The sequence below is a fragment of the Chanodichthys erythropterus genome, chromosome 10 (assembly GCF_024489055.1).
Source record: "Chanodichthys erythropterus isolate Z2021 chromosome 10, ASM2448905v1, whole genome shotgun sequence".
In the NCBI taxonomy this organism is placed as follows: Eukaryota; Metazoa; Chordata; class Actinopteri; order Cypriniformes; family Xenocyprididae; genus Chanodichthys; species Chanodichthys erythropterus.
This window is the reverse complement of record NC_090230.1, coordinates 38,204,262-38,276,350: the sequence shown is the minus strand read 5'-3', so window position 1 is coordinate 38,276,350 and position 72,089 is coordinate 38,204,262. Positions and strand designations below refer to the sequence as shown.

Sequence of the window (72,089 nt, the reverse complement as noted above, 5' to 3'; positions counted from 1 at the left end):
ACTGAAAGGGCAGTGAGAAACCTGTGGACATGCACAGACACGCAAACACACTAAAGAACTGCAAGCTCAACCACTTGCACTTATTAATGCACCATAAAACCTATAAAGCACAACAAAAACAAACTACAACTCTAAATGAAATGGAGTGTGAAATGCTGATCATAAACTGGCCGTCATTTTGTCTTTGTCTTGATTGAAGGGGTGAAAACAGGCCCGAGGCCAGACACTGTTGACTGACATTTGAGTGTAGAATGACGTTTGTGTCCCACCCTCTGGCAGAGTCACCATGGCGACCGCAACTGTCTGATGCACGTCACACTCTGATGCCATCCTGAGACACAGGGCACTCTCTGAGAATCACACGTGAGGCCTATAGGTACTCGAGTCAATGATTTGACCCTAAAGAGGCAGATGAGTCAGGAGTACACAGTGGATCAGCTCTCCATGGGCTTTTAGCACTACTGTGAAAAAATGATTCACACAAAGGTGTTGATATGTGTTGGCGTAACACACCTACCCCACAAAACACACCTCATCATCAACAGTTTAAAATAATCTCTGATTTGATAGTAAAAACAACTGGAATAGGCTGAGTAATGTGAAATTTCTCATTACACCAGACATTTCTCTTTCCTGTGCTGATGTACTATTGAATCAGGAAAAATATTAACCAATAGGCTTTAGTTACATAATGGCCATGAACATTAATATTTGCTAATGCTAGTCAAAACTCAAAAGTAGGGGGAGGTACATTCTCATTCTAGGGAGCATCTGATTGGACAAAATGAGTGAGTGCAGGATGAGTCATCAATATTTTTGATCCTTTTCAAGAAGAGAAATTAAAAATGTGTATATATCTGCAAAAAAAATAAAAAATAGATGTGTGTACACTAGCATAGGCAGCCTCAAAGCCTAAAAAACATGAACTAAAAGCCATAATTTCAGTGGAACTTTAAAAAAAGTGTTTTACAGCCAGATGCCAAAGAACAACACTTAAAGGCATAAGTCCCAAAAATGAAAATTATCCTATAATTTAGAGGATTTAAAAGACATTCTAGTTGTATATGACTTTTTTCTTTCAGCCAAACACAAGTTATATTAAAAAAATATTCTGGCTCTTCCAAGCTTTATAATGGGAGTGAATGGTACCATTTTTTTTTTTTTTGGAAGCCCAAAGAAGCTCATCCATCATAAAAGAAAAGTAATCCATACGGCTCCAGGGGGTTAATAAAGGCCTTCTGAAGCGAAGCGATGCAGTTTTGTAAGAAAAATATCCATAATTATAACTTTATAAACTGTAATCACTAGCTTCCGGGGCGGTCGACTTGGGTGTAGGAGCAGCGTAAGCTTAGGTGAGAGTAGACGTCTCTCAGGTTCAGACAAAGAGGGCTGGGCAACAAACTCAAGCTCCTCTGACATTTCTCTTTAAAAATTCTCGTTTTCGACTTCTGTTTTTCGACTTCGTGACTGGTGTTTTGTTTTGCACAATCCTCTGTGCTTCCGTGTTTATCAATACGTCATGCGTTGGGTTACAGGTCACTATTTGACCAGAACTAGACTCGCGTATGGGCGTTACCGGAAGCCAGTTATTATAGTTTATAAAGTTATAAATATGGATATTTTTCTTACAAAAATTCATCACTTTGCTTCAGAAAGACTTTAATAACCAACTTGAGCTGTATTGATTACTTTTATGATGGATGGAAAACTTTTTTTTGGGCTTCCAAAAAAAAAAAAAAAAAATGGTACCATTCACTCCCATTATAAAGCTTGGAAGAGGATATTTTTTTATCTAATTCTGATTGTGTTTGGCTGAAAGAAGAAAGATATTTACACCTTGGATGGCTTGAGTAAATTATGGGACAATTTTCATTTTTGGGTGAACTATCTATCCCTTTAGGTTCTTTAAAGACGGTTTTATTCTCTAACATATACCATATACTGCAAATAGTTCTTGATAAAAATAGCACTGTTTTTTTGTAGCACCTAAGGTTCTGCAAAAAAAAAAACATGCAGCAGCATGAATTTTTTAGGTTTTGAGTCAAAACAAAAAACAAAAAAACTAAGATTTTTTTAGAAAGAGTGATACATTTATTCAGCAAAGATGCAATAAATTGATCAAAAGTGACAGTAAAGACATTTGCAATGTTATAAAAGATTTCAGTTTCACATAAATGCTGTTCTTTTGAACTTTCTATTTCTATTCTATTCCTGAAGGAAAAAACTATCACGTTTTCCACAAAAATATTAAGCAGCACCAATGTTTTCAGCATTGATAATAATAATAAATGTTTCTTGAGCAGCAAATCTGTATATTAGAATGATTTCTGAAGGATCACGTGACACCGAAGACTGGAGTAATGATGCTGAAAATTCAGCTTTGCCATCACAGGAGTAAGTAAATTTTTTAATATACGTTAAAATAGAAAGCAATTATTTTAAACTGTAATAATATTTGACAATATTACTGCTTTTATTGTATTTATGCAGTCTTAGTGAGCATAAGATACTTCTTTAAAAACCATTAAAAGATCTTACAAACCCTCAAATATATTATTCCATAAATTTATACAAATTACAACCTAAAACATAGGTTTATGCCCATGCAACCCATATGCAGAAAGGTTCAAAGTTATTATTCAGTGTACCTCCTATAGCTTTAGAATAATAGAGTCTGGTGACCCTCAGTCAGTGGTCAGCTTAACTGCAAGGAGAATCTTCACAGGATTCATTTATCTGTGCAGATAAAAGCGAACCTTGACTTTGACTGCAACATTTTAAGTCAGTCTGTGTTTGAAGAACTTAACATTCAAGATAGCGATGAAGGTAACAATATTCTGCCTGATGTGCTGCGAGACTAATAACAGGCCGAGCTAATAAAGGCCACAGAGGTCAACATGCTCTCATACCTTAGTGGGATGAGAGGGGGCGAGAGGTCGCCCGGCGCAGGGGCAAACTGTTTCACTTTTTGACTAAAGGGCGTCAAACATTCAGCAGGTCAGAAAGGAGGGCGAGAGGTTGCGACCTCTGGGTTCAGATTCCGTGCACACCGGGGTTCAAAGGTCAGCACAGGCATGTGAGGTGCCCGGGGGAGTGATGTCCCCTCCTCATCCCGCTCACCTCACTCACCTCCCAAAGGGTTATCAGAACAGAAGCCTCAATACACTCTAAATCTTCCCCTCCACCAGAAAATAACTCTGCGTGATGCCCTTGAGGTGATAGATGATGTTGTTCCTCAAAAATATTGGTGATGGATTGATGTTTTTTCTTTCTCTCCTGCAGTCCGGCTCACGAACGACAGCTCGAATCATTCCTGCCCATGAATCTTTTTGACACCAGTGCAGATCAAACTGCGGTCTGTGTCTCCTCCTGAAACCATTTCTGCTCCATCAGGATCCAGCTAGACTGCGTAATCCTTCATCAGAGAGACTAAACACTGCCAAGGCACCTCGGAGACATATATTACGTGTGACGGGGTAAAAGAACAGCGCTGTAAACTTTGGTAAAAAATACAGACTGGGTTAAATCATGTTATGTATTGAATCGTGCATGTTTTACATTACCCTTTAAGATGAAAGAACATTTGTCATTTTTTTTTCAAATACAAATCGTCAAAATCGGTGTAGCTACCTGACAGCTGACAGGAAACACATCATAGCAGGACATTGATCTGACAGCTGGGAAAAACAACACTAAAGGCTCATGCACACCATGGATGATAACTTTAAAGATATAGTTTAAAAAAAAAAAAAAACATTCTAAATTTAAAAGAATAGCAGAGTCGACACTACAACTATAAAAATAATGGCGCAGAGGACCTATATTTTTGGAATTACTTTCAGAACGTTTTTTCCAGCTGATGAAAGATAAAAACATTGACAGCCAATCAGAATCCATCCTGCTTTTAAGTGTGTGAGCATTTAAATTCGGCATAATACCGAAGTTGCGATAGTCTTTTCTTCCCTATTGTGATGTACTGTATATCCGAGTGATATCTTTGTTATCTCAAATGAGAAAACAACAAATTTAGGCAGGGCGGGGCTTGATTTTGTCTATCGGGAATTGACTAGATGGTTGTGGTTTTGCTATTGGTCGATCTCATGTGAGTGACAGGTTGTCACGCCCTCATGCCAGTAAATATCATCAGAGAAGAGATGTCGCTGCAAGAGGGAGGGAAAGTTTTTTGATTAAAGATTACATGAATTATAAAAAATATTAATGATGCACGGATAAACCATGTATAATAAATACTGAAATGTTCCAAAAAAAACAAGAATTGTCCATTTTGATTTCATGGTAACTTTGAAGTGGCAGCACACGCTTATAATAAACAGAACATTATCATCCATTGGTGTGCTATAGTTGTTTTTCTTGGTGTGAATGGGCCTTAAAGGCACAATATGTAAGTTTTGCCACTAGAGGTCGCTTATTCAAAACAATATCAAAGACGCAGTTTAATGACGCTGTGAATGAGCATGGAATCATGGGAGTTGTCGTCTTCACCTCCAAAGCCAATGGAAATTTCAAGCGGAAATCATGTTCATGGATGAGCTAATGTATTAAAGTTTTATTAACGTTACTGTGGTATGAAGCATGCAGGGCCAGTGGAGTGAATGCTAATAAGTAGGGGTGCGATCTTTTGAGATTAAAATGTGTCTTGCGAAATTGCCACGACGGAGTGTGAGGGTGAAATTAGTATAAAATATGCCACCGCTACATTTACATTATGCCTCCACTGTCGTTTTGCTTTTTATAGAAATAAAAACCATTTAATCCATTTGGATTACTTCAATCTCTTCCAGAGCTGCAGCACTGTACGTAGTGGAGCAGGAGGAATCAGAGTTCACTGATCAAGTGACGAAAATAAGTGACAAGATGACTGACAAGACCACGGCAGAGGATTCGCTGCACAACAGAGCCTAAGTGTCTCACAAATGTCTTATCTGGTAGAATGCGCGCTCAGCACCGCCGCTATGCATTCATGGAGTACGATCGATCGCGAAATATTAAAACACAATTTCAATACCCCTCTCTTTTCTTCAAGCTCTGTATCATGCTTGAAGAAAAATTTGGTCTCTATTTGCACTATGAATATAGAGAGATTACTTTGATTATGGTTGCACTTACTGTTTGCACTTGAGACTAAGAGAAAACTGTGTTATTAGTTTTTATTTATACAGTTTTTATTATGGTCAATTTGTGGAAAGGAGTTCAGTTAGGAGGTCAAAAGTTCTCCTATGAAATCTTACAGGAGAGAAGCCAGTCAGTTGAGTTTGTGGCAAAACCTTTTACAGTGCTTGAGTATTGTTGTCTTTTACTGCATATGATAATTCATACTCAGAAAGTAGAACTGGAATGATATTCATTACAAGATGATTAGTTATTTCAAATGCACCTGCAGACTATTTTTCATTGAGGATTTCTTAAAAATACTGTGCAAAAATCTCGTCTCGTCTAATTCTCGTGAACTCAATCTCGTGTCTTGTCTTGTGAGGTACCAGTCTCATCACACCCCTACTAATAAGACAAAAACCTGAGCGACACACCATTTGTGTGTCCCATGGATTAGCTCCGGAGCTTTTATTATGCTTATTCGTTTTGTTAGTTATGTTTAGTTTTATGATTAATGTTACGTTTCATGGGTCTCATTAATGAAACATTGGTAAATATACGAGTAAATATGTGAGTGATTTGCGTGTAAAGAGACCTTCCCGAAAACTCTTCTCCTGATTCACAAATACTTCACAAACGTCAGAAGTGATAGTGAAATGTGTGTGTGTGTGTGTGTTAATGAATTTCAATCAGTCGTAAATGGGACGCGCGTGCGCGCTCATTCTCAATTACCATAAATCCCGCCCATTAAATCCGACTGACAACTATATATGGGCATCATATTATTACACCAAACGAAGGATTTTGGCCATTTTATAGGAAACAATTTCCATAACAATTAAGGGGCCATTAGTTTGCCCAACCGTATTGAAATCAATTCATTATTTGATTAAAGTGCTCCGTTTGCAGATGCTATTACTGGCTCTCACAATAAAAGTAAAAAGAAAAAACGTATGTAATTACTATATATAATATTTTTTTTCAAAATGCTGTGTAAATATGTATCTTACTAAGGTGAATTAAAATGCAGCCTTATTAATGAGCAAAACGTTCAGATGTTAAACGCACTATTTACGTGTGGCTGGGAGCAGGTGTAGATTTCTTTCATACCTAACATTTGGAAAATACTAATATTTTAATGAATCCGAAAATTTACGCCAGAACCACTTTACCCACGATTTACACAAAAATTCGTTCTGCTCGTGTCTCATGAATGAGACCCCATGTTTGCTGGTTCCCACCTCCTTTGTTACAGACAGTTAAGTTTGATCACTTAAAATCACATTATTTTGTTTTTTTTATTCTAATGAAATAGTCACAAGTGCTGAATTACAACTTATACAGGTCACTTTATTTGACAAATTAAAATTGTGGGGTAACGCAGCACTGTTTTACTTGGTCAAAACAATTATACTAAAAATACATTTCAGTGTGATCAAATTTATTTTATTACTCTACTTGTTCCACACTGCAGTAAGCTAGATCGATATTAGAATAGGCCTATCCCAGGTCTATTAATAAAACCTGGATGACTTGTGTTACTAAATGGCATTCAATTAATTTTATAATATATTGTATGGTGGAGAAAATGCTGTATTACTGTTACTACAAATAAATCTCTTTCTAGTTATGCTAGCCACTTGATAAAATAGTGTTTTCTGATTTACTTTTTTGGTAAAAACATTTTGCTCGCAGTAAATCAAGAAAACAATAGATTCAAACAATAAGACTAACCGTGTTGAGCTATATAACAATGATTAGTTTTCTGTCGATAAAGGTATCCAAACAGTTGCTCATCTGTCTAATAAACACATAACATTTGTAAAGCATCTTTGGTGTGTCCATGATTTTTAAAGAAGTAGAACCGAAAATCGAGGGTAACGTGGACATGACAGGCGACGCAATGACACGGTCAATGTCCTGGTTAAATTTGTGGATTTTAAGTACAAAAGTCAACAATTTTTGGGATATTTTAATCCAAAAATCTTACATATTGTGCTTTTAAATGCGAAGTAAAATCAGGGTCCTGAGAGATCAATAGTAATCATATTTGTTATTAGATCACCTTTAATATAAAAAATATAGTGAACATCTCTTCATCATCTGAGAGAGACAATCCGACACAAACAAGCTTCTTCTCGGTTCAGAGCTGAGTCAAGGCTAGAGCTAATGTGAAAAGCAAAGGCCAGACTGAACAATTTACGAATTCTGAACAAGGACAGACAAAATCAATGCTGTGGCAGCCCTGCACATCATCTGTGGCTCTGCGGTCTGTTCGCATATATCAAACTCCAGAGGTCCACTTCCCTCGTTCACCTGTCTCACTCCCTCACCACCTCTCAGATCATCTCGGAGAGAGAGATTTGACCAGGGGATCTTACTTTATACATCACTCATATTTTTAGCCTACGGGTTCATTTCCATGTTGCCTAAATAATTGCCAAAACAATTTAATAGGCCAGCACCACTATATTATCCTATGTAATTTCATCAAGAGCAATTATTACAAAGGACATAACATGCTACACATGCAAAACTTTGAAAGCAGTGGCTGTGGTGTGTTAAAATTATAGTTGGAGCAACAACGACCTCAAGTGGGGAAGAGTATAAAAAACAAGCTAGAATTGACTTCCTTTTGCTACTTCCTCAAAAAAGTAAATTAAATTATAGATAAATGAACATGTTCCTCAACTTTCGATGTTGTCAGTTTTGCATGTGTTGGTGCACAATTTGTGGCTTTGTTGCAATCTTTTGTTTGGAAAGAATTTGAGAAGCTAAACCCTGAAAATTAATGTTATTAAAACCACCTGAATTGCAAGTCCAAAATCACAACATTCTGTGGTGGAAATAACTTTGATATCTATGGTAAATAACGGTGGCGAAATTACATTGTAAGCTTTTTGGATAAAACAGCAGATTCATGTCTTTCTATGGCTAATTTTATAGCTAGCATTTGATTTATCCTAATGTTTCCACACTTTTTGTGTAACTTGACAAAATGTACATCTTAACTGTAAAATAAAAGATTCGATACAAAGATAACATTTACCTTCTTCACTCCTCACTTGTTTCACATTTCATTTTGGGATCTTCATCGTTGTATCCTTGATAACCAAGTATACTAACTTTTGAAAACCCTCGAGGCAAATTGTTGGTCGCCTGAGGTAAACGACATCACATCTGAGACAGTCGCAATTTTTTTAACTGATTTCCTCACAATAAATACTGAAATGGTTTTGTTTATTTATGGGTTTAAACAGTTTAAACGCAGTAAGCTTCATATTTTTATGAAAAATATTTAATAAAAGTCTGACCTCTGAGATAAAAGTGTCTGTAGAACAGGAGTATTTTTATTTTACTGACTGGTATTAATTAGTTTTTTAAATTAATTTATAATATATTATACTTTCTCTTGTCACCTCTAAAATAGCTTTCATAAATACATAAATTAAATGTAAGTTAATTAAATTAAATATTTTATATTTTACCCTAAATCCAGAAGGGGGCGCTAACAGATGAAAAATGCACTGAACTGTCAACAACACTACCAAACTGTGAGACTCAACAACCTATAAAGAAAAGGCACAATTACCACAAACACCTCTCTGTCCTCTTTCACACTTAAACAGGAAACTGACTTTCAGCATCAGCTGTTTTTGTCGGTGACCTGTCAAGTTAGTGTCAAGACCAGAGATTACACACATTTCAAGTAGAAGGTCAAAACCTGCACGTTCAGGAAACTGAGAAAGTCTTTAGCCACTGAGCATAAGAAAAGCACTTTAAGTCCACGGTCAAAAATAGAGCTGCTGGATGCAACTACTGACTTGCAAAAAACAAAAACAAAAAAAAAGAGTCAAAGGCAATCAAGTACCATGTTACTGCATTAAGGACATGCTATGGTACCAGTATTCCAATTTTTTTGGACATTTACCATGATAATATCTTGTTTTTGGTACTTTTAAGTTATTTGGAATATAAAAGTAAAAACCATGATATATGAGTATTGTAAAAATTTAGCACCATGTATATGTCAAAATACCATGGTTTATATATCAGTACTTTTTGTAGGCTAAATTCACTCTCAAACTTTGTTCTCACTTGTCATTATCTGATTAAAAACACAACTGAAATCATGAAAGGGCTGACCACCTCTGCCACGTGTCCTCCTGTCCCCTGCTGATGGCACGTGGACGGCACGTTTGTTTTTGTGAAGGAACGTTGTAGGTATTTGCAGCTCATTAGCAGGCAGGGACGGGGCACCTAGAGAGTGACGGCCACTGCCGCTATTGGATTATGGGAGGGATTTTCAACTTGCATTAATCTGTGAGGCCACAGACAGTCCAATAGCCACTCAATCCAGCACTCTCTGTATGTGGGAGCTCACGTACCCATTCACATATGCACTTCTGTGATAAAAGTGTGTGAAATCGCAAGGACGGGACACAGACTTGGAAAATGAACCTCTTCTGCTTCACTCTGGTAAGCGAAAGTTTCTTCGTTTACTCATTTATATACACTGACAGCAGGATATTGACTCAGTTTTTATCAGGAGTGATTCATCAACTATTCCAGAAGATGAGAGGTTGACATCTCATGATCTGAATTGATTCACGCCGACACTGTATGCTATATCAGACTGAACTGATTATTTGCATCTCTGCTGGTAAAAGAACAAGATTAGATCATTGATTCCACCGCTGTTGGTTTAACTTGAATGCTACTGTACTGCAGTGGCTTAGTATATTCAACAGACTTTTATACTATAAACCAATATTTCCCAGAAAAAGTTGTTAAAATGCTCATTTTAGATGTAGATATCATGATAGAGTCTTAAGTCAAGAGAAAGTGGGATAGATTTGGCTGGGATTTGGCATGTATGGAAACGTTGAGCGGTGGTAAGGATTACCGTGAGACAGAGAGCTCCTTACAGCAGATCACGGATCAGCAGAGAGGAAAATGTCCTATTCATGGATCAGGAATACTACAGCACCTCTGAAGGTCCTGAGCTGACACTGCATCCCCTGAATCCAGATACTTCCATCCAACAGCCTGCAGCTCCTGAACATGTGTGAGAGGAGAATCTGGACAATCCATACTTTATTTTCATAGAGTGCAGATCTAAAAATCATAGAGCAAGACTTTTAGCCACACATGTGCCGCACGAATATTATTTAGTTGCTAATAATAATAATAATTTAAAAAAAAGTAAATATATATTACAATTTACAATGTATAAAAAGTGGAGTATAAAAGTGAGCCGTTCTGAGCCATATATGCAGTGGGAAAGAACATTATAGTAAAAACCATTATTAATTTAACAATGAATTCATCAATACTTATATTAATAGTCAGATAATTATATTAGATATATATATTAAATTATATTATATTATATTATCATATGTGTATATTATGTATATTGTTTAGGCTATATAAAATAAAATAAAATAAAATGCTGTCAGATGCAGGGCGACATTCAATTCAGTCACATTCTAACGTCCATACGTCCATTTTGTCACGCAGTGAAAAATACATCGAGGAGCAAAGAGGAAACTGTCAACGCGCCGACAGACACAACAGAGCAGGTTTCTTTTTATATGAAAGAGTCTCATCTTTTAAATTCGATCAATTTTACTAATTCAAACAATAGCCTAATTTAAATGTGGTTTTGGCGCTCTTTAAAGGTGCTATCTTTTCGTCGACTGAGAAACCATAAGACCGTTTTTTAAATGAGCGCATGCGTAAGAACCCCCCTCCTTCACAGCGCATTTCGAGGGAATGCCTCACAAAACTCGTGCACGAGTATTAGAATACGAGACGAGTGTTTACAATAGACTGTAAAAAGGTGTTTACGAGTGTCGTGTTAGTGGATTCATTATGTCGGACTCACCGCAGGTAACTCATAATCTGCAGTTGTTACTCCTGTCTCCTGACAAAAACATTGCATGTGGCGCCTGTAGAGTGTGGAAAGTTACTGGAGAGTGCAGCCGTGCACATCACTCACAAGGAATTTCATAGCAGTGATTGACAAGCCAAAGGGCCAATCGTTTACGCGATGATTGCGTAAACGACTGGCATCCAAAACGGGAAAGAGCTTTGTGACTGACTTCAAATAGCATTGACACAAAACCTGAGGTACATATTTAAAAACTGCAGAAAGCTACAGAAAAAATAAGCAAATTGATCACTGCAATTCACAGAAACAGCTGGACTCCAGGCAAAGAAACATGTTTTGCAGTTATCATTTTGTGTCAAATTGTTGGATTTTGAGGTAACATCATACCGTATATATTGTTTTGTTATATATTATGTTGACAAATCATCAATTAAATATTTTCCATCTTATATAACTGGGTGTTTTTCAATAAACAACACTGACAAAAACTATACTATAAAACTAATACATATGTTTTAGGGCTGGACAATATGACAATTTAATATTGATATAAGTGATTAATCGGATTTAAACCTACCTATATTGTAGTTATATAAAATATTCACAGGCAGATTTGCTTTATGTGTTTTTTTCCCGGCGTCGAAATCAGGCACATAATAAATGTCAGGAAACATGACTCCTGGCTGCATGTCAATATCCATGTATTAGGTTTATTTGACAAGTTGTAAGGAACACATTCAATTCCAACCTTTAGTGTAATAGTTTGTTTTACTCGCGTTTTCGCAGTTTCTCCTATTAAATCCAGTCATGCAGCAGGTTCTTTTGCCACTCAGTCCAGCTGAGGGAGCGCGCTTTCGGCGGGAAAGTGACATCGATGCATACCCTCTATTCCTTTCAGTGCACCTAATAAATAGTCTTTTATCAGTTAGTAAAGACAATTTCAAGTAATATTGCAAAAATGTATAAAACAAAACATCCTCTCTAGCACCTTTAATGTAGCGTGACAGATCTGTGTCGCCTCAGTTCAAGCGGCACGTGAACCGATAATCTCTTACTCTTTACTATTAGAAACAGCATGAAATAAACATGAATGAAAATCAAAAGGAATGTTGAAAAAAACAGTACAACTTACAGCAATACATGTTTCACGTAATCGCTCAGTGTTTTCAACCGTGGCAGCAATATCACGTGACGTAACGTCACATTTACCTCAGGAAAGCCATGCCCACAAACTCCATAGTTTTATTTTTAAAGCACTATATTACATATTCATATTTTTACTCTTATTAAAAAGTTATTAGAATGTTATTACTGTAAAAAATGCATTATATGCAATTTTATACAAATTTGTTGTTAATATTATATAGTAATGTACCAGCTGACTGGGTTCTTAGAGATTTTTTTCTTTGAGAAATATTATGTACTGTACCATATTAAATATATCCAAGTGAACTGATATTGAATATAATTGAAAATAAATCTAAGATTTGCAAGCTTATGAATTGAAAATCTGTGTCAATGACCAACCTTAAAAACACTGTACTGTACCAATTAATCTGGGGTGCGTTTCCTGAAAGCATCGTTTTGGAGGTATTTCCACTCCGGTTACTACCGTGGTTCATGTTCATGTAGCTAAAAGCAAAAGCTCTTAAAGGTGCCCTAGAACTTTTTAAAAAAAGATGTAATATAAGTCTAAGGTGTCTCCTGAATGTGTCTGTGAAGTTTCAGCTCAAAATACCCCATAGATTTTTTTTAATTCATTTTTTTAACTGCCTATTTTAAGGCATATTTAGAAACGAGCCGATTTCAGGTTGCGGCCCCTTTAAATCGCGCGGTCTCCGCCCCCTCCCGAGCTCTCGACTCTATCACAGCATAAACAAAGTTTACAAACCTAATATAACCCTCAAAATGGATCTTTACAAAGTGTTCGTCATGCAGCCTGAATGCATGCGTCGGATTGTGTGAGTATTGTATTTATCTGGGTGTTTACATTTGATTCTGAATGAGTTTGAGGCTATGCTCTGTGGCTAACGGCTAATGCTACACTGTTGGAGAGATTTATAAAGAATGAAGTTGTGTTTATGAATTATACAGACTGCAAGTGTTTAATAATGAAAACAGCGATGACTCTTGTTTCCGTGAATAAAGTAAGAAACTATGGTAACTTTAACCACATTTAACAGTAAGTTACATTAGCAACATGCTAACGAAACATTTAGAAAGACAATTTACAAATATCAGTAAAAATATCATGTTATCATGGATCATGTCAGTAATTATTGCTCCATCTGCCATTTTTCGCTGTTATCCTTGCTTGCTTACCTAGTCTGCCCTAGTGTTATACCTCAATCATGGGCTGGCATTATGCAAATATTGGGGGCGTATACCCCGACTGTTACGTAACAGTCGGTGTTATGTTGAGATTCATCTGTTTTCTGGAGGTCTTTTAAACAAATGAGATTTATATAAGGAGGAAACAATGGAGTTTGAAACTCACTGTATGTCTTTTCCATGTACTGAACTCTTGTTATTTAACTATGCCAATATAAATTAAATTTTTAATTCTAGGGCACCTTTTATCTCTTAAATGTCTTTTTTTTTTTTTTTTGGTCCAGGATGGCTCTACGGACAGTCTGTACGAACCAGCCCAGATTGGCCTGAACTGTCAAGACTCATTGCCCAGAAGGCTACCCAGCCCAAACTGTGCGAAAAACATGGGCGTGTGGAGTGGATCCGAGCCCTGCATCGCCATGGTGGGTTCATCCGCACATTCCTACAAACGCAAGGGGATTCACATGGAATTTCATGAGATTCTAAACTGCACTTTGAATGTGACATTGAGGACAATATTAATAAGCAAAAGTGCTGCCACCTGTATAACCGCTGATTAATCTGTGAGTGACGTGTGTGGGGAACAGCAGGTCACACTCATTAGGAAATTACCAAAATCCCAAAATCCTGACGAGATGTCGCATGAGCTGATGCACCCTTGATGTATCATATATGATTATCTGATATAAATATCTGAATCAAAATGAAGACAGACACTAAATATGTTTTTGTCTCTCATTTCAGAAGCTTTCAGAGACTCACACAAGGAAGACTCAGGAAAATAAGTCTTCGGAAAAGGTGAAGAGAAAGTAAGTTCTGGATCTATTGGTCTGTTAATGATACTTCAAGACCTGTGAAATGTTTCTTTTTTATTTATTGAAAAAATAGTATATCATTTATAGAAAATTAAAACAGTTTCCACAATTGTGGGAAGTTTAATTACATAAAGTAATACAATTAATATGAATGCATTTCTCAGAACTATACCTTTTATGGGAAGTATAACATTAACATCTCTTCTCTGCAATAGTTACAGTCAGTGTGGCCAGGGCCGCCATTAGATCATGACATGCCGTATGCTGCGTTTTATGAGAGAATGAGAGAGCTGGATTAGGATTATATTAATTGAGACCAGTGTGTGGGATTTAGTTACTGTTCTAACCCAACTGTTAAAAACCAATGCCAGACTTGTCCCTGCTACAGCATCGCATACTGGTCGTGATCTGCCTTTAAAGTAGTTTTGACCAGAATAAGTAATGTAATACACAATAAAAACTTAAAACTGAATATTGAATAGCACCAGTGTTGGGGAAAGTTACTTTTAAAAGTAATGCATTACAATACCGCTAACTAATTCCTTTACTTAGTTACTTTTTATGGAAAGTAATGCATTACATTACTCACCTAAGCTGTCACAAATGTAATATTTTTCTAAAGTCATTTTTGCTTATTAGTATGGTTGAATTGGATCATCGATGGTCAGCAGCAAAGACATTGGTTAATAAAGTGAGATTAAATACATAAAGTATATTTGTTTAATTTAATATATTTGATAATTGCAGGTTTGTGCAATATTCTGAGATTGCATTTCACCGTTTTTATTCATTTTGAGGAATACTGACTCTTTTTGTGCAAGTGAGCTGAGTAAATGTTCACATTTAGTCTAGAACTACAATAACCGTCATGTTCACACACAACACATCTGCGCTTACTCTTGATTCCTCTCAACATGGGGACAGGAGAGCTGTCAGTCAATAAATGGGAAAACAAAGTAACAAGTTTTACTTATTTGAAAAAGTAACAGATATTTTGTTGTAAATTTAAAAGTAATGCGTTACTTTACTAGTTACTTGAAAAAGTAATCTGATTATGTAACGCAAGTTACTTGTAATGCGTTACCCAATATCACTGAATAAAAAAAATGAGAAAACGGACAAAGTGATTCAGACGGTTTTGTTCAACCCGATCTGAGAGGGTCATCGACAAAACAGACATCGATTTGCTAGTTGTGATTGTATATGTAGTCGATAGAAAAATACTGATCATAGCCATTTTAGCCTGATCATTAAACTCTGTTTATCCTGAGATATATCTAACTGCAGAACCGCAACTGGATACTATTGTTATGTTTTTTTTTTGTTTTTTTACTGACAAGTAAAAAAAAAAAAAATGTCTCCAAAAGATTCAAATTGAATCGTCAACTTATTTAGGCCATTTGGCTGTCTGTATGAGCAATTCATGCGAATGAACCGACTCAAACAGTCATTAATTCATGAAACAAACATCGATTTGCTAGTTCTATTTCTAAGTAGCTGACAGAAAATAAGAATCATAGCTATTTAACACTGTTTATCTGACAAGCGCTTGTAGTGTCACTGTCTTCTTGAGCTCTGAAAACTACAGCACCAGACGATTCGATGATTTATTGACTTGAATTGGCGAGTTCAGTTGCTAAAAAGTGTATCCTGTTGCGAATTGCCAAAAAGTATAGTATAGTAGAGTTATTTTGGTGTCTGCTGTTTTTTCCCGATGGCAGCCTTTCAAACATCAATTTTTGTGGCTATATGAGTTACGATTATATACACTGACTTTAAAACTTGTAAGGGATTTGATCAAAATGTAAGTTTGGGATTTGAACTCGGGCTTCTCACAAGCACTCTGAATGAAACTGAAGGCTAATACAACAAAGTTTTCTAAACTGACAATAACATCGACTTATCAATAAAATAAATGTATAAAAATGTATTGATTGGGTGACTTATATGTTTATACACTTACTTATTAATCATATTCATTTTCTTATTCACATGACAGGTCCCAAAAACTATCGACATCTGAAGATGAGACTACAGGTTTGTCTATTGTTTTAAATGTATACCCAGAATTCCTTGCTGATGTTACTCACAGTTCATTATGAACTTCAGTATAATCTAACTTTAACCACAGGCTAAATACTACAGTACTAATAATACCGCTTGTCATAGAACAAAGTGTCATAGAGTTTAAAGGTCTGTCAAATTCATAATCCAAGGGTCATTTATTTCATCCAGAACTTCATCTGTCTCGACCCATAGCATTAAGCTTTATCTTTGTCTAAATTTTTTGCTTTGTTTCAGGATTAAGGATTGCACTTAGGGAAAAAAATGAACTGATTTTTGCATTTGACCCACTGAATTCCAACAAAGCTCTTATGCCTTATATTTTTGAGCACTGTTACCCAAATGCCGGCCCTGCTGACCTACTTGGCAGTGGCGTCTTTCCATAACACTATTTCATTTGCCTTCCATGTTTTGCTCTTAAAATAACCTGTTATTGTCTCTGACAGATCATACAGAGTCTGATGCCCACTGGCCTTCCACCAGGAAAAAAGATGGATTTGTACACGGCAAGAACCATATGAACACAGGTAACAGGTCTAAAGAGGCTGCAGTGTGTGTGTGTCTGTGTGTGTGATTGTTAGCCGAGGAAGTGGGGTGGGCTAGGGGTCAGAGAAAGTCGTGTGTGTCAAACAGTCTTAGTGGATTAGATCAGTGACGACACAAAGCAATTCCAAAAGCCCATGTGAAACAGAGGATTTGATTTGGGCTCAGGCTGATTCACTGACAGTCAGATAAAATGTGATCAGGGTCACACTCTCTTCCCCAGACTTTCCAAGTTTTCATCTAAATCTAAAGTCTGAATTGTCATAAATCCGGGGCTTGAGCTAAATTGTTCTGTTTTTAATCTAGAGATGGTCAAAGATCACCACCTGTCAAAACTCACCAGAGAAGAGAAAGAGGAGCGGGGGAATTCAGAGAAAACTGTTAAAAATCCTTCTGTCCAGGTAAATCACAGCAGCAACACAGGAAAAATATCCTACAATCTCACTTTCATGTGACAAAAACATCAAACACCATCAAATATTCATTTTAGAGTGGCATCCAGAAACTGTGCCTCTGGATAATACAGGATAAACTTCTCTGTGATTAAATTCTCCATTACATTAATGCAATTCATTCATCTGTGTAATAATGCACTTTTATCATTCTTTCAATGTCAGACCTGAGATTTTTTACACTGAGACAATATCCCTCTCAAATTTATTCAGCATTGGTGTTTTTATTCACAGGGTGTGAATTTCGAAGCCTGGAATCCCAATAGAGAAAACTCTGAAGGCAGACAGCAAGACTTGGTGAGTTTCTTCTCTGTCGACTGCTTTAAACTTTGAACTTTTTAATAGTTATTGCACTTTTAATGTAATTTTTATTTTTACTGCCTTCACTTATGGTTCAGCCCAGAATTTTCACATTTTCCATTCTAATTCTGAGAAAAAATTGAAAAAATTATGCATAATATATTTAAGCATGAAATAAAGCTTAAAGTACTGCATTTTCCCCCCCTGAGAATTAAAGGGTTAGTTCACCCAAAAATGAAAATTCTGTCATTAATTACTCACCCTCATGTCGTTCTACACCCGTAAGACCTTTGTTCATCTTCGGAACACAAATTAAGATATTGTTGATGAAATCCAATGGTTCAGTGAGGGCTGTATTGAGAGCAAAGCCATTGAAACTTTGTCTGGCTATCACCAGACCAAGCTCAATTTAAAATTGAACATTGGTCTGGGGAGTTTGCTTTGTATTTCCTATTGCTGAAGAGGCGTGATCAATGAGCATTATTCACGCAATTGGATAGTCCTTCAACCAATCAGATCAACGATCCGGGTGACGTACTTTTGCAGAGCGATGCGAAAACTCCAGACAGGTTTAGTTTGTATTGGTTTGTAGCATTGATCAGTGGTTTGCATAAGCAGCAATGACATCGAGCGATTTTTGCAGGTTGTGCAAAAAAACATGAAAGTGAGTGGTATTTACACCCAGTCGAGCGATTTGTTTGCTAACTAAAGAAGTCAATTAGCATCGTTGAGAGGTTAAAAGGAATTGGATTGACGGTTGTGTGAGAGACGTCATTGTGTTATACCTGCCCAGAGCCACAGAAAGAGCTCTGTACCCGCCAATAGCGAGCAAGGTGGATAAGCCAGTCTGTGATTGGTTCCTGCAAAAGTGTAACATATGCAGCAGAAATGAATGTACGGGTTTCCAGACTGAGTTGCCGGGCGAAATCAAATCGCCGGCAGATCAGGCTGGGTTTACCCAGTCTAATTGAAACTCTCAAGGTCCATAAAGGTACTAAAAACATATTTGAAACAGTTCATGTGAGTTCAGTGCTTCTATCTTAATATTATAACGCGACAAGAATACTTTTTGTGCGGCAAAAAAAAAAAGAAAAAAAAAGACTTTTCAACAATATCTATATGGGCCGATTTCAAAACACTGCTTCATGAAGCTTCTGAGCTTTATGAATCTTTTGTTTCATATTAGTGATTCGGATCTCCTATCAAACACTTAAAGGGTTAGTTCACCCAAAAATGAAAATTCTGTCATTTATTATGTCACTTCCTCTGTCAAGATCCATAAAGGTACTAAAAACATATTTAAATCAGTTCATGTGAGTACAGTGGTTCAATATTAATATTATAAAGTGACGAGAATACTTTTGGTGTGGCAAAAAAACAAAATAACGACTCATTTAGTGATGACCGATTTCAAAACACTGCTTCAGGAAGATTCGGAGCATAAATGAATCAGTGTATCGAATCATGAATCGGATTGCGGGTCAAACCGCCAAACTGCTGAAATCACGTGACTTTGGCGCTCCGAACTGCTGATTCAACACACAGATTCACAATGCTCCGAAGCTTCCTGAAGCAGTGTTTTGAAATCGGTCATCACTAAATAAGTCGTTATTTTGTTTTTTTGCCACACCAAAAATATTCTCATCACTTTATAACATTAATATTGAACCACTGTACTCACATGAACTGATTTAAATATGTTTTAGTACCTTTATGGATCTTGACAGAGGAAGTGACATTGCTCCCTATGGAGGCCTCACGGAGCCATCGGATTTCAACTAAAATATTTTAATTTGTATTCCGAAGATTAATGAAGGTGTTACGGGTGTGAAATGACATGAGGGTAAGTAATTTTTGGGTGAACTAACCCTTTAAACTGCTGAAATCACGTGACTTTGGCGCTCTGATTCACTGATTCGATTTGTAAAACTCTGAAGCAGTGTTTTGAAATCGGCCCATATACAGTAGATATCATTGAAAATTTGTTATCTTGTTTTTTGCAAAAGGTATTCTTGTCGCTTTATAATATTAAGATAGAAGCACTGAACTCACATGAGCTGTTTCAAATATGTTTTTAGTACCTTTATGGATCTTGAGAGTTTCAATGGCTTTGCTCTCTATGGAGGCCTCATTGAGCCATTGGATTTCATCAACAATATCTTAATTTGTGTCCTGAATATGAACGAAAGTCTCACGGGAGTAGAACGACATGAGTGTGAGTAATAAATTACATTTTTGGGTGAACTAACCCTTTAAGTCAAATTAAGCAAAATCTTATAGATGCACCAATAATAAAATTACGCACAATAAGATAAGGTACTAAATTTTTATTTTATGGCAGTAAACTTATCAATTAAATTAATTAAAAATAAAACACTAAAACTATATACATTTAAAAAAAAAGTGGCTGTTATAAAATGTTTCTATTTTTTAATTAATTAAAATTAAAATCTAAAATTCATTTTAAATGCAACATTTAGGATGAATTTAAAGGGTTAGTTCACCCCAAAATGAAAGTTCTGTCACTCCTCATGTCGTTCCAAATTCATAAGACTCTTTTTTTTAAGATCCTTTCTTGTAAGATCTTTTTGATCAAATCTGAGAGATGTCTTTTCCTCCATTGACTGGCTTTGCAACTACCACTTTGACGCTTCAAAAAGTTCACAAAGCGATCAGAAAACTAATCCATATGAATAGAGTGGTTTAGTCCAAATCTCTTTTTATGATGAACAGATTTAATTTAGGCTTTCACTCAAATATCAACATTGATCAGCGAACCAGAACCTGAATGACACATGAGAACAAACCTCTTCCAGAAGCTCAAACATGCTGCTTAACACATGAAAATGAACCTCATCAGTTACACAATACGTTTGAGGGAATAACATTATCAGGGAAAAACCTTTTCATACATTAGCAAAACGTTCTTATACTTTTGTTAGCTTGGAAGAAAGAAAAACGTTTTTCATAGAAAATCTCATAGGTCAGATTGTGAGGAACTCAAATGACATGTCAATGTAAGAAGAATGTACATCTGTGAAAGGATTTTAATAAGGTCAGAGCCTCAGGGTAGAGCGTTAGTATTTCCCAGAAGCCCCAGCAGTTCGTGGAATCTCATGTGTGTTGATCTTGAGGCAGAGTAAGCGAGGTCAACTGTACAGAGCATCTCTGATCTCCCTCACATGCTGTAATTTCCCAATGCCACTTTATTTCAGACCAGGAGGTCAGATGGAGAGGACGAGACGCAAGGCACGCTGAAGAAAATCCAGAAACTGGTAGGAGTGAAAAAGGGGGGTCAAAGTGTCACGGAGGAATCAAGGAACAACACAGAGCCTGGTGGTGAGAAACCTAAAGTATTTTTTTATTCGAGCAAAATAATAATACAAAAGCTGCATAATCTATATTACTTCCTTTAGGTCATTTGACAGAATCCAATGGCAAAGACCACAGTCCTGTCATAACCTGCATCAGCCTGACCAAAAAAGCTGAGAAGAAGCCCACACGACAATCCCAGCAGCCCCTGCAGGAGAAGGATGTGGATACAACAGAATCGGAGGGCTCCTGGAGTCCATGGCTCTTTCAGGATTACTGGAGTACCGTGGCGTATTCTCCAGCGTGGGACACGTCCACACACACCTGCCACAGGTCAACAGCTGAACAGGTCATGTACAACTTCAACTTCACCCTCCCCAGAGACACAGACTGGGATAAATACGAGGAGCTTTTTCACCGATTAGACCCCTACAAACGAGACCAGCAAGCCAGATGGATCACCCACTCCGTCATGGACCTGGACATGCCAGACCCCCTGGTGAGATACTGATCAGAAGTGCACTTCCTGTTGAAAAGACACACAAGAACAGCATGCTATGCTGGTGTTTCAGATGTGCTTCAGGGAGAGGTGATAAAGCTACAAAAATATGCAAAACAGGGAGTTGACTGTGTTTATTAACTAAGGCATACCAATTTATTTAGGCAAAAATGTTTTTTTTTATTAATATCTGATCCGCAATGGAATTTGTGGTGCATACTGCTTAAAAGACAATTTTTTTGTTTGTTTTGTGATCGATTTTTAATAGTAATTGCCAAAGTTAAATAAAATAAATGAAAAAATATATATAAAATTGCTTTTATATTACTTATATATAAAATGTTACAACCTATTTCTGTTTCGAATAAATGCTGTCTATATATATATATATATATATATATATATATATATATATATATATATATATATATATATATATATAATTGGCAAGTAACACATTGAATTAAAAATTACATTTTTAAAGTAGAAAGACTGAAATAGTATTTTCTTTGTTTTATTTTTCAAACAATTTCATTTAGTGTCACATATTTTATGCATAAAATAATATATAGTTTTAATGTAATATATACTACTGTTCAAAAGTTTAGTGTAAGTTTAAAAAAATAAAATAATTCATCAAGGATGCATTACATTGATCAAAAGGGACATTGCAGACATTTAAAATATTACAAACTATTTCTATTTCAAATAAATAATGTCTATTCATCATAAAATCTTGAAAAAAAAATGTATCATAGTTTCCACAAAAATATGAAGCAGTACAACATTGATTTAAAAGTGTATCTTGAGCAGCAAATCAGCATATTAAAATGATTTCTGAAGGATCATGTGACACTGAAGACTGGAGTAATGATGCTGAAAATTCAGTTTTGCATCACAGGAATAAATTATATTTTAACATATAATAAAATAGAAAACAGTTCTTTTAAATTGTAATAATATTTTTCACTATTACTGTTTTTACTGTATTTTGATCAAATAAATAAATTAAACTTTCAGTTACAATGATTTCTTATACAGATAACATGCAAATTACATCACAATAACTTTAATTCCGCGTTGTGCTCTAAAACGCTGGTGACGTTAATGAGGACACTTTAAAGTCACCGATTAGAGATGTCAGTAGACGCTCACATCCTGTGCGGTTGAGGAAGTGTGTTTAGACTCGGCTGTATGTGTGAGTTGCTTCAGGCCGGTGCTGGTGTCTTCAATAAGAGCTGAGCTGCTTTCTGTCAGGAGAACTTAAGAGAAAAAAACATTTGACACAATTGACAGAATGCTTCAAAGGAAACCATCAAATGTCTCTGACAAATCAAGGAACAAACCTAAGGTAAAACCTTTTTCTTTTCCAAAAACAAACAGTTGGTCCATCTTTTGTGGTGAAATGATACATTACGCAAGTACTAACAGTTCGCTCACTTAACAGTTTATTATTCTGTTTTGACCTTGTCTGTTTGCAAACAAAAGCCATGCGAAACTGTCACTTTGTTGGCCATTAGTGATCTCTTCTGTGACCAGAAGACTGGTGTGAAGCAGCCCACCATTAACCTATTTTGTTCATTTTTGTTTCAGCGATCCACCAGTTTTGGGATTTTTGACAGACAGCAGCACACCCAGGTCAAGGCAGAAGATAAGGGAGAAAGTTTGGTGAGTGTTTCTCTTTTCGATAATGCACATATAAAAAACCTGAACTTGTACTGAAAAAAAAAACTTGTTCTGAACTAGCCCATGGAAGCGGCTGAGGTGGATCCCAGTAAATCAGGAGGTCTCGGGAAGAAGATGAAGAACATCTCACTGACCATGCGTAAAAAGATGGGCCGGAAATACACGAAAGCCCTGTCAGAGGAAACGGTGAGCGCTTGCTTGACAGTTCAGCACCTTTAACCTTTAAAACAACATCAAAACTTACCAGCCGTGTTGTTGTTGCACTCTTTAAAAAATACGTTTTTTTATGTTCAGCAAAGAACGCTCTTCTTATGAAGAGCCATTTTTTCTATAACATTTTTTTCTTGAGTTCTTTTTGAGAACTTGATGTTGCATCATAAGTTGTTCAGATAAGCAAATTGACTTCTAGGTTTTTTAAAAGCTTTGTTCAACAAACTTTTGAGCACAAATAATTTGTAAAATGTCCAAAATGCTCTTTTATATTATATGGTCTGGGGCTTTTGAGGTCCAAAAAAGTGTGTATGACCTGCATGTTATATTCCAAGTGTTCAGAGTCACACAATAGATTTTATGTGAGGAAAAGACCAACTTTTAAGTTGAAAATCTTCCTCAGGTCAACTAAAAATGAAGACTTGATTATAATGTAGGTTCAAACTAGCTTTGCTTATATGTGAAAGAAAATCTGTAAATTATACAGCAACCTTCTGACTTGATACATGACAGAAAGGTTAACTGTAAAAATCTACAGTAAAAGTGATGTCCAGGCTTGGAAAAAGTACATCAATTGGGGTTTAAAACTATTTTTTAAACATCAAAAAAAGTACAAAGCAAAGAGTAAAAGTTCTTAGAAGAACTTGAAAGTTTCTCCTACAACACTTATCTTGAGTAAGCAGTGTGAGTCTGAGGTATTAAAGCAGTAAAAACAAGAACGCCCAACGTTTCTGTAGTTTTCTCATTTATTTAGCTCATGAAGCAGCGTGCCTTTATTTGCCGCTGTACTATAAAGAGCTTCTGAGGAGCTTGTGTGGGTGGATTACATGCAGCTCCCGTGTCTGAGGTAAAAATGGCATCGCAGCTCTCGGGGATTAAAGACTTTTCTCCCTCGAGCGGCCCGCGGCCTCGCACGACCTGATTTGGTACCTGAAGACCTGTTACGTATCAGCTTTTGATTGGGACACTTCCCTGAGACTTTCTCTGCTCACGAATGCAGTTGATGTTTTTCACAGGGAGAGGAGACTGAAGCTGTGGTGGCTGAAGTCGGGGACGGTATGCTGGCCAAAGGCTGTCACCCCTCCATGGAAAGTTTGTTCAGTTTGCACAGCGGCCAGAGTTCATCTAGTAAGCTGATCTTCTACAACTATTAGACCACTTATTATTGGACCATAGCTCTGATGTGCAATTTAATCAGAGCTACCACACGAGCAAAAACATACTGTTTGCTGAAATGACATTTTGGTGCAGATGTGCTCTTGACATTTCAACCATGTGGTTTGTGTTTCACTGGTTGTTTTTGCATTTCTTGGTGCTTTAGGTGGCGTGACCAGCAGCTCTGAAGGTTATAGTAACAGGGACAGCCTGCGTTTAGAAGAAGAAGTGCCCTACACAGGCCAGTTTTGCGGGAGAGCCAAGGTCCACACTGACTTTGTTCCCAGTCCGTATGACACAGAGTCTCTCAAACTCAAGGTAAAAACCAACGTGAGATGTTAAAGGGTTAGTTCACTCAAAAATTTAAATTCTGTCATCAATTACTCACCCTCATGTCATTCCAAACCTGTAAGGCTTTCGTTCATCTTCGGAACACAAATAAAGATCTTTTTGATGAAACTTGAGGGATTTTTGTCCCTCCATTCAAAGCTACGCAACTGACACTTTTCTGGACAATTTTCTGAAGGGACTCGATCGCTTTATATGATGAACAGATTGAATTTAGGCTTTTATTCACATATAAGCATTGATCAGCGAACATAAACAGAAGCTCAATCGAACCTGCGGAAGAATGAACCTAATTTGTTCTTGCACACGAGCTTCTGTTTACCACATCAACTACGGTGCGAGTTGATGAATGTTTATATGTGAATAAAAGATTCAATCTGTTCATTATATTAAGCGATTGTGTCTCTTCAGAAAATTTGGACTAAACCTCTCAATTCATATGGATTAGTTTTACGTTCTCTTTATGAACTTTTTGAAGTGTCAAAGTGGTAAAGCCGTCACTGGAGAGTACAGAAATCTCTCCGATTTCATCAAAAAGATCTTCATTTGTGTTCTGAAGATGAACCAAAGTGTTACGGGTTTGGAATGACATGAGGGTGAGTAATTAATGACAGAATTTTCATTTTTGGGTGAACTATCCCTTTAAGTGAAAAGAAACAAACTCAAATCAGCAGTGCTAACTCAATACAAAATTTTTGTTTTAAATAAATGGTGTTCTTTTGAATGTTCTGTTCATCAGAGAATTCTGAAAAACGTGTTTGATGGTTTCCGTAAAAGTATTAAGCAGCACAACTGTTTTCAACATTGATAATAATGTTTCTTGAGCACCAAATCAGCATGTTAGAATTATTTCTGACTTTGTTCCCAGTCTGTATGACACAAACTTGAGGTAAAAACACCCTGAGATGACAAGAAACAAACTCAGCAGATTGATTGATTTGCATTTTGTTGTTCAATTGCCATGTATTATTTTTTGTTTTTAAGGTGGGAGATATTATTGAGATCATCAGTAAACCTGCAATGGGAATCTGGACTGGGATGCTGAACGGTAAAGTGGGAAGCTTTAAGTTCATCTACGTTGACGTGCTGGTGGAGGAAAGTGTGCCGGAACCGAGGATTCGCTCTCACCGGAGGAGCAGAAGACCTCGACCCAAAACCCTTCAGGAATTTCTGGAAAGACTCAATCTGGAGGTGCTTAAACTGTACAGTTAAACGCTATCACTGATGATCAACCTGCACCATTCAGAAGAGCCAAAAACACCCAATTCACTTTCAAACAGCTCAAAAACAGGATGTTATGTATTATCTGTGAAGTTGGTGCTACTTTAACAGACAAATTTGTTACCGCAGGAGCACATTTCGTCTCTGCTGTTGAACGGGTATCAGACGGTGGAAGATCTTCGGGATTTGAAGGAGCAGCACCTTGTAGAGCTGAATGTGACCGACCCTGAACACAGACACCTGCTGTTAGCGGCAGCAGAAAGCCTGCAGGACACTGAATGTAAGTGGGTGAACATCAAAATATTTAAAAATGTCAGCAAATGCCACATAAATGATGCTATCTTTGTTTTCCAAGACATGTTGTTGAATTTTCAGTTTTATAAAAAATCTCTCTCAGTTAAAGGGGTGATGTAGGATGAGCTCCTCAGAGCTCTGATCGTTTCAGAAACTCAAAAACAAACCTCATTAAAAGCCACAATGGTGAAGCGACAAGCTGAAAACTCAAGTTTTCACACGTCTTTCCTCAGATAACAATCTAGTTTCTTCCCCTCAGTTGTATAACTGTGGTGATATACATAATGAACACAAAACAAAAATGAGATAAAATGCATAAAAAAAAATTAAAATATATATATTTTAAATTAAATACTACATTTAAATAAAATAAATAAGATATTATTAATTAAGTTATATTTAAGTAAATAATATAAAATATTGAATTTTTTTACAGAATATTTTAATAAAATTTTGTTTATGACATAATAAATTAACCACAGGACAAGATGAGAAAACAATGTCATTTTAAATGTCATATTTAAATAAAATAATGAACGTTAAATAAAATGAATGAATGTTAAATAAAAAAATTTAATAAGATTAATGTATAAATAAAACGTGGTTTAGTAAATACATTTTACATATAAAATATTAAATATATTTAAATAGATAATATAAACTTTAAAAAAATATTTTTTAATAAAAAATTGAATACATTGATGTTTAAAAAAAAATTAAATATCTTTAAAATTGTCCACAATGACTAGAAAAGGAGTTTCAGATTTTTTTTTTTTTTTAATTAGCGTAGCTTAATAAAAAAAAAAATGCTGCTAGTGGAAAAAAGTGAATGTCATTGAGGCCAGTCGTCTGCATGTGATGAAAGACCCAACAGGAAGTGTTGAGCAGTGAGTTTGTGGGTATTCATCTCATACAGCCACACCTCACAAACTACACCAAATGCTGCAATACACAGAAAAACATTGCGTGTGTTACGTGTTATAAGACATACTTCCAAGTAATTCATGAATATTTATGCACAATCATCCGATGACATTATCGTTACGTCTGTGCGTGTACCACAGACCACAGCCTGATGTGAAAGCCATGTTTTTTTCTAATACAGATAATAATCAGAATCTGGGAGAGACAAATGAGGAGCCCAAATCTCCCTCTGAACAAGTCAAAGTCGAACTGAGCGACTGTCCCAGAGACTCGGGCTGTTACATCGGATCAGACTGTTCAGACAACAGTAAAGAGGACACAGAGACCCAGCTGGCCCCTCTCAGCCCACCTACAACAGAAGCATAAACCACAGCCCAGCACGTTTTTTTTTTTGTTTTTTTTTTGCCCTCGTCTGCCTCTGGTTGGTGCAACAACTGTTACCCGCTGACCACAACCTATTTTGGCCGGATTTTTTGACTGTGTAAAGAAGCCTTTGTGTTTCTGATCTGTTGCATTAAGGAGTTTTGATGTCTGATGACACTGGACTCTCACGTCATGGACACTGTGAAGTTATTAGAGATATACAGACATTAAAGATGACATGTAAATATACTGTAAATATGGTAAGAGAGGTACAACTTTGCTCTTGTAAACCATTTAAACTTTGCCTTGCACATGTTAGACAAAACAAGAAACTACTGAGATTACAAATGTATTATTTTATGCAATAAAAATAATTCTTTATATTGTACTATTTTCATCTGTTACATATCCAGTCATATTAATATACTGATAGTTACTGGTACAGAGCTTATGGCAGTGGTTTCCTGAAACTAAAAATGTCACTGAAACAAAAAGATCAGAAATACTCTGAAACTGAAACAGTGCGTCATTCACACCAGTCAGTCTTGATTTGTTGCTGCCATCTAGTGTGAGCATTTACTAACTCCATAAAAAAGCAAACTATTATTTAAAACATTAACGGCATATATTTATATATATATATATATATAATTGCTGAAAAAAAAAAAAAACAGTTTGGCAACATTATCACACAGTTCTTGCTTAATTCTATCTTAAAGCATAATAATTGGTAACTCTTTATAATAACTTCCATTACTGACATTAACAAATATGGCATTCTATAATGGTTTATTAATCATTAGTTAATGCACATTCAAACAATTAAACTTTGATTCATTTTTGAATATGCATAAACTACGGACCTGTAATGACTATACACTAGCGTTTAAAGGTTTGGGGTCAGTAGGATTTTTAAAAATTTTCTTCAAGTCTGCATTTATTTAATTAAAAATACAGTAAAACATTAATATTGTGAATTATTATTACAATTCTATTTAATACATTTTTATTCCTGTGATGCAAGGCTGATTTTTTAGCAGCTCACAAAACATTTATAAATTTTGAAAATGGTTGTTAAGCTTAATATTTTTCTGGAAAACCAGAAAAATATACATTTTTAATATTAATATTTTTTTAGGATTGTTTGATCAATAGAAACTTCAAAAGAACAGTATTTTTGTTTTAATGGATATATTTAGTAACATTATAAGTGTCTTTAATGTCATGTTTGTTTAATTTAATGCATCTTTGCTGAGTAAAAGTATTAATTTATTTTTTAATCTTACTGGCCGCATGAACGTTGCACAAATTTTATGCTCATGAATGAATATGGCCAATGTATTACCCATTAATTATTCAATAAAAAACCTTTTATGTTTTAGGGTACGTTTACATGACAACTGTGTACTAAAAATTGTATTTTTTTGCATACAGACGACATGACATTGTTGTCAAAACGATCCCCGTTCACACAAATCTGCAAAAAACGACTAAAAACGCTGTATTATGGTGCCAGTCCAGTAGTTGGTGATGTCACTTTGTAAACAGCTATATGCCTATAGACTGAACATGTAATATGCATGGACGTGACATCACCTTTTTTTTTTTTTTACAAATTCACATTTTTGTAGTTTACGGGGAGATGATAACGGTATGGTTTTCAAAACTTAAACTTTTAAAAATAGGTTTCAAAGTGCGAGTCACCCAAAACACCATTTTTAGTTGAAAATGGTGTCGTGTAAATGTCCCCTTAAATTAACAAAATTAGACATTTTAAAGCTAAAGTATCGTTCTGTGAGACTAAAACTTTTTTCTTTTTTTTTCTCTTTACTTCAGCACAGGATGATTTGGTCTAGTTTAAGTGGCCCAAATTACCTGAATTCACCTGATATACTGATTAATTTCCTCAAACATAATATTTCACTTCAAAACCTCATGGAAAAACACTCTCAACAAGAGATTTCATTACAAAAAAACAATCACTTAAAAAGACATCAATACAGCAATGTAGAAGAAAGATGATTTTAAGCTAGTGCAATGAGATATGAATCATCAGGAAGCAAATGATATGTTACAAAAATAAAATAAATAAAAAAATAAATATTCGTCTCAGCCTACAATCAAGTGGGCTAGTTTGGGGCTCAAAACATCTCTGAACCTATGATTTCTGCATGCTTTAACATTAAATCCATTATTCTTCAGTCTGTTCTTCAAGAACATTAATAATAGGACACTTTTATTACCTGCTTTGAACAGTTTGGACTCTAAAATGTACAGTGCACAATAACTCAGCTCCATTTTAAATATGGTTTTATACAGAAAAAAATACATCAGCACATAAGGCATCAAAGCAGAACACTGAATCAGTTGAATACACTCCCCAGAGAGTCTGTGAACCAACGAAAAACGTTCAAAATAAACATCCATCAGAGATTAGCGTTCAAAAAAGCAACTCGGTCTAAAATAATGAGATGTTCATTCCATAAAATGAATTCAAGTCTTCACTAAAGTTTCGCTGTATGACGTGCGGGCGTCATGATATCATCATGTGTGTACGCGTCCAGTCCGTTTCCTGTGTAGACGGAGAGCTCGTCTGTGCTCCCGACACCATTGTTGATCTCTGAAGGATGAAAAGAGCACAGAACTTAATAGACTCACAGGGCAGACTTCTCCACTAGGGGGTGATATAGGGTCTCTATTTAAACGAATAAACATTCACAGAGCCCACAATAACATTTTTATACTCCAATAAAATATTACAATATGTGTCTGCGCACAGTGATCTGCCTTAAATAGAAACATTTGTAAATAACAACACAATTTTAGGGGTGTAACGGTACATGTATTCGTCCCGAACGGTCACAGTACAGACGTCACGGTTCGGTGGATACAGTCAGATGACGAATACAGTCGGCCTCAGGCGATCCACACTCCAATCCAGAAGGGGGTGCGCATGGTAATGCAACACTGTTTGCTAACTGCCACAACAGGAAAAAACGCAGAAGAACAACAACAGACGATCTATGCATAGATTTGTAATCTTTCAACCAGTTTTTAAACTTCCGAAAAACATCAATAAAACAGCTTGAGAATAATATCTCACGTAGCATTACATTTACCTCAGGCAAGTCATTTAGTGTCCACAGCATGTTAGTTCACTAGAGAAATGAACTCTAGAGGGGAGCGTTTCACTAAATATATGCACTATATTAGCTTATATATTCATTGTATTTACTTTCCCCGTTAGTAATGTATTAACTATTTAATATGTTAAATAAATTTGTCATGAAAACAAGTTAAAAAATGAATTGGAGTAGAAAATAATTGAAAAATTATTTTATAATTAGATTTAGAAGTTCCAAAACCTGCCTTATGTACAATTTACTTTTTTTTTTTTTGTGGATTATATCTAAAAATAGATATCAACTGAATGTAATAGTTTGGGCTCTGTTGTTAAATGTAACCTTTAATATTATAGTAATGTGCGAGGAAAGGCTCCCTATATATTTTACAGCAATAACGGAGATAGATTTTTTTTTTTATCCTTAAGAAAACGTTAATTATAATTGAATTATTTAAAGAGAGACACAATTTGTTCAATAAACCACTTTTTACTAAAAAAAAGAAAAAAGAAGCAATTTCATGTTTAGTTTTCTTCCTCCTCATGTACCGAACCATGACTTCAATACAGATGTACGTACCGAGCTGTCATGTTTGTGCACCGGTACACCCCTAAGATATACATATATATACATATATACATATATATATACACATTATATATATTTTATACACACACACACACACACACACACAGTATATATAATTAAAATTATGTTATTTTGTTTATATATATATATATATATATATATAATATATATATATATATATATAATATATATATATATATATATAATATATATATATATATATATAATATATATATATATATATATAATATATATATATATATATATAATATATATATATAATATATATATATATATATATATATATATATATATATATATATATATATATATATATATATATATATATATATATACATTTTTTTGTACTTTTAAATAATACATATTATTTTATGTTTTATCTTAAACCCCTAAAATGTCAGGTGGTGCAACTGTCCGAACAAATGAACAGACTAGGAAAACTATTTAAAATGGTTTCCTAATGATAGAAAAAACAAAAAACTGAATACTATGGCATCGTTTTAAGTTTGAAACCTTTCATATAAACATAAATATCAGTAGTTTTAAAGCTGTTGAGATAATTGAAAAACTTTTGTCCAGCAATTTGTATATTCTCAAATGTCAGGGTGGCACAACTGCAAACATGGCTCTTTTATTATGAATTGACAAGGTAATAACAGTAAACATAATGCATCATCCAGAGGACTCCAACTGATCCTTGCGGTGGAGTGAAAAAGTTTGTAGATCTCTCTCAAATACCGGTAAAAACTGTTCATTTCAAGTATTGGTAGGTTGGTACACTTTCCGTGTCAGGTGGTACAACTAGAGTATATACATACAACTATTTGGTTGTACCACCTGACATAAAAACACTTTGTAAAGTGTTACCATATGCAGATATGAACACTGATATTGGCGGTGCATTATGACTGCCACCAGGAGGCGACGTGCAACAGCCATAAGGTCACAGAATGTTCATTTGTACTGTGGCTTTATTATTCAGAGTTTAGCTGTGAATCTCACCTGAGAAGATCAGTTTCTCCTTCATAAGGTTGACGTCACGGCTCGGCCGACGCACCGCGCTTAGCATGATCTGCTCAGGGTTGTAGCTGCGCATTCCACTCATTTTCCACCTGAGGAAAAAGATGACGACACACTTCTGAAAGTGCCAAAAAGTTCTGGATGTTATTGTGAAACCAAGCATCACATCTTGAGATATTTGACAACTTAAAAGGAGATAAGAACAGAGCTAAGAACTGAGGTAAACGCACATGAGAACGATAATGTGAATAAATAATTAAAAACCACCTAACAGCATGTTCAAAAATTCTGTCCCTAAAATACTCATCCTTATTACCTGATCAGGTGATAGCTGAGCAATTTCAGCGTGCAGCGGAGGACAGGCACATGCAAAGAGCAGAGGACAGCGAGAAGATGGAGGGAAAGTAGATTGCCAAAGAGAAAAGAGCAGAGCCATCAGTTGAAAAGCATCCAGCCGCCCAGCTAAGATATAGCAAGCATGCTAACTACAAAAAAAATCTAACGTTAACGACGAGGACTGCTCTGAAAATCAGGCAGGCATTCGTGCAAATGTGTGTGAGTGCAGAAAACAACATATCTGACAGTAAAGCCTCTACCGACACAGCAAAAGCATACGGATTCCAATATTAAAAAATATTAAAGGGATAGTTCAACCAAAAATGAAAATTCTGTCAACATTTACTCATCCTCAAGTTGTTCCAAACCTGTATGAGTTTCTTTCTTCTTCTGAACACAAAAGAATATTGGTAATCGATCAAACAGTTGACGGTAGTCATTGACTTAAATGAAAAAAATACTATGGAAGTCGATGGAAATAGTCAACTGTCTGGTTACAAACATTCTTCAAAATATCTTCTTTTGTGTTTAACAGAAGAAAGAAACTCATACAGGTTTGGAACAACATGAGGGTGAGTAAATAATGACAACATTTTCATTTTTGGGTCAACTATCCCTTTAAGAAACACCTCAAAGCACGTGATAAAGGAGATGCACTTACTTCTGAAATATGAAAATGCCAATGACAATCGCCAAAGAGATTAAATCTGAAGTGATCCATATCAGGCCATATTCATCTGCACTCTACAAAACATGTTTTAGCAGCAATCTGCCATTAGATATCAATATAAATACATAAAAGAAATTATGAGGAGAAAAACAATACAGTCAGAATAGAATAGAATAAAACAGAGGGTAGAATAGAATAAAATAAACCTATATATAATATATGAGAGAGAGAGAGAGATTGATTCTGCTTTTCATGTATGAAAATAAAATATATATATATATATATATGTATATACACACACACACACACATATTTATATATAAATACTTCTAGAATTTTACAAAAAATTTAATTTATTAAACTTTTAAATGTTGTGTAATGGTGTCTAAATATTCAGTCTAAAAATAGTATGCAAATAGTGATTTTCTAGTAGTATGCATGTTTCTTGGAGATGATATTGGCCACACTTTCTTGTACTAAACAGACGTTTTTCTGATGCAAATGTATGCAACTAGGTTGCATTATTTCCTAATACTGGATTGCTAATCTTGCATCATATATTATGAAGTATGCCAAGACTCAATTTAGAGACTTTTTGCACATTTTCTGTGTTATTTTTAGAGGAAAATTAAAAATTGTGTTAAACAGGGCTAAGATTCACTACATCCTCCTTGGAATCTTACGGCATAATCAAATTAGTCATTAAATGAACATGCGGACAATGTGTAGGACTGAATGACAGGCATTCCAAATCTGTGGAAAACTGCACAGGGTTCTGTGTAGGCCTGCTTGACTGTGACCATAGGAGCTAACAGAAGTATGAATTGGGATTCAGCCAGGGAGAGAGAGAGAGTGAGAGAGAGAGAGAGAGAGAGAGAGAGATCAGTACCATGATCCAGATAGGATTAGGCACTTTCTTCAGGATGTGTGGAGCATCAGAGGAGACAGATTGAACCCCGCTGCACCACATGAGCGAATAGAGCCACGGCTCGTTCACTGGATACACGTTTACACTCACATTACTGCCAGAAAACTGCCTGCTCACAACAGACACACACACACACACACAGGGAAAGAGAGAGAGAAAGTGTGCTTCGTAAAAGTATTGCAGAATAAAACCCCATGCTCTATTTTCATATGAATAAAATTATAAATAGAAGAATAGATAATGCATCAAAAATATAAATCACATTAAAAACATTAAAATATATATTGTATAAATATAAAACTATAAAACAAAGCATTATAAAATATAATAAAGTAATAAAAGTAACAATAAAACATCAGTAAAAGACCCATCAATTATCTAAATACATCCATTAAAATAAGTGTAGCTGTTATTTCCAATAACTGTATCGCATTTAATTACATATTGTTATTTTAATATACTATGATTTTACAGGCATTGAGAACATCTGATGTTATATTTCACTGCAAAATGCTTTCAGTATGATATTCAATACGGATTCAGAAAGGCGGATCTCTGCGTGTGTGTACCTGATATCCTGAGCTCTGGCCTGACTGTAGTGCAGGGTCAGAGTACTGATCCCTCTTTCTTTCAGCTCAGCCACAGGAAGTTTCTCATCTGACGCCTGCTGGAGGAGAGGAACTGCTGCACGCACCTTCTTCCTGTACCAGTCAGGTGTCCACATCACCTAAACATAGAAACAGTAGCTTATTAAGGTCTTTTCTAATCTTAGAAGCTTGTTCAAAATATTTTTCTGAATATTTAGGACACTGACACAGAATATTAAAGCAAAATTTATATTAAATAAACTATATATAAAAAATTTATAAAAAAAAAAAAAAAACATTTTTAGGTAAATTCGTATTTATTAAAAAAGATTTGGCTGAAGGTCTTTTCTAATGTTAGAAGCTTATTAAGAATATTTTTCTCATTATTTATGATTTAGACTGACTTATATTAGACAAGATTAAATATATATATATTTTTAAATTAAATTGTGATAGTATTTTTAGATTAATTTATTTGGCAAACAATTTCTAGAATTCAGAATTAATCTAAAATTACATAAATGACATAAAATAAATAAATATATACATTAGTAAATCTTAAATATTTTTAAGATGAATTTAATAAATAAATTATCTGATAAAACATTTTCTAATGTTGGAAGTTTATTAAGAATATTTTCTAAATATTTAAGATTTAGATAGAATAATAAGACATTAAACAACATTTCAAAAAATTATATAAAAATTAATAAATACATTTTTTACATTTAATCTTAAAATTTTAAAAGTATTTTTAGATGAATTCTGAAAAATGTTGAAATTGTCACATAAATTAATACAATTATATAAAAATAATTATTAAATACATATATTATGAAATATATATATATATATATAAAACAAACTATATAAAATAAATAAATAAATTGATATTGAAAAAAATATATTTTAACAAATTCTGAATTTTATTAGAAAATATTTGGCTCATAAAATGATGCTAAAGGTCTTTTCTAATTTTAGAAGCTTATTAAGAATATTTGTAGAAATATTTAAGCTTTAGACTAAATATTAAGATAACATTTCGACAAACTGTATGTGTTAAAATAAATAAATGCATACAGACTTATATACATATATACATATTTAATATATTTTTAAAACTTAAATATTGTTAGATAAATTATGAATTTATTTGAAATTATATGGTGCATTCATAACATGTTGCCCATTTACTTTGTTAGAAATGACAGAATAATATGAATATTACACTGCTAAATGTATACATGTTTTTTGTGCTCTCACCTGTTCTGGTTGGATGCTGGATCTCTGAATCACCTTCAATGCATCACTGACCCAGAGCTGGTGCCGGGGATGCTGGGGTGGAGGCCGGCGCAGGCTGAAGATCACAGAGCGGTTCGTTCTGGCAGCCAGACGCAGCAGCTCCGCGAGGCTACACACCGTCTGATTGGCCGTGCGGTTGCGGTCCTTCTCTGACATGTACTGCGCTGTCCAGTACGGATCATCCTGAGGGACAAATAACATCAAAATCTTTGTTATCAGTGAATGGTGACAATAGAAATGAGAAAGAAATAGAATTTAGTACCCTGAGGAACCAAAGTCCAGCATTGAGACTGCGAATCTCTGTCCAGTTAAAGAAAGAGGCGTCGTTGTCCTGACGGGCAGGAAACAGTTTGTCCACATTGGTGGTCCTGCGTAGTGTGCGGTCCCTCATCAGAAAGGGCACTCCATCCAGACTGAAAATTGATTTTGTTAAATCAATATTTAAGATTTAAAAGATTTAAGATTTATCTAATAAAACTAAATAAATAAATATTTTTTGATAAATTCATAATTTATTAGAAATTATTCAGCTCAGTATCTTCCAATGTTAGAAACTTATTAAGAATATTTTTCTGAATATTTAATATATAGACTCACTAATAAGACAAAATAAATAAATAAATAAATATTTTTAGATCAATTCATAATTCATTAGAAATTATTTGTCTCAAAAAGTATCTTCTAATGTTAGAAACTTATTAAGAATATTTGTATTCTTAAAATTTAAGATTTAGACTGAATAATAAGACATCATAAACAATAGTTCAACAAAATACATACATTTTTAAATCTTAAATCTGAATTTATTAGAAATTGGCTATCTCATAACGTAGCTGATAAAGGCCTTTTCTAATGTTGGAAGCTTATTAACAATATTTTTCTCAATTTGTCTCATATTCAAAAAGGTAAAATAAAATAAAAGATGATTAATTGAAAATGGTATATGAAATTTCATAAAGAAAGTCAACAACAAAATGGATACCTAATGGTAACATCTGCTTCCAAGGCAGCGACTTTCTGTTGCAGTGCTTTACTAAAGGACATAATTGTGTGTTCTGGAGCGAGCTGAGAGAGAGAGAGAGAGAGAGAGAGGCAGTGTAAAATGTGAGTTACTGTCTTAACACTCCTTTGAAGAAGTCAAACAAACAGGTTTAAGCTTCACTGTACAATCGGCTTAATGTTTAGAGTAAGTGTAAGTGTTACTCTCTACAGCGGGGACAATTCCAGATCTTTCCATTTGTTGGTAAACTTCAGAAAGTAACCACAAACAAGTCATGACACACAGCCCTTGGGCTCAAACAAGGTCAAACAATGTTCCAGCATGGAAAACCAGGATTATGAAACTCACCATTGGAGCTCCACGACGGCCAATGATAGCAGGACGAGGACCGAGCTTCGACCGATCCATGATGCAGGGAGAAGAGATGAAGAGGGGAACCAGATACAAAACCAGGAGAACGCTCACATAAAGCACCAGCGTTACAACCTGGAGTCCTGAACAAACATATGCATGTCAAAAAATACATTACTGTTCAAAAGGTCGGGGTCAGTAAGATTTTTTAATATATTTGAAAGATGTCTTTTATGACCACCACGACTGCATTTATTTAATCAAAAATACAGCAATACTATGAAATATTATTGTAATTTGAAATAACTGTTTTCTATTTCAATATATTGTAAAATGTCATTTATTCCTGTGATGGCAAAGCTGAATTTTCAGCATCAGTTTTCAGTGTCACATGATCCTTCAGAAATCATTATAGTATGTCGATTCGGTGCTTAAAAGTGCAATATGTAAAAATTCTGTCCGCTAGAGGTCGCTAGAGTCCTATTCAAAACAAAGGCGTAGCTTGATGATGGCAAGTTTGAGTGCGGAATCTCGGGACATGTGGTCTTCACCTCAACAGCCGGTGGAAACAATCGGGATAGAACTCGGGAAGAAATCATGTTCATGGATGTGATTATTAACATTACTGTAGTATGAAGCAGAGCAGGACCGAGTGTTGTGGGAGCTGAACGAGGCCGCTGGAGCGATTGCGCAACACACGCAGGGAGCAGAGGAACTTTTATTATGCCGAAGTCGCTGGTGCCGCTTCCGCTTTTCCGGTCATGAGTATGAGGTAACGCAGCTCTGTTTATCATATTAGATACATTTGGGTGTGTTGAAAATGATGTTATAATGTTACTCTGAGCGTTCGCTCGGTGGCTGCTGTGAGACACTTGTTTGAGACACACTGCAGTAAGATAGATCGATTTTAGAATATCATATTAAATGCTGGATGGTTTGTGCTGATAAATGACATGCAATTAAACGCATTGTGTGATGGAGAAAATTCTGTATTACAGTTACTAAAAATAAAGCTGCATCTGATTATGCTATGTTAGGTACTTCACAAAATAGTGTTTTTCTCTGAGGCATGGTAAAGCATGGTACTCGCAAAAAAATTCAAGAAAATTAGAATTAAACAAAAAGACTAAATGTGTTGAGCTATATAAAACAATTCGTTTTCTGTCTATAAATGTAACCAAATGTTTGTTCCCTTGTCTATTAAAACATGTAATATATTAAAGCGTCTTTAGTGTTTCCATGGTTTCTACAAAATAAAACCGGAAACCGAGGGTAACGCGGGTATGACGCAATTGACAAGCGACTCCTCACACGTCCCGGAGCCTTGGTTAAAATTGCAATTTTCTCATGATTTACAAATAGTTGGAAACATTTGGGATATTTTAAGTACTCAATATATAACACTGGCCTAGTGGTTTTTGGATGTTTTACTGCAAAAATCTTACATACTGCACCTTTAAGTAACATTTATAATTATTTGCAATGTTTAAAATAGTTGTGCTGCTTAATATTTTTATGGAAACCGTGATTTTTGTGGAATAAAAATGCACAAACAATTAACAATTAACTGCGATTTATTAATTTATTGCTGTAGGGGTGCCTGATTCAAATTATAGTCATCCTGGCTCTGACCCAGTCTGTCATTTCCCCCCACACCTTCAACTCACTTGATCTTTCTCCGCGTACCACCTGACCGGCGATGACCCACCCTAATGCTGTGACCACAGCTAAAGCCCCGATGTGCAGGAATGGCCCTGTGAACTACACCAGTAAAAACATGAGACAGATGAGACTTTCAAATATCACACTACAGTTAAAAAAATAAATAAATAAATAGAACTTAAATTAATTTTTAATTAAAACCTCCATGACAATGGACAGAAATATGCTGATGAGGTTGATCCAACCTGCAGAGAAATGATGACAATGTCCCATTCGTCCTGCCAGAAATCGTCAACGGACACCACTCCTGTTATGGTGGTGAGTAGAATAGCCAAAACTACAATCTGTGAGAAATAAAATGCTTTAAATGTACATAGAGAACCTCAGTTTGGTTTTAGACTTAAACTAACAAACAGGCTCCATCTCACCTTATGGATCCAGTATAAATTAAGCTGCTGCCCCAGTGCAATGTGACAAAGTGCAAGAATCTGGAAAAAAAATTAAAAAAAAAATAAAATAAAATAAAATAAAATATATATATATATATATATATCACACACACACACGGTATTTCAAATTACGGAAAAACAGAACTGGCGTCATGTCAGTTTTTTCCATAAGTTGAATAGGGATGAAGCGTAAGCTTTTTGAACTGCAAGAGTTTTACACTTTCTTCATAAGTTGAATACGGAAGGCGGCCTGGCGGAAGATAGTATACTTCATAACTTGTTAAATATGTATTTATTTATTTATTTATTTATTTATTTTTTACACAAAAGGCATGTTTCACAAGGCCTTTATTAACACCCCCCCCCCTTTTTTACCATTTTTTTTACCATTTTGTTTTTACTATAATGAATAAACTGTAATAATGAATGAAATGTTCAAGGTGTCTGAATACATTTTGGTTTGACTGTACTTCTTGCTTGTGCTCTACTCATCTTAATTTTGCTAAGGTTTTCAGTTTATGGATGTCTGAAGAAAAGTCTTGCCTCTCTTTTATAGCTTTCTTACATTTGTCATCAAACCATGCAAGTCATCTAGATTTTTTGTTTAGAGATGTTCTTGAGACTGTATCATTATATCATAGATATAAGCATTTGTAGGGCTGGGTATTGACACAAAATTTTCACGATTTGATTACTATTCACATGCTTTCAATTCGACTTGATTTCGATTTGATATCAATTATTTTGGATGTAGTATATCAATTGCAGTACATGGAAAAATCTCTCAACTAATGCTGTAAACTACACAAGCCAGTTGGTAGCCTACTACTATAATAATATTGAAGGTTGAATTAACTTATTCATATACAAACACTTAAATTACACTCAATGATGTTTTTATTATAATAAAGTTTAGAATTACATAATCATATTTCTACTCCAATTCGTTTTTTTTATATTTATATATATATATATTATATATATATATATATATATATATATATATATATATATATATATTTATATATATATATATTATATATATATATATATATATATATAAAAACATTTAAATTGCGGCTGTCATAACTGATTTATTCAAACATGCATTAAATATTGAAGAACATTAAAAAGTATAATAAATATGTAATGGTAACTTTCTAGAGTAAGTTACACTTTTCTAGCTGACTAATGAGTTTATAGTCACTGAATATGTTTTTCTGAGGTAAATGTGACGTTACGTGACATTGTTTACAAGCTGTTTTATTGACGTCTTGAGGTTGAAACACTGATTGAGTGATTTCAAGAGACATGATACGAATTTCGGTAAGTTGTACTGTATATTTTAACATACCTTCAGATGTTTAGTCGTGTTTATTTCCCGCTGTAACCAGGGGCGGAGCCAGGGGGTGGCCGTGGCCACCCTTGGCCTAAGCTTGGCCACCCCTTTAGCCACCCCGCTCACAACCGCTGTTTCAGAATAAATTTTTTTGTTGACAAGAATTGCGTTTATTTAAACGCAGAACCGTCTCTTTAAGACCACAAAAAAACGGGAGACTTTTCAGACGCGCACTCCAACTTCGCCTCAGTGCCAGGCTCAAGTCAAATGCGCGCAGAAATGATACAGGTGCCGAATGAGCTTCATCAGAATTAACAACAGTGAACGGCGAACATTATATAGCTTACGTAAATGTTTCTCAACTGGTGGGTTGCAAGACGCGCAGTTTTCAATCACGCGCAAATATGGCGCGCGGTATATTAGCTTACTCACAATAAATAAAGCGTAAAAGAAACTACGAGCATGCAAAGTAGTAGTTCTGTCGTCTATTAAGTTATGAAATGACAAAAAAAGCGATTAAAGCTGCATTAAAACTGTGAATGCATGTATGTAGGCCTATTTTAGATTTATGCGTCACATGTCTCTGGACTAAAATATTCTGCTGTGTCAGATCACAATATAGGCCAAAGGCACAAACTGATATGTAATTTTTTTAATGCATAAATAAATGTAAGAACTGTGCATTTGTATTAGAAGATGCTAATTTTGCAATCATTTATAAAGTACAAACAAAAGTTATAACATTTAAATGCTTAAAATAATTAATTTTACATTCTGGCATTTATGTGCTGTTGACTTCTGCATCAGTAAATGGGAATTCAAAAGAGAACACTTTTTTCTTTGTACTGAGTTTAATTTAGGTATGATAGAACTGTTGCAATTATTTATTTTGACTATATAGAAAGTTTAAAATTTAGTGTTTACTTTTTTGGTTAATTTTTGAAACTACAGTATATAGTTATCTGCATGTCTCATCCATAGATATGCAACAATGGAGAACAAGTTATTGGGGGTTTTGAGAACTAGAACAAGCTGACTGAACAAGTTGAAATTTAGCTATAGTGTGAGCCACTTTACTAATATGCCTGCAAGTGAGGAACGCAAAAATAAATAAATAAATAAATAAATACATAAATAAAAAGGTCACATTCACTAATCTCAATTAATTAAGTACAAATGAACTGTATTAGTTGTGTTGTAGGCACAGTTCAGTACTTTATAGTCAGACTAATTTTTATGTTGAAATAATGAAGATTTCTGTGCCACCCCAGACTGGTTGCTGGCCCCCGCCTGGCCACCCCTATGAAAAAATCCTGGCTCCGCCACTGGCTGTAACTGGTATTAAAGCAGAGGAGAGGATGTTCACATGAGCTCCATGCTGCCGCTTCCCTTTAACTGAGGCACTAAAGCGATCTGTCACGTCACATTAAACAGCGCCAAAACGGTATTTTTTTTTTTTTTTTAATAAATAAATAATGAGTCTTTGCTTCATATCAAAAGTAACAAAGCACAAAGATTGCAATTTATTGGATGGGAGGCTACATATTTTGCTCATTCATCAACTGAAAACAGACTAGACTAATCGATTCCTAGGTTTTAAGATTCGATATCAGTTCGTAAAAATGAGAATCGATTAAAATCGAGAAATCGATATTTTTTTACCCAGCCCTAAGCGTTTCTGTGAAATTTTTGCATAGCATCATGACTGTCCTCTGGAAAATGTGAAAATCTCTCATAACAATCTCTTCCTTTAATGGTTACAATGATTAGGAAATGGTCACTCCCAAAAAAAAACAAAATTATATACAGTAGGCTACTGTGCAAAAGTCTTAGGCACGTCAGTATTTTAACCCCCCAAAAAAGGTTTTAAGCCAGTTATTTCGATCTTTTGCTGTAGTGTGTCAATAGGAAATATCCGTTCACATTTCCAAACATTCATTTTGCCATTAATTGTAATAATCCAGTGAGATTTTTGAATACACAAGGAGTCTGACAACAGCCAGTGCTCCACATGGAGATCAGAGCTCACCACCATCAAATCCGTCTGTGATTACATGAAGAAACATAGACAAACCGAAACTGAGACAAACCAAATCCAGAAGAACTGTGGCCGTGTCTCCAAGAGATTTTAAGAAACAGTGTGGAGCACCGGCTGTTGTCAGACTCCTTGTGTTTTAGGTTTAGGTAAGTTTTAGGTAATTTCTGACCATGGACAGTTTCCTTGAAGCAACCTGTGGTTAAGTTCTTCAAACATAAATGCAAAGGTAATCAAAGACACAACAGTGATGCTTGCGACATTTGTGAAAATGAAAAGGCAATAAAAGGTTTAAAGGCACTGCTCGCTTTCTCTGCTGCGTGTGCGTGTGAGAAAAGCGCTCACCATTAAAAATGCAGTGTAAGTGAATCCTGTGAGTGTTGTGGCAAGAATAGGGACTGTGCCATCCTTCCAAACGGCTGAACGATTATATAACAACCTGCCAGAGAAAAAGGGGGAAGGGAGAAAGATGGTTTTTCCAACCCTTAGTATGTAAAATTAATTTAGAAACTTGTTATGCAATCCAATTTTTGCAAATATAACGAACAGTAAACCGTGTAAATAAACTAGTTACTCATAGTAAACTCATACACATGCTCTAGCAAAGAAATGTATAATCACAGGGTTGATGTCAGTTTCGAGGCGAGAACACACAGCAGGGTCCAGAGTTAATGACCAGCTGATGTCACTTCCAAAACAGCAGGTTCCTTAAACACCAGGCTGAACTCACCAGTTGAACTCGTTGTAGTCATTACGAGCCTCCAACCAGAAGTAGGACCAGATGAGGAGGAGGAGAAATGAACAGCAGAGGAGGAAGAACCATGAACATTCCCACTGAAAAGCAAAAACAGGAAGTGATGTACACACACATGCACTGTAGGACATAATCTCTGTATGAGACCGACACTTAGGCCCTGTTTACATCTGGCATTAAGATGTGTTTTGGTCAATCGGATCATAAGTGGACGACACTAAATACAGGTGTAAACGGGGTCTAAAATGTTTTGAAAACACATTCGACCAGATTGCTTTCATAGACGCTCATGTGGTCGAATGGGTTAAAACCTAGACCACCTCTCCACCTACTGACCTAACACAAAGACCCAAGTTTGCTTTGAAGACAAAAAATGTACCAAGCACAATGTTCTCTCATCATTCCTGATTTCTAACACACACTCAGAGTTCGGCGTCGTCTTGCAGTATGTTTTTCCATCGTCTCCGGGTGCGTTCATACTGTATGTAAATTGCGCAAGCTTATTTTGTCCATTAGATTGGAAGATATGGAAAAACCCTTACATTTACCCACCCATAAACCCTCCGCTTGAAGAAATCAGGACAGAAGTGACAGAAGTGGACAAAAGAGATTTAAACACCAGGTGTAAACAGCAATGTGTCTCCCTTGTCTACTTGTGATCCGATCGACCAAAATGCATCTTAATACCAGGTGTAACATTTAATTTCACTCTTTATATCCTTCACAACAGGTTCACATTATTCAAAACCCCATTTATCACATATAAAGAGTGGCAAGGGAAGGTAAAATGCCGCCGAGGTCAAATACATAGCTTTTAAGATGCTTTGACGTTTTAGAGAGCATATTAAATTATGAGATTAAGTAACTACTAATAAGTTTAAGATGGCAATTAAATTGCTTCACCATAGAAACCACACAGCATTCCACAGCAAATTACAGCAGCAATGGATCATTTTCAGCACAGCAAGATCTTTCAAAGAGAGAGAGAGAGAGAGAGAGACATTTCCTGGCACCAAAGCATGTTTCCTGGGAGACCAAACAAGGTCGCTGCTGGAGATAGAGAGGGCGGAGCTTCATTGTTCTGTTAACAGGAGTTAAAGGGTGATGTAATAACGATCTGACTTGGCTCACCTGATGCTGATAGTGTAAAAGATCTCACTCAGTGACTGGGAATGTCATGTAGATATTATATAATTTATGTATGATTCTCAAATGTTATTCAGTAACCTGTGACACTGCAGAAAAAGGGGTTACTTTGAATAATAATATAAATTAATAATTTAAAAATTTTAAATTAATAATTAACTGTATAATTATTAATGAAAATGTTATCATTTAAAAATTATAATTTAATTAAAATGTAATTAAAAATTATAATTTAAATAAATAATAATAACAACAACCAAAAGGCTCAATTTCCTTTATGTACGAGTCATTATAATAATTAAGTTTTATTTTAATTTAAATAAATAATAACAAAAGGCTCGATTTCCTTTATGTATGAGTCATTATAATAATTATATTTTATTTTAATTTAAATAAATAATAATAACAACCAAAAGGCCCAATTTCCTTTATGTACGAGTCATTATAATAATTACATTTTATTTTAATTTAAATAAATGATAATAACCAAAAGGCTCGATTTCCTTTACGCACGTGTAAATGATATGAGCTCGTAAGCTTTGTTAGTGGCAGGAAAAGCGGCAAGCACCTGAAACAATCTCACAATGACTGGAGTTTCTGTAGTGAATCTGTCAGATATCAGTTTTCATTTGGGCAAGGATGTAATCAAATATTCAAAGTTTTTTATTAAAAGGGACCTATTATGCAAAATTCACTTTTAGAAGGTGTTTGAACACAGATGTGTGTCCGCAGTGTGTGTAAACGACCAGCTTTTCATGGTTAAAATTCACACACTCCTTTTTTTTATAATCTCCATAAATCATAAACGGTTTCTCCACACAAGCGGTTTCAGATTTCCCTCTACACTTACATAAGAGTAGGGAAGCCCCGCCCATGACTGATGATGATCTACCCTATTAGCTTAGCTCCTCCCCTGACTGAGCTGTACACTGTCCGCCATGTTTATCTCTTCACCATAGCATTTAACAGCAGCATTCAAGTCAGAAATGTATTATTTTTTTTATATATTAACAGCATAAACAGCAGTAGATAGCCTACTGTATATTATCCTGCAGTCACTTTAATATGCAGATCTAATAAACACGTGATTTCTTTCCCTGCTGTTTATGTTCACAAACATAACCGACTCTGTTTTGTGATCTTTGTGTGTTTTTGACTGTCAAATACACACAAGGTTAATTGCAAAAAGTCATGTAAGAGAAATCAGTTTAATATTCGCAGGATGCGCCATCTGACAGCCAGCTTTGTGCGCGTGATTCGGATGCGTGCGCTCAGAAAACCATATCTCGGAAGTTTAAACTGTTATGGCTTTAAATCGCATGCAAATAATAAACTTTCATGATGGCGAAGAACTGCAATGTCACGTGAGCGTGGCTGCAAGAGAGATGATAATCAAAAGCAAACAGATGTTTAGTTAGTTTTTGTCAGAGTATCTGAGGCACGAGATGTACAAACTCCGCCCTCTTCTGGAAAGCGGGGTGGGGAGCAGCAGTTCATTTGCATTTAAAGGTACATGCATGAAAACTGCATGTTTTTCCTTCCACTCAAAAATGGGCATTTAAAACATGGTATAATAAATGATCTGTGGGGTATTTTAAGCTGAACTTTCACAGACACATTCTGTGGACACCTGAGACTTAAATTTACATCTTGTTAAAAGGGGCATAATAGGTCCCCTTTAAAGGTGCCATCGAACATTTTTTTACAAGATGTAATATAAGTCTGAGGTGTCCCATGAATATGTCTGAAGTTTCAGCTCAAAATACCCCATAGATTTTTTTTAATTAAATTTTTTTATCGGCCTATTTTGGGGCATAATTAGGAATGCGCCGATTCAGGCTGCGGCCCCTTTAATTGCTCGCGCTCTCCGCCCCCTCCTGAGCTCTTGACTCTATCATTGCATAAACAAAGTTCACACAGCTAATATAACCCTCAAAATGGATCTTTACAAAGTGTTCGTCATGCATACTGCATGCATACGTCGGATTATGTGAGTATTGTATTTATTTGGATGTTTACATTTGATTCTGAATGAGTTTGAGGCTGTGGCTAACGGCTAATGCTACACTGTTGGAGAGATTTATAAAGAATGAAGTTGTGTTTATGAATTATACTGCAAGTGTTTAATGATGAAAATAGCAACGTCTCTTGTCTCCGTGAATACAGTAAGAAACGATGGTAACTTTAACCACATTTAACAGTACATTAGCAACATTCTAACAAAACATTTAGAAAGACAATTTACAAATATCACTAAAAATATCATGATATCATGGATCATGTCAATTATTATTGCTCCATCTGCCATTTTTCGCTATTGACCTTGCTTGCTTACCTAGTCTGATGATTCAGCTGTGCACAGATCCAGACGTTAATACTGCCTGACCTTGTGTAATGCCTTGAACATGAGCTGGCATATGCAAATATTGGGGCGTACATATTAATGATCCCGACTGTTACGTAACAGTTGGTGTTATGTTGAGATTCGCCTGTTCTTCAGAGGCTTTTAAACAAATGAGATTTACACAAGAAGGAGGAAACAGTGGAGTTTGAGACTTACTGTATGTAATTTCCATGTACTGAACTTTTGTTATTTAACTATGCCACGGTAAATTCAATTTTTAATTCTAGGGCACCTTTAAAGTATAAAGATGAATCAGTTGATTTAGTAACAAGTTCATTCAGTTTTCCAGGATTTGTCAAACCGTAAATCATAAGACTAATTTGCTCATGAATTATATCTTAGACTATACTGGTTGTACTGTACATTTCTGCATGTAAAACAAAAGAAAGCCATGTTATTTGCCACTATTTCACAGTAGATGAATCTGTTGGGTAACACAAGGTGCAGAGAGACATCTAAGTTCAGTTACCAGATCAGATGGCTCGCATCCTGCTGGCATGCAGACTTTCAGAACCCAAAAAGACCTTTCACTCCTCCGGAGGTGAGGAAGAGATCTAATGACCAAGTCCCGAGATTCTGTAGGTGTTTCATTCAGATGCAGGGTGAATTAGGGTAACTTTTGACTTCTGAAATTTACTGTGATTCTCACCCCAATCCAGTTAGAATATTCTAATGTTTTGATATGCCAATGAGGTTTTTTTTTTATGTTTTTGAAGAAAGAAGTATTTTATGCTCACAAAGGCTGCATTTATTTGATCTGTTTTCTATTGAAATAGATTTTCAAATGTAATTTATTCCTGTGAGGCAAAGCTGAATTTTCAGCATCATTACTCCAGTCTTCCATGTCACAACATTTATTATTATTTTCATCATCAATGTTGAAAACAGCTGTGCTGCTGCTGCTTAATATTTTTGTGGAAACTGATTTTTTTAAGGAATATTTGATGAATAGAAAGTTCAAAAGAACATGATTTATTTGAAATAGAAATATTTTGTAATATTATAAATTTCTTACTGTCACTTTTGATCAAGTTACAGGACAGCTTCTGCCAGACCGTCCTCCGTATTCAACTTACAAAAAAACGTAACTGACGTAGCATAAACATTTTGAACTGTGAGAGGTGTTACGCCTTCTTCGCAAGTCGAATATGGAAGGCGGTCTGGCGAAAGCTAATTATTTTACCTTATAATGTGTTAAATATGGATATTTTTCTTACACAAACACGTCACTTCAGAAGGCCTTTATTAACCGTGTTGAGTATGTTTATGATGGATGGATGCACTTTTTTTGAGCTTCAAACAGGTGGTTTCCGTGCGCTGCCATTATAAAGCCTGGGAGCATCAGGGTGTTTATTAATATAACTCCAATTGTGTTCATCTGAAAGAAGAAAGTCAAATTCACCTAGGATGGCTTGAGGGTGAGTCATTTTCATCTTATCTACTAATCCTTCTTTCAATAACAGCTAAGTGTTCCACAGCACCCAGTGTCCAGATGACTTCAATTTGACTGACAATTTAACAATACTGAAAAATAATGTGATTGCATTATGAATATTAAGATCATTTCCAACAAAAAGACTCTTTCTTTTGACTAACATGCAGACTGGGAGAGGACAGGGCATTATGGTATGCGTGTCCGCCATACGGACGCAGGTGTTTATAAACGGAGAGATGAGGGGATTAAAGGTTAGCGTTATAGTATCTTATTTTACACCAATGAAGCTTTTCACCAACTCTGACATTTCAAAGACCACAATAACAGTCATCTGACATGCCTTAAATACACTTCCCAACATAAACAACTCGCATAAAGTTTTCCACACACCCTGATAGAGAATTTAATAATGGACTGACTCATGTTTTATGTGTCATGTGGATTGTAGCGCAGTCACTCTACAGCAAAGGACACATTTGACTGTTCTGTTCATTCATTCTGCACTGCTGACAGCTGCTAATCCCTCAATCCAATCAGCTCCTCCAGACCGGCTCATGAGCACATCGGGTAGGACTCATCATCACCGTGCTCTAATTATAGAGTGGATGGGGCCAGCAGTAATGACATGGAGCACACCAGCCAATCACAGGGCTTCTGATGAGTTTGCTCTCAATGCTGAGGTGTTTCTTTAGAGAGTCTGTTTAAATGAAAAAATTAACTAATCACCGTGGGTGTGCATGTGTGTTCACTCCTGAAGGAGACTTTTTTTGTTGTTAACTTGTGGGGAGGTGAAAACAAAGAACACAACCCACAAACCAAATCATTGCAAGCTTCAAACCACACAGAATATGGAATGAATAAACAGATCAGATTAGAACTAGCATTCTGCTAACTGCTTATTATATATATATAAGTCCCAGATCAGAACCCTTGGATAAACTGAGCTTGATTTTTAATCTTTAAATCAATGATTTTTCCTACATTTAAGCTTGATACCCTATGAATATTAGAAGACTTTCTGTACAGATTAGATAAGTGGTGATTTCCAATCTGACTGCGGCTCAGTTCAGGTCATAACATTTGATCGCTGCGCTGGAATGGATGCTCGGTTAAAATAACGGGCATTTCTGGTTGAATAACTTTGCTAAATAATGTCAGTATCCAGTTTGGTGTCACCAGACATTGAACGGACAAGTCAAAGAGAGTCTGAGAGACCTGACTAAGCCTCTCGCTGTGTTGTATACAGATTGGAATTGACCTACAACACGTCCTCCGGGGAATCTGAAACCCTGGCTTGAGTTTCTCTCTGTCTGATAGAGAGACAGTCAGACAGCAGAGGAGAAAGCGAAGGGACTTCATTACAGAAAGCCAAGTTGCCCTTCGGTCCTGCTGTCAGCCTTTATGCTTTTCAGCATCAGTCAGTTCTCACCACAGTTTTGAAAAATGCTACAAAAGTCAGCTTGGTAAGATGGAATGGAGAGGGAAGGGTCGGGATGCCGATAACACAGACAGTTTTATTTAGCTCTCATTGAGTTAAAAGCATCAAAGCTTCCTACAAATGCACACCGCAATGTACCATTACACGCAACACAATATACACAAGCTCACCGTAAATGAAACAAATACAGACATATCATGTGACTGCTATGATTTAATGCACAAATAAAAGCACAGCAGTCCGCATTTGTACTCCGCAACAGAAATATATATTAACGTGCTGTTGCATGTTCAATAACTTTTAAAGGTGTCATCGAATGTTTTTTAACAAGATGTAATATAAGTCTAAGGTGTCCCCTGAATGTGTCTGAAGTTTCAGCTCAAAATACCCCATAGATTTTTTTTTTACTGCCTATTTTGGGGCATAATTACAAATGCGCCGATTCAGGCTGCGGCCCCTTTAATTGGTCGCGCTCTCCGCCCCCTCCCGAGCTCTCGACTCTATCATTGCATAAACAAAGTTTAATCAAAGCGTTCACCGCGCTCACCCAGCTAATGAGGTGCAATAACCTATATTTCAATTAAGAATACAAAGGAGGTATTGCATACCTCCTTTGTATTCATAAACAAAGTTTACACAGCTAATATAACCCCCAAAATGGATCTTTACAAAGTGTTCGTCATTCATGCTGCATGCATGTGTCAGATCATGTGAGTATTGTATTTATTTGGATGTTTACATTTGATTCTGAATGATTTGAGGCTGTGATCCGTGGCTAACGGCTAATGCTACATTGTTGGAGAGATTTATAAAGAATGAAGTTGTGTTTATGAATTATACTGACTGCAAGTGTTTAATAATGAAAATAGTGACGGCTCTTGTCTCCGTGAATACAGTAAGAAACGATGGTAACTTTAACCACATTTAACAGTACATTAGCAACATGCTAACGAAACATTTAGAAAGACAATTTACAAATATCACTAAAAATATCATGTTATCATGAATCATGTCAGTTATTATTGCTCCATCTGCCATTTTTCGCTATTGTCCTTGCTTGCTTACCTAGTCTGATGATTCAGCTGTGCACAGATCCAGACGTTAATACTGGCTGCCCTTGTGTAATGCCTTGAACATGGGCTGGCATATGCAAATATTGGGGTCATACATATTAATGATCCCGACTGTTACGTAACAGTCTGTGTTATGTTGAGATTCGCCTGTTCTTCGGAGGTCTTTTAAACAAATGAGATTTATATAAGGAGGAAACAATGGTGTTTGAAACTCACTGTATGTCATTTCCATGTACTGAACTCTTGTTATTCAACTATGCCTAGATAAATTAAATGTTTAATTCTAGGGCACCTTTAAGGCTTATTTTGCACCATTTTCATAATCCATTTGATTGGTTAAAGGGCCGTAAAGACCAGTTACACTCCTCCCAGTGTGGATGAATCGCGTTTGTGTCAAAGACTAAAAGAACTTATGTGACGCAGAAACTCTAACAAAGCCAAAACAGTCATTTTTGACCTATTACTGCATCTCTCATTATTGTATGCAATCTCAGTGTTTGAAACACCAGTCATAGGAAATCAACGCGTGCTGTGGTGAATAATTAAGCGAGGCGTCTTCTCATAGGATAAGGGCACACAGTCTCATTAATAATTATGAGACACTGATGAGTCATCAATGTACTATAGAGGGTATGCATTGACGTAACTTTCCTGCCGGAACACGCCCCCTCAGCCAGACTGAGTGGCAAAAGAGCCTGCTGCCTGACTGGATTTAATAGGGGAAACTGAATTAAACTAAAGGTTGGACTCGATAGTGTTCCTGTTACAACTTACCAAAGATCCAGTAATCCATGGATATTGACATGCAGCCAGTAATCGTGTTTCTAGACATTTATATGTGCCTGATTTTGACGCCAGGGAAATACATAAAGCAAATTTGCCCGTAAACGCTTTATATAATATAGGTAGGTCTAAAGTCCAAAGTATAGTTCACTTCTTACACATACGCAAGGGTCAGTGTACAGTCAAATGAAATTAATTTTCATCATCAGAAGAGTATGTGCGTACTGTATGCACATCACCAGATTTTTGTAACCGCGCATACTTGTACACACAGGTTGCACATGTGCATTTAATTTTTGTTGCAGTAATTTGTTTATCCACAAGGTGGCAACCGTGCACTGGGGGCGTTGATTCACAAGGTAGTCAAAGAAAAACTGCATAAACAGAACAGACCGGAACACATGCAAGCTACAGCGATGATGGAGGCCTATATATATATATAGATAACAGATGCGAAGTGGTTAGAAAGTGTGAAGAGGTTAGAAAGTACCCTCATTTGTACAACTCTAGCATGAAAGAATACAAAGATGTTTACATGGGTTGTAACTCGTGGTGAGAGAGTGCTCAAAACTGCGCATGTGTCGAATGCCTGTGTATGCCTACGAGTCAAAGTAAAAAAAAAACGAAGTATACCCAGGGCTTTAATCTGGGTGATCACATATATCAATGTTATACCTGTATATATCATCCAACCCATAAAACTTGTATGGCCAGTTTCACAGACAGGGCTTAGGCTATGCCAGGATTTAGCCTTATTTCAATTAGGGTATTTCAAGTAGCCTTTATAAACGTACCCTACAAAAAAAAAAAAAAATACATTACTGGTGTGCATCTTAAGACAAAACAATGGCAGTGACATATTTTAAAATATGTCAGTGCAAGTTGCTTTCAGTTAAAACAGCTCAACGTACATTTTAGTCTGGGACTAGCTTAAGCCTTGTCTGTGAAACCGGGTGATACAGTTTTTGTCAGCGTTGTTTATTTAAAAACAACCAATTTTGCAGAATATAAGATGGTAAATCTTTTAATTGATGAGTGTTCAATACATTACATAACAATACAATATATAGGGTATAATTTTACCCCCAAATTCAACATACTGACAAAATGATAACTGCAAATCCATGTTTCGCTGCATGGAGTCCAGTTGTTTCTGTGGATTGCAGCTATCCATTTGCTTCTCTTTTCTTTAGCTTTCGGCAGTCTGTAAAAATACACCTCAGATTTCTTGTCAAATCTATTTGTAGTCTCAATCGCAAAGCTCTTTCCCATTTTGAATGTGTTTTGTGTGTTTTTCGTGGCATTCACGCTGAAAACCAAAAACCAGTGCTGCCACTCAGTCTTTTTAGATCAATGGGCATAACTGCAGTCGATTCGGCCAACGGTGACATCACCTGCATACCCTCTATAGTAGAAGGAAACGTCACCTCCACCACACGAAGATGAATTCAAACGCAAAAGTTGAAAATAGCGCAAAAAAGATTAAAATTCACAACAGTTAAAACTAAGGAATGGTAACATTGTCTTCTATGATGTTCAACACACAAAACTTTAGTTTAGGGTTTCATGACCCTTTAAAAGTATATCCAGCAAAACATTTATGACCATACACTGGCAAAAACGACCAGAGAAATGTGTCAGTATCGTCAAAGTGGATCCATATCTATGATCCAGAGGTGTGGGAATCATAGATGGCATCTGACACTGCAAAGCTTCACTAACTCGTTGCATTTACATTTATGCATTTGGCAGACGCTTTTATCCAAAGTGACTTACATTGCATTATACTACACATTTGTATCTGAGTATGTGCAATCCCTGGGATCGAACCCATGACCTTGGCATTGCTAGTGCCATGCTCTAACCACTGAGCTACAGGAAAGCTCGTACAGTACTTATACAATGTGCTTATACAGTAAATTGATAAAAAAAACATACAGCAACATTATTCCGTATAATGTCCTATCATTCGGTTTGTATGTGGTTAGAATACAATGAATTCTCCAACAATGGATGTTGCTGTGGTTACCTTGGAGCTGTCGTCATGGGAGCGTTGGTACCGTTTCCAGCGGCAGCCGTAGATCCCGGTCAGACAGGACAGACACAGTTGTCTCTCATACACCTGTAACGGTTGGTGTTTCACCATAGTCAGGCCACAGCTGATCTGCAGACATCCCACTCACACACTGCAGACCTGGAGGGACGAGACACATCTGTGGCATTATCCGTAACAAGACATTGAGATGAAACCCTGTCTTCAACTAAATTATACTGTCAGTGTTGACATTGTACTGAAAAACCAGTGGAGGATTTAGCCGTTTAGCTTTGAGTCTGGGAAACTTGCCTTAGGAAAACATACCAGAGAAAATCCTACAGCGCCGGAGCATAAACATCACGTCAGTAATAAATGAAGGAATCTGTAGGTCAACAGTAATGTGAGTTAACCTTGTCATTTTATGCCAAGTAAAATGAAAAGTACAAAATCTTTTCATAATGAAACTATCATGGATAAGACAGGAAATGACATCAAACAGCAGCTGAAAACAATGGCAACACAACTGGCAGCACTTAAACAAATACAATTAAAACACATTTATGGACCATTTGTTTTAATTCATTGTTTCATTGTTATTGGATATTTCAATGTACTTTTAGATTGCTCAAAGTTAATCTTTAAAAACAATTGGTCGAAATGACAATTTTCAACTGAGATTTGGAGCCAATTTACTGGGGTGTAGAAATGACTTTAGAAAGATGGCAGCATCATTTTTTTATATATACACAGAGATTGGTAGATCTATAGCAATCTTTGTTGCATTATATGCCAACGGTGACAGTTCAAAAATTGCAAAAAGCACTTCTTGTGTTTTTTGCCTCAAGTTTGCATGCCTGCAACTCAAGAAGTATTAAAGATACCTTAATATATAAGAGAAAAGGAGATCTTAATGCGGCTCCATGAGTAAAATGGTAAATTGTACACATTTTCAGTGGTCAAAAACAAAATGTGGGTCACTTTGCATAAAGCTGACACTTTTTTCTTATAAAGACGAGTATCTAAAGAACAAATTATGTTGAAACTATAAATGTTTTTCTATCAACTTAATTGCATAAAACATAGCTGTCTGAGTGCCATAAATAATGACACGGAATGACCCAATAATAATGTAATATAACACTACTAAATGCAATTTTTTTTTTTTTTTTTTTTTTCATACTTTGAATGAATACTTTAAATACTTTAAATTCACTTGTAGCATTTTAAAACTTTTTTTGTGTGTACATATGCTTTATTTTTTCATTCACTTATGCAAAGTAGTTTAGAAGAATTTTAGCATCGGCCATTTATTGGTTATCGGCCATAAAATTAAAATAATTATTGGCTTATTGGTATCATGTAAAAATGTAAATACTGGTGCATCCTTACTAAGAAAAAAAAAATTTATATGTAGATTTTCTATTTCTATTCATTCAAAATTAAGAAGTACTGATCATTTTGGACATACAAGTAACTCATAAATAAAAAAGAATATACAGTTATTCCACCATCCTGGCCAACCAGATAAGATCTAGCTGGATCACAAGATTTCTTGGCAGATTTGTGTGCAATTTGCATCTGATGGTCAGTGAACGGACTGTTAGCGGCTCGTCTGAGGTTAAGAGCAGGTCCTACAGGAGTCTGTGTGGCAGCAGCTTTTTGATTATGAGCTGTGAGACACACATACAGGATTCTAGATTTTACGTTATCAGATATTCAGATGCGACCCTACAGAATCAAAGCGGTTCTCTGTCAGTCTACAGGTCACCAAATTCCCCAAAGCTCAGTGCAGCAGCCACCACCATACTTAATCATAAACCTTTGCAGCTTGAGGAACAAGGTTCATACAGTTCCCGTATACAGCTGTGAAGCTGAAAAAGTTAACACTTTATAATAAATTTAATTTGTTAAAAGGGACCTATTATGCCCCTTTTTTCACAAGATGTAATATGTCTCTGGTGTCCCCAGAATGTGTCTGTGAAGTTTCAGCTCAAAATACCCCACAGATCATTTATTATAGCTTGTCAAATTTCAGTCAAATGAACTGCTGCTCCCGGCCCCCTTTCCAGAAGAAGGTGGAGCTTTAACAGCTCACGCTTTGGATACTCAACCACAACAAAGCTGGAGCATCTCACGCTGTCAAAATGAGGATTGTCAGTAACGGTGTTCAGCCTTACATTGTTCAAACCGGAGTCGGACACTGATGGAGAGACTCAGGAAGAAGTTACAACTTTTAGAATATATCTGGACATTTCTGAATGGTTAGTGGATAAATTTTAATAGTTGCTGTGGAGTTGATTCAACTCATCGACTAGCATGTGCCGTCATGTTTATCCTTTGTGCAAATCCAGCGTGCAACTGACAGATTTGTGAAGCAGTCCAACATAAAATGATTTGCGCAAATATATCCGGCACATTTCCTTCATAATTGAAATCCAATTGAAATTCTGGAACCACGCGTTTGAAGAGACCGTTTATGATTTATGGAGATTATAAAAAAAAAGGAGTTGGTGGATTTTTACCATTATAGCTTGGTTGTTTACACACACTGTGGACACACATCTGTGTTCAAACACCTTATTAAAGTGAATTTTGCATAAGGTCCCCTTTTAAAGGTGCCCTCGAATTAAAAATTGAATTTACTTTGGCATAGTTAAATAACAAGAGTTCAGTACATGGAAATGGCATACAGTGAGTCTCAAACTCCATTGTTTCCTCCTTCTTATATAAATATCATTTGTTTAAAAGACCTCCGAAAAACAGGCGAATCTCAACATAAAATGACTGTTACTTAACAGTCGGGATCATTAATATGTACGCCCCCAATATTTGCATATGCCAGCCCATGTTCAAGGCATTACACAAGGGCAGCCAGTATTAATGTCTGGATCTGTGCACAGCTGAATCAACTGACTAGGTAAGCAAGCAAGAACAATAGCAAAAAATTGCAGATGGAGCAATAATAACTGACATGATCCATGATATCATGATATTTTTAGTGATATTTGTAAATTGTCTTTCTTAATTTTTTCGTTACCATGTTGCTAATTTTCAGGTAAATGTGGTATAAGTTACCATTGTTTCTTACTGTATTCACAGAGACAAGACTGACATTATTTTTATTTCTTAAACTCTTGCAGTCTGTATAATTTATATAAACACATCTTCATTCTTTATAAATCTCTCCAACAGTGTGTGATGTTAGCTTTAGCCACGGAGCACTATCAAACTCATACAGAATCAAATGTAAACATCCAAATAAATACCATACTTACGCGATTAGACAGGCTGCATGACGAACACTTTGTAAAGATCCATTTTGAGGGTTATATTGGCTGTGTGAACTTTGTTTATGCTGTTTAAGGCAGTCGCGAGCTCGGGGGCAGGGAGCACGAGAATTTAAAGGGGCCGCAGCCTGAATTCGTGCTTATTTAATGATGCCCCAAAATAGGCATTTAAAAAAAAAATGAATAAAAAAAAAATCTATGGGGTATTTTGAGCTGAAACTTCACAGTGTCCCCTTCATTCAGGGGACACCTTAGACTTACATTACATCTTTTGAAAACACGTTCTACGGCACCTTTAACATCAGTTGAACAATACTTCTACAGCATTTATAATCTTAGGTTTTTAACTAAAAACTGAAAACTTGTGTGTTTATGTTTTGACAGTTAATTTAGGCCTACACGACAACGGCCTTTAGGGGCCTGAAAACGTGTTTCAAAGTGCAAGTTTTTGAAAACGATACCGTAATCATCTTTGTATAAACTACAAAAATATGCATTTGTGAAAAAGGTAACGCCATGCGCATACCTATTAAATGTTCAGTCTATAGGCAAGTAATGTTTCTTTACAAAGGTATATCGCCAACTACTGGCCTGGCAACATAACACAGTGTTTTTAGTCATTTTCACGGATCCATGTGAAAGGGGAGCGTTTTGACAACATTGTCGCCTGTATGAGAAAAACTCAAAGGAAAAACGTTTCTGTTTTAATACATCATTGTCGTAACAAGAAATACAATCTATGTACCTTGTTCTCTGAGGTGAACATATCCGTTGTGTTCGTCGTAACAGGAAATTGTTGTGTTCACATCTGTCAACTGTCATTCCGACTGTCATCAGACAAACAGAATTCCGATTCTGAGACATTTAACTCGTAAAGAAAGTACACGGACGGATACTTTTTTGGGAGTACTAGGCGTTGTATTTAGTGTTGCGCTTTTGTTAATCTTGATTTCTCACAACTTGTGTGCTTTTTCAGGGCTAGACGGAGTTAGCTGTGGCGCTAAAGAAGTCACACAAACGCGCATGTCGTGTATCCACGCACTGAAGACCAGAGGCCAAGGTTGGAATTTACATTAAATAATACATTAAATTTCATATTGTATACCCCAGAACACTTGGAATATACAACACGTGTCGCATGGGATCATTCTGATACTTTCTTCAGAGACATTATGTCACATCAAACTGCCACATCCACAATGGCACTCTTGCAAACAGAAACAAAACCTGAGGTTATTTTAATTTCTACTTATTTTAGAAAGATATAAAAGCATAATTGATAGTTTTCTCAAATGCATCATAAATAAACCATCACAAACCCATAAGTCAACCACTGACCCAGCATTACCACACCAGATGCTCCAATGAAAAACAACAGATTTCAATCACAGTAATTAAAGAGGGCTATCAAGACATAGCCAGCACAGACTTGATCTTTGTCCACTAGAAGCGCCCACACAGACAGATTAAAATATCATTAGCATCTTCAATAACCTGACTCATACAAAATACACAAACAAGCTACTAAGCGTCTTCTTTAGGCATTTCCTCAAAAATCCTGTTTTACATTCCACAATAATCATATTCCTTCAAGTCATTCAGAACAGGCCCATCACTCAAAACAAATACTCTGATGTTAACATATGATTCCTCACAAGTCATCCCATAACCACAGTTCTTAAAGTCACGATGGATCTGTAACAAATCGGTATGAAAATGCTAATGTGAATGCATATGACAAACTGAAAGCATCTGTGTTTCTCTTTTCCACACTTCCTTCAGTGTGATCAAGAGTAGTGTAACCCTTCTGTTTTGGTGATTAGATTTGATGTACTATCCTATGTTATTGGAAATCAGGCGTACAGCACTTAGTACAATGTCTACAGCGTCCCACAGATATGCAATGCGCCAGTTAAATCATTCACATGCATCCTGTCCTGTGTCAAACAAAAGAAGTCATTATCTCTTTCAGACATGTCTTCCTGTTGAAAATGGCCCTGTCTGAGCAAGGTAACACTCTGGTGTGACCGCCTGACTAGGGCAGAGCACACACACACACACACACACATCATGGACCTGATGTTAACATCCCATCTGTCGCCCTATTCTAAAAGGGACAGTTCAGTTAAAAAAAATAAATAAAAATTGGCATTTATTCACCCTCATGTTGTTCCATTTCCAAACCTATAGGACTTTCTTGTGAGGAAAAAATATTTTGATGAACGATACAACGAGAACCTACTGACTGCGGGGATGTTTACGCGACACCATTTTCAAATAAAAATGGAAAACTTTGTATGCTCTTTAGCTGTCATTTACATGACAACAGCATTGTGGGGTCCTGAAAATGCAAACTTTTGAAAACAGGATTCAAAGTGCATGTTTTTGAAGACAATACCATTATCGTCTCCGTGTAAACTACAAAAAACGCAAATTTGTGAAAACTGTGAGACCGTGCACATGCGTATTAAACGTTCGGTCTATAGGCACGTAGTGTTTCTTTATAAAGTGACATCGCCAACTACTGGCCAGGCAGCATAATACAGTGTCTTAATCGTTTTTGCGGATCCATGTGAACAGGGATCAATTTGAAAACACAAAAGGAAAAACTTTTCCATTGTTAATACATTGTTGTCAATAAAACGGACCCTTACATTGTATGGACAGAGACAGAGTCTTCAGAGCTTTAGATAAATTCAGATGGTCTACAGTTTTTTTTCCCAGCTGGAAAGTAAATGGGATAAAGTTCATTCCTAACTTCATTAGGGTTTTGGGAGTTCGAGCAGTCAGGAAGCTTTACACCTGGGAGGTTCAGAGTAAACACACACATACACTACTGTTGAAAACTCTGGGGTTCAGTAAGATTTTTTAAAATATACTTTTATTCAGCAAAATTGGTGGTTTCCACAAAAATATGAGGCAGCACAACTGTTTTCAACATTGATAAAGATAATAAATGTTTCTTGAGTATCAAATCAGCATATAAGAATGATTTCTGAAGGATCATGTGACACTGAAGTCTGGAGTAATGATGCTGAAAATTACTAATATTAAAATAGAAAACAGTTCTTTTAAATGACAATAATATTTTACAATATTAATTTTTACTGCATTTTTGATCAAATAAATGCAACCTTGGTGAACAGCTTAAGAGACTTCTTTCAAAAACCTGCCTGAACTTTTGAACTGTAGTGTATATGATCTTTTTAATTAGTACTATACATACTAAATTATAAATGTAAGCAAACTTAAACCCACCTTCTTGACGCTATTATGTCTCCCTATGACACGGAGAAGCAGTACAGTGCGGCTGCATGACTTCTGGAAGAGCAAAACAGATCCTTCAAACTCAGTATTAAAAGGAACTCTCCACTGTTTTTGAAAATAGGCTCATTTTCCAACTCCCCTAGAGTTAAACAGTTGAGTTTTACCGTTTTCGAATCCATTCAGCCGATCTCCGGTTCTGGCGGTACCACTTTTAGCATAGCTTAGCATAGTTCATTGACTCTGATTAGACCGTTAGCATTACGCTTAAAAATGACCTAAGAGTTTTGATATTTTTCCTATTTAAAACTTGACTCTTCTGTAGTTAAATCGTGTACTAAGACCGGCGGAAAATGAAAAGTTGTGATTTTCTAGGCTGATATGGCTAGGAACTATACTCTCATTCAGGCGTAATAATCAAGGAACTTTGCTGCCGTATCATGGCTGCAGCAGTGCAATGATATTACACAGCGTCTCTCACAAACGTCTCCATGGTTGCAAGGCACGTTCCCTGTGCAAGCAGGGGCTCACAGGCGCTGCGTAATATCATTGCACTGCTGCAGCCATGGAACGGCAGCAAAGTTCCTTGATTATTACGCCTGAATGAGAGTATAGTTCCTAGCCATATCAGCCTAGAAAATCGCAACTTTTCATTTTCCGTCGGTCTTAGTACACGATTTAACTACAGAAGAGTCAAGTTTTAAATAGGAAAAATATCAAAACTCTTTGGTCATTTTTAAGCGCGATGCTAACGGTCTAATCAGATTCAATGAACTATGCTAAGCTATGCTAAAAGTGGCACCGCCAGAACCGGAGATCGGCTGAATGGATTCGAAAACGGTAAAACTCAACTGTTTAACTCTAGGGGAGCTGGAAAATTAGCCTATTTTCAAAAAAAGTGGAGTGTTCCTTTAAAACAGATTCTTCATAAATCCATTTAAAACCTTATCTCCCAATGGCAGACGCACACTTGAGCAGAAGAGATGTAGTGTGTGTGTACGCAGCTGTACTGGTGTGGGGCTTCATGCTTCAGTCTGTTTCCATGACACTGAGCTTTCCATGAGCTTTTATGACTTACAAACGCCTGAATTCTCCGACATCAAGAGAGTTAAAACGAGTCTGCTGCTTTGAGTCCAATTCACACAAGCTCTAACTGCAGACCCTCTTGTCCTTCAACGTCTGACGGACTTTCCCCGACAGGTATGATCGCCAGAAACAGGACGCTACATTTTGTTAGCTTAATTTCCTGCCTCACTCTAGGCCCTCTTCTTAAGTGACCAAAGGGACTAAATGCAACTGAGAGCAATGGTGATTGCCCATTTTCAGCAGTGAAGTGTCTTTCCCCATTCATTTTCGACAAGTTCTATAATCCATGAATCAAACCAAGGTTGTCAGAGATGAATCATAAAATTACAAACTGAAAATGAACTGTGAGCAGCCCATGAAGAATTGCAAATTATATGATCAAAAAAATAATTATTGACTTGTAGTCATTGATTGAAGAAGTCAAACTCAACATATATACACTACCAGTCAAAAGTTTGGAAACATTACTATTTTTAATGTTTTTGAATGAAGTCTCTTATGTTCATTAAGGCTGCATGTATTTCATAATAAATACAGAAAAAAACAATAATATTGTGAAATATTATTACAATTTAAAATTATGGTTTTCTATTTAAATATACTTTAAAATATAATTTATTTCTGTGATGCAAAGCTGAATTGTCAGCATCATTACTCCAGTCTTCAGTGTCACATGATCCTTCAGAAATCATTCTAACATGATGATTTGATACTCAGTTATTATCAGTGTTGAAAACAGTTGTGTTGCTTAATATTTTTTTTGGAACCTGTGATACTTTTTTCAGGATTCACTGATGAATTAAAAGTTAAAAAGAACAGCATTTATTCAAAATATAAATCTTTTCTAACAATATAAATCTTAACTATCACATTTCATCAATTTAACACATCTGTCCTGAATAAAAGTATTAATTTCTTTCAAAAAAAAGAAAGTAAAAAAAATTACTGACCCCAAATTTTTGAACGGTAGTGTATATTGTTACAAAAGAATTCTATTTTAAATAAATGCTGATATGTTTTTTACTTTTTATTCATCAAAGAATCCTGAAAAAGTATCACAGGTTATAAAATAATATTAAGAAGCACAACTGTTTCCAACATTAATAATAAATCAGCATATTACAATGATTTCTGAAGGATCATGTGACACTGAAGACTGGAGTAATGATGCTGACAATTCAGCTTTGCATCACAGAAATAAATTATATTTTAAAGTATATTAAAATAGAAAACCATAATTTCAAATTGCAATAATATTTCACAATATTATTGTTTTTTTCTGTATTTATTATGAAATAAATGCAGCCTTAATGAGCATAAGAGACTACGCTCAAAAACATTAAAAATAGTAATGTTTCCAAACTTTTGACTGGTAGTGTATATGTATTTTAAAAGATGCAACAATTTAAAATATTAAAAATGTATTGTAAAATAAATATGTAAGTTGTTTGAGATTGTAAGGATACGGACTATGATTATGATCATGGCATTCGCAATGCTTCATGGAAGTGGGAAGCTCTTTTGGCGCAGTTCTCATTTCCATGGTAACAGCGAATTCTCCGATTGGTAGATCCAAGGAGAATCTGAATCTCTCTTCAAGATTATGAGTAATGTAGTTTTTCCACTGGGAATATTAAACAACTTGAAACTGAAACTTGACTTCTAAAGAGAAATATACTCATTTACTAGTCTCTGAGCTCATGGAAAGTTTGTCTTAAAAGGTTTTGACGTTGTCATTGAAACTATTTCTCTATGGAGAAAATGAATGGGATTTGTTTGTAATTCTGAAAACCTATCATTAGACACCACTGCAAGATTAAAAGATGCAAATAGATCTGCATCTAAAAGAAGTGAAACATTTTGTTAATCTTCTACACAACATTCAAAAATTCAAAAGAGTCTTCTTTCAAAAAAATTAAAAAGATCTTCACTCCAGATTTTTGAATCGTACAGTGTACAAAAACTGCAACACTTTCTATTCATCCAACAGCAAATACAGCAGTTTGGATCTGATTGAGACATCCAAACTACAGAAAAAATGCTACTTTTAGAACAACATGTGCACAAACATACTCATTGTTCATTCCTGATGGGATTTTACAGGGAACTAATGGCTACTGTCCAGTTCACAAGCCTTACTAACTGGTAGGATTTAAGTTTAATATAAAACTTAAAATATAAGTTTTATATAACATAAAATAATTAAAGAAATAATAAAATATTTATTAAATATGATTAAATATATTAATATAAAAATAATAATGATTGCATTGCATATTTAGCACAAATCAGGCTTCTTGTTTTTTGGAAAAAAAACAGAAAAAAAAAAAAAAAAAAAAAAAAAAAGGAAAAGTGCAATGGGCTGCACTAAAGAAATTAAGAGTTCGCTTACACTTTCTAAAAACAGAAACGTTTTTTCCTTTCCTTTTTAACGTACAGATGACAATGTTGTCAAAACGATCCCTGTTAACACGGATCCGCGAAGACGACTAAAAACGCTGTATTATGCTGCCAGGCCAGTAGATGGCGATGTCACTTTGTAAAGAAATACCACACGCCTCTAGACAGAACATGTAATATGCGCATGATGTCACCGTTTTCACAAATTGACGTTTATGTAGTTTAGATGGAGACAATAACAGTATCGTTTTCAAAAACGTGCACGTTGAAACCCGTTTTCAAAAGTTTGCATTTTCAGTCCGCCAAAAACGCTGTTGTTGTGTAAATGAACGGCCAAAACACATAAACGGTCTTCCCTTTAAAAAAAAAAAAAAAAAAAAAAAAGCGTTGTGTAAATGTCCCCTAAGTCATACAGTTTTGGAACAACATGATAAAGGTTTCTTTATCATGTTGTTCGTTTTCAATTCACAAAAAACTCATTCCTCATGAGATCCAATGTTTCTCACCTCAGATTTTGAGACTAGAAACTCTCATTAACTCCAGCATGACATTAACAAGAAAATGAACGCTGTTTCTATTCAAGGACTCATGCATGATTCAAAAGTCTGAAAATAGAGAGACATTTAGTCATTGTACAGCTGATTAGACAGAGAAGAACAGCAGTGACATATTGAAGAATGGCTAAAACGACTTTGGGAAGTTTCTGTGGGAAATCATCCAAAAGGTTTGATGGATCCACCGCACAGAGGAAGGGTTTACTTTCCCATGGATGAAACAAGCCCTTTGTATTCCCACTCCTCCGGTGGGCCCTCTGTGGATTTTTCTGAGATAATGTGAGCAAAGACAACCTCATTTATCTCTCTTCTTATGCTGCTTTTGTTTTGGCACCTTCTCACCTGCTCTGGGAAACAACAATCTCACAGTTTGGATGTTAAACATGGTTGGTTGTTGTGGAGAGCTCATAATGACGGTACCTGACGTAGATGCCATAGAACAAGCGAAATATGATACGAAGACCGTATTTGTGACTGAATGTTACTGCTGACACCAGAATAAAGGTGAAATCAGGCAATGAATTCTCAGGAGACCTGAAATGGCGTGTTATTATGAACAAGTCTACAGTCAGAGCTTGAGTCTGGAGAAGATGAAAGACATCAACATCCAACACCCTCCATCTGGTTGCTCCCGTCTTTTGCTCAAGCATTTTGCCCTGCTGTTAGTCTTATCTCTCTTGGACATTTCCTGAGGAGCGGTCTGCACCACTTCCCTCAACAACATTCAGCCCAAAACTTTTGAAGCTTTAGAGAAATTGTCTGCTCTCATTAGAATCTGGCAGCTTCATAAACAATTGGCTCTCCAAAAGCCACTGAGAGTATATGAGGGGTATGAAATACAAAAGTCCAAACTTCATCTTTCTTTAACTCAAAGGACAGTTGCTGATGGTCAGTATACAAGGGCTGGTTGTCACAGGGACAATATATCAATAATCTACAAAGTGAAAACTCAATTTTGCAAATTCTGTTCTCCAAACTAAAACAGAAATATTATCATCATATCTTTCTATAGCTGCTGTGAAACAAATTAACATAATAAACCACATCAGACAAGAGTAAACTATATAATCAAGGTAGATTTTGACTGAAAAGTTTAACTTTTTCTCAAAATAATTAATTTTCCCCCCCCGAAATGTCAGGTCGAGGAACATGGGACAAGATATCAGTTGTTAAGAAATTATAAATGTATTTGTTTGTTTATTTATTTAGCTATCTTACTGCGTTCACATTGATTGCTTTGCATGTAATGGTAAAAACTATAAAAATTAGAAAATGTACTGCTTAAATATTGCTGTAAATCTTATAGGGATGTTCCATAGTGACAGGCCCATACTGTGTGACAACATGCCCCACTACAGAGTAAAAAAAACTGTGACAACTTGCCCCAGTCTCTGCTATATGTAAACATATACTATACATTATAACTTTAAGTGAAGAGTAACTCAGACATACTTAATGAAGCTTTAAGTAGACACTAACAATAAAGTGCCTGAAACCAAACCATGTTTGTACCATGGTATGTTTTCTGGACCTAAATACATACTATGAATACAAAAATGCAAAACCATGGAATAGCCTATCAAAGAGTTATGGTATTGCCATCTAATATCATACAATCACATACTTTTTTAGAGAACTCAGTTCTATAAAGATAAACAGAAGTTTTAAATAAACTAAACGGTTTACTTCTTGCATATTGTTGCAATACATTCATCATAGATAAATCAAATAACTAAACGTAAAGACGTACTAGGTTTGCATGTGATAAACACGTTTAAGTATAGGCTACTTATCCAGAATCCTTCTCCTTCTTACCTTCTCGTCGGCAAGGTGATCAGCGCAGGTAGTTGAGTAGCCTACTTTTTCTCCAGTATTCTCCTCTTAACTTGTGTTGTCGTTTGTCTGTCTCTTTCTTTAAATGTTAAACAGCCATTCAACACACTCAACGCATCAAGGTGTGTGACATTAGTGGAAATAAACTACATTAAAGTTTCGGAAGCGCACAGCGCTTTAAATCCAATCTGACTGGCACTGGCATGAGCTCCAGCAAGATGGTTCATATGAATATTTCACTACAACGCGTTTTCACGTTGTGTTTGGAGGATTGTGATTCACCGAAGACATTCAGTACAGATCGGGCGAGTAAATCCATCCGATCCAAAAGCCCGTGGGAGGAGCCGCGCGCCTCCTCTTCCTCCTCCTCTTGATCAAGCGTCATCAGCGCGCTCCTAATAATTAACAACCCAGAGTATTCGTGATTAGTGCTGTATTTAAGTTCATAAAAGCGATATCTGTTAATTAAGTTTAAACTATAAATGTTTAAAAAAAAAAAAAACAGCATCTCAAAAGCTCCAGCTTCTCATCAAAGAAGAAACACTTGAGGTATTTGATTCACCTCAGTGACTCGAATCTTATGAATTAGTTTACTAAAAAGATTTATTTACTGATTCGGTGTGTTTGCCTGTGTCCCTTCACTATTCCCTACATTAGTACACTAATATAGTTCACTTGAGGGAGTGAATGAAAACGAGTGACTGAGTGTGCTGGAAGGGCTGCCACTTTTGCTGTTTAATAACCATTTGAAACTTAGCAAACTGGCAGCTCCAGATGAAAAGATTTATCTTCAACTCTGTCATGGAAACTATGTATAAACCCTAATTGAACCATTTAATGATAAATTAGGAAGGAATTTATCCATTTTCGCCAGAGGAGAACTGCCATTTCTCCATTTTAACACCTATTTGCCACCTGATGTCACCTGTTGGAGTTTGGGTTCCTTGCCACTGTCACTTTTGGCTTGCTTGATTGGGGACACTTGACATTTGACTTGACATTTGATATTCAACAGTGATTTGATCTGCCTGCATTGACATATTCTTTAAAGGTGCCCTAGAATTAAAAATTGAATTTACCTTGGCGTAGTTGAATAACAAGCGCTCAGTACATGGAAATGACATACAGTGAGTCTCAAACTTCATTGTTTCCTCCTTGTTATGTAAATCTCATTTGTTTAAAAGATCTCCGACGAACAGGCGAATCTCAACATAACACTGACTGTTACGTAACAGTCGGGATCATTAATATGTACGCCCACAATATTTGCATATGCCAGCCCATGTTCAAGGCATTAGACAAGGGCAGGCAGTATTAACGTCTGGATCTGCAAAGCTGAATCATCAGACTAGGTAAGCAAGCAAGAACAATAGTGAAAAATGGCAGATGGAGCAATAATAACTGACATGATCCATGATAACATGATATTTTTATTGATATTTGTAAATTGTCTTTCTAAATGTCTCGTTAACATTTTGCTAATGTACTGTTAAATGTGGTTAAAGTTACCATTGTTTATTAATGTATTCACGGAGACAAGAGCCATCGTTATTTTCATTATTAAACACTTACAGTCTGTATAATTCATAAACACAACTTCATTCTTTATAAATCTCTCCAACAGTGTAGCATTAGCCGTTAGCCACAGAGCACAGACTCAAACTCATTCAGAATCAAATGTAAACATCCAAATAAATACAATACTCACATAATCCGACGTATGCAGGCAGCATGCATGACGAACACTTTGTAAAGATCCATTTTGAGGGTTATATTAGCTGTGTGAACTTTGTTTATGCAATGATAGAGTCGAGAGCTCGGGAGGGGGCGGAGAGCGCGCACAATTAAAGGGGCCGCAGCCTGAATCGGCACATTTCTAATTATGCCCCAAAATAGGCAGTTAAAAAATTAATTTAAAAAAATCTATGGGGTATTTTGAGCTGCAACTTCACAGACACATTCAGGGGACACCTTAGACTTATATTACATCTTGTAAAAAAACGTTCGATGGCAATTTTAAGAGCTGCTGTGCAGCCAAAATAATGTACCAGTTATCAATGTAAAGCTGCTTTGACACAATCTACATTGTAAAAAGCGCTATATAAATAAAAGTGACTTGACTTGACTTAATTAGCCTATGCTGTAGCCACATTAGACCAATGGTTTGGAAAATGGATGGATGGATAATTCAACTGCGGGCACCATCTTGTCAGACGAGGGAATTCATTCAGCGCACAAATCTCACAGTGCATTATAGGTATTCTCTAACAATTGGGCGTGCATTGGTTTTACACTCGTTATTGCGGTGCATTGTGGGATTTAATGAGTGCAGTTTTGGACCCCACTACAAATCATGCACTATTTAAGAACAGTAACAGTAAGAGTATAGGAAGCGATTTCAGACACAGCCTTGAAGTGGAGCTGCACAGACAGATTGGTGTATGACATCAACGTACTGCAAGAGCGATTAGAAAGCAGACGCATTGCTCTCGCGGTGCTTTGATATCATACACTAATTGGTCTAAGCAGCTTAGCTTCAAGTCAAACACACCTAAAGCCCAAAGTATACTTCGGAATCCGCATTCTACGATGGTCCACACACTGTCCATGTGACATAATTTTCATTATCAGGAGGGTTCGTGGATGTCTGCGCACACTGTCTTTGTGCAGACTTGAGCACTTGAAAACAAAGTCCACTAGATAGAGCACAGGTGCGCTTACTGCAGAAGGAGTATATTTTGAAAGGCTCGCACGCTCAACTGTGTGCGAGACGGAGCGGAACGTGGAAAATGAAGTATACCCGGGCCTTAATATGTGGCCCTAGCTTTCTGCAGGTTACGTCATTATCCCAGTAGGTGGCGACAAGTGAGGGTCTTATGAATGAGTCATTGATTAATTCAGTCAACTGATTTGTCAAAAAAGTCAATCGGAACTGAAACTTTATTATAAAAAATAGGTTTATCTATAAATCAACTAAGATACGTCAAAAAGGAGTTTAACTATCAAAGGCTTTAACCATCGATTTAAACGAAATGTCTTTTCGTTCACAAACGAATCCCACTTCATTCAGTTGTTATAAGTGGAGGGTTACTTTAAGTCTTTGATATTAATGATTTGTTGTAAATTATTATTAATAATTAACATTGTTACTAAATATTCAATATTAGTAGGGCTGGGCGATATATCGAATGCTTTTGTCACGCGCATTTCGTCAGTAAAGCCGGTTCCCTGATTACCGCTAAATCGCCATCACCTGCTTTCAAATGAAGCGGCATTTAATAGACAGAGCCGTAGTTCACTGATAAGACACGCAATATCGCGTTCAATATTGATGGCGATTCATGTCGATATTGAACGCGATATTGCGTGGCTTATCAGTGAACTACGGTTCTGTCTATTAAATGCCGCTTCATTTGAAAGCAGGTGATTGCGATTTAGCGGCAATCAGGGAACCGGCTTTACTGACGAAATGCGCGTTACAAAAGCATTCCATATATCGCCCAGTCCTAAATATTAGTAATATATACTAACCGTTGCTAGCGGGACAAAAGGTGGTGGCGATTCTAGGTACCCCCAGCCTTAGGATGACCCCGCGATTTAATCCGAGGTGGAAACCCACTCCCGAACGTGATTTGAACCGAGAGGGAAACCCCCTCCTCAACTACCACCACCCACTTCGAAACGCAATTTCAACCGAGGGGGAAGAACGGGATTTCAGGGGGGCCCACAGCAACAACCTGCACTGGGGCCCCAGATACCCCAGCTACGGCTTGTACTAACCTGCTAATACTTGACCATGAAAACCCAAATGGAAACTCGTTAATGGTTGCTGTGTCTCTATCCTACAGCTCTGTCAGTCTACCTGAACAAAGAAAGAGTTTTGTGAAGTAGTGTTTGGAGAGGCCACCTCTGTCAGGCACAGCGGCTACTTATCCAGACTGCATCGGGCAGAGAGCCAGAGCAGAGCATCCACTGCTTCTATTCCAGGATGACAGAGAGAGATTAACCTCTGGCCTGAGCCAAGCTTGCATCACATCCTAATCTATAACAACCTACTGGTGGACTGAAGCCGTCCTTCAGCAAGCGTGACTTTGAGTTAGACACACAAGCCGTGCACAGCTGTGTGGGTCACATGTGCATTCGTTGTGATATTTTTTGATGTGCTGAGACGTCAGGATGATCATTCTGCTCATATCAGCTCCAGTCTGCTATGCAAGTCTAGTTTTAAATAGACAAGAACATTCATTCAACAACATTAAACGTGCCTTAGAACGTCTTTTTAAAAGATGTAATATAAATCGAAGGTGTCCCCTGAATGTGTCTGTGAAGTTTCAGCTCAAAATACCCAATAGATTTTTTTATTCATTTTTTTAACTGCCTATTTTGGGGCATCATTAACTATGCGCCGATTCAGGCTGCTGCCCCTTTAAATTCTCGTGCTCCCTGCCCCCGAGCTTGCGACTGCCTTAAACAGCATAAACAAAGTTCACACAGCTAATATAACCCTCAAAATGGATCTTTACAAAGTATTCGTAATGCAGCATGTCTAATCGCGTAAGTAATGGTATTTATTTGGATGTTTACATTTGATTCTGTATGAGTTTGATAGTGCTCCGTGGCTAAAGCTAACATTACACACTGTTGGAGAGATTTATAAAGAATGAAGTTGTGTTTATGAATTATACAGACTGTAAGTGTTTAATAATGAAAATAACGTCAGTCTTGTCTCCGTGAATACAGTAAGAAACGATAACTTTAACCACATTTAACAGTACATTAGCAACATGCTAATGAAACATTCAGAAAGACAATTTACAAATATCACTAAAAATATCATGATATCATGGATCATGTCAGATATTATTGCTCCATCTGCCATTTTTCACTATTGTCCTTGCTTTCTCATCTAGTCTGATGATTCAGCTGTGCAGATCCAGACGTTAATACTGGCTGCCCTTGTGTAATGCCTTGAACATGGGCTGGCATATGCAAATATTGGGGGCATACATATTAAAGGTGCTAAAGAGGATGTTTTGTTTTATACATTTTTGCAAACATACTTGAAACTGTCTTTACTAACTGATAAAAGACTATTTATTAGGTGCACCGAAAGTAATAATATTAATATGCATAATCTGTGCACAAGGTAGGGCCTTAAAAACATCAGCCAATCGTTTACGCGATTGGCCCTCTGGCTTGTCAATCACTGCCATGACGTTCCTTGTGAGAGACGCACGGCTGCGCGCTCCAGTTACTTTCCACACTCCACAGACGCCGCATGCAATGTTTTTGTCAGGAGACAGGAGTAACAACTGCAGATTATGAGTTACCTGTGGTGAGTCCGACATAATGAATCCACTAATTGTGTGCGCGGCTTTAAGTAAGGCCGATTATGAATGTAAATTGATACTTATGACTGATCGCGCTCAAATGTGTCCAGTCAGAGCCAGTTGCTTTCAGTCTGCGATTACAGTTGGTGTTCAAATTCCATGTGAAAGTATATAAATCTGCTTCAGGAGCAGGAAACTATCGCTGTATGTTGAGCACAGTCAGAATGTTTTAGCTAGTCGTTAAATGTGAGCCCGGCTTAATAACAGCGAATGCCGGTGGTAAACACTCGTGTTCCAATACTCGTGCACAGTTTTTGGGAGGCGTTCCCTCT

At 36.1% G+C, this 72,089-nt stretch overlaps 3 protein-coding genes across 4 annotated transcripts; 2 read left to right on the top strand and 1 right to left on the bottom strand.

Annotated features, from left to right (window-relative positions):
* The first annotated feature begins 9,489 nt into the window (after window positions 1-9,489).
* Window positions 9,490-21,364, top strand: LOC137029524 (uncharacterized). Its single transcript, XM_067399129.1, has 9 exons — window positions 9,490-9,591; window positions 13,624-13,761; window positions 14,084-14,148; window positions 16,154-16,191; window positions 16,665-16,745; window positions 17,068-17,162; window positions 17,448-17,510; window positions 20,729-20,852; window positions 20,930-21,364. The coding sequence occupies exons 1-9, from the start codon at window positions 9,568-9,570 to the stop codon at window positions 21,334-21,336; spliced, it is 1,035 nt and encodes a 344-aa protein (XP_067255230.1). The 5' UTR covers window positions 9,490-9,567; the 3' UTR covers window positions 21,337-21,364.
* Window positions 21,365-22,463: 1,099 nt separating this feature from the next.
* Window positions 22,464-27,873, top strand: samsn1b (SAM domain, SH3 domain and nuclear localisation signals 1b). Its single transcript, XM_067397636.1, has 8 exons — window positions 22,464-22,675; window positions 22,918-22,992; window positions 23,071-23,196; window positions 24,237-24,348; window positions 24,542-24,693; window positions 25,708-25,914; window positions 26,074-26,224; window positions 27,344-27,873. The coding sequence occupies exons 1-8, from the start codon at window positions 22,622-22,624 to the stop codon at window positions 27,526-27,528; spliced, it is 1,062 nt and encodes a 353-aa protein (XP_067253737.1). The 5' UTR covers window positions 22,464-22,621; the 3' UTR covers window positions 27,529-27,873.
* Window positions 27,874-28,024: 151 nt separating this feature from the next.
* gdpd5a (glycerophosphodiester phosphodiesterase domain containing 5a) lies at window positions 28,025-66,769 on the bottom strand. 2 transcript variants are annotated; one of them, XM_067397635.1, is made up of 16 exons: window positions 66,410-66,769; window positions 53,998-54,162; window positions 43,666-43,769; window positions 43,281-43,374; window positions 39,541-39,600; window positions 39,358-39,456; window positions 39,118-39,211; window positions 37,448-37,593; window positions 37,082-37,164; window positions 36,362-36,512; window positions 36,061-36,282; window positions 34,780-34,937; window positions 34,172-34,319; window positions 33,274-33,356; window positions 32,259-32,368; window positions 28,025-30,145 (listed from the first exon to the last, which is right to left on the bottom strand). In XM_067397635.1, exons 2-16 carry the CDS (start codon window positions 54,112-54,114, stop codon window positions 30,030-30,032), a joined length of 1,785 nt encoding a protein of 594 aa, XP_067253736.1. In that variant the 5' UTR covers window positions 54,115-54,162; window positions 66,410-66,769; the 3' UTR covers window positions 28,025-30,029. The 2 variants fall into 2 exon arrangements, 1 of the variants encoding a protein (XP_067253736.1); XR_010896180.1 differs by lacking the exon at window positions 33,274-33,356 and having other exon boundaries at window positions 30,015-30,145.
* Between the last annotated feature and the right edge of the window lie 5,320 nt (window positions 66,770-72,089).

Coding starts and splice junctions, on each gene's coding strand:
- LOC137029524 (XM_067399129.1), top strand. CDS start 9,568: ATGAACCTCTTCTGCTTCACTCTG. Junction 13,762..14,083: donor CCGAGCCCTGCATCGCCATG/GTGGGTTCATCC, acceptor CTCTCATTTCAG/AAGCTTTCAGAGACTCACAC. Junction 17,163..17,447: donor TTAAAAATCCTTCTGTCCAG/GTAAATCACAGC, acceptor TTTTATTCACAG/GGTGTGAATTTCGAAGCCTG.
- gdpd5a (XM_067397635.1), bottom strand. CDS start 54,114: ATGGTGAAACACCAACCGTTACAGGTGTATGAGAGACAACTGTGTCTG. Junction 36,513..37,081: donor GAAGCAGATGTTACCATTAG/GTATCCATTTTG, acceptor ATCAATTTTCAG/TCTGGATGGAGTGCCCTTTC. Junction 34,320..34,779: donor GCCAGAGCTCAGGATATCAG/GTACACACACGC, acceptor TGTTGTGAGCAG/GCAGTTTTCTGGCAGTAATG.
- samsn1b (XM_067397636.1), top strand. CDS start 22,622: ATGCTTCAAAGGAAACCATCAAATGTCTCTGACAAATCAAGGAACAAA. Junction 22,676..22,917: donor AATCAAGGAACAAACCTAAG/GTAAAACCTTTT, acceptor TTTTTGTTTCAG/CGATCCACCAGTTTTGGGAT. Junction 24,349..24,541: donor CAGCGGCCAGAGTTCATCTA/GTAAGCTGATCT, acceptor TTGGTGCTTTAG/GTGGCGTGACCAGCAGCTCT.